This window comes from Scomber japonicus, chromosome 5 (genome assembly GCF_027409825.1).
Source record: "Scomber japonicus isolate fScoJap1 chromosome 5, fScoJap1.pri, whole genome shotgun sequence".
NCBI lineage: Eukaryota > Metazoa > Chordata > Actinopteri > Scombriformes > Scombridae > Scomber > Scomber japonicus.
In genome coordinates this window covers 3,890,083-3,961,289 of record NC_070582.1, presented here as the reverse complement: position 1 = coordinate 3,961,289, position 71,207 = coordinate 3,890,083, and the positions used below count along the sequence as shown (strand labels likewise).

Genomic DNA, 71,207 nt, shown 5'->3' with positions numbered 1-71,207 from the left:
AGAAAGGAAAAGAGGAAGGGAGGAAGGAAGGAAAGAAGGAAGGTAGAGGGAGGAAAGAAAGAGAGGAGGAGGAAGGGAGGGACGGAGGAAAGAAGGAAGGAGAGAAGCCTCATAAGTGAGTTTTGACATAAGTACATTTTGTGAACTTCATAACACACAAAAAGCAGAATCTGTCCCTTTTTTTTAAGGAAATATGATCCAGGAAGTTTAAAGTAGCAGCTGTGTGAGTTTGAAGGCGTATCAGGACAGATTGTATTACTCACTAACAGGAAGTTGCAACTCCTGAAACTACTGAAGGATTTCACAACTATGAAAAGTTCTGACTGCAGCAAACATTTCATCTTTAGTCTCATAATGCCTGATGTGATTTATACAGTCTGGTCTTGAATATCAATGTGAATGTGGCCTTAAATAACCCCAAATATAACAAAGCATCTTTTAAATCCTTTTTTTAAATAAAGATTAATTCGCTCCAGCTTCTTAAATGTGACTGTATGATCATTTTCTGTCCGTTTTCATCCATCTGTTTTTATTTGTATTTTTAATTTGTGCATAAAAACTTTAATTTAAATGTAGAAAAATCAAGAATGTCTCAAAATATTGCAAGTTTATGCTTGATTCAGGGAGAAGAAGTTGGCTTATCGATATAATTAAAGTGTGAGCAAGTGCAATTTAATTAGAAATAGAGGGGGAAAAAGAAACGCTAATTATGAAAAGAGTGACTATTTTATCATTTTCAAAGCGTTTCAATCTGTATTTTCTAATTTGTTCATAAAAACCTGAATTTGAATGCAGAAAATCTTAGAAAAATGTCAAAATATTAACATTTTTATATTTGAATAAGGTAGAAAAGTTGTCAGTGAAATGTGAGAAAGTGTAATTTAATCAGAGTTAGAGGGAAAAATGAAAGAAACACTGAAAATTAAAAAAATAAGTGACTATTTTATTATTTCCGGTGCTTTTCAATCCATCTTTTTTTTCCTTTCTTCCTTTCCTTCCTTCCTTCCATCTGTCCTTCTCTCTTTCCTTCCTTCTCTCCTTCCTCCCTTCTTCCTTCCTTCCGTCCTTCTTTCCTTCCATCTGTCCTTCCTTCCTTCCTTCCATATGTCTTTCTTTCCTTCCTTCCTTCCTTCCTTCTTTCCTTCCTTCCTTCCTTGACTATTTTATCACTTCCTGTGCGTTTCAATCTGTTTTTTATTTGCATTTTCAATTTGTGCATAAAATGTAAGAATATTTTAGTTTTTATGTCTGACTGAGATAACAGAGTTGGCATATTGCTAAAAGTAAATTGTGAGAAAGAAAAGAAACACTGATAATTAAAAAGAATATATCAACTTTTACACATTTATCTGAGATGTTAAAGTTTTAAAAAAAGCCAATATATATGAAGAATACAACTTAAAGATCACTGAAAATAAGAAATGAAAACATAAAACAAACAGAAATGCTCATATTATTGGCTGAGGCTCGTTCATTGATTTCCTCTGGCTGTGGTTTCATAGCTCAGACGGCTGAATTAGCTCCTCCAGCTGTTTTATCTTGATGAGCTCGTTATCTTCACAGAGCAGCAGCGGAGGGACACGGCTGTGAGCTCGTGACTAAAGTTAAATATCAACGTACTTCCGTATGTATCTGATCACGTGTTCATTTAAACTTCATTTACTATATTATTCATGCTTGTTGTGAAGTGTGTTGCTGCTTCCACTTGGAAAATTAAATAATACATTTGTCACAAAAAAGAAGGAAAGGAAGGGAGTAAGGAATGAAAGGGAGAAGGAGGGAGGAAGGAAGGGAGGAAAGGAAAGAAGGAAGGGAGGAGGGAGGAAGGAGAGAGAGAGGAAGGAAAGAAAGAGAGAAGGAAGGAAGGAAGGAAGAAAGAAGGAAAGGAGGTAGGGAGGAAAAGAAAAAAGGAAGGGAGGAAAGGAAAGAAGGAAGGGAGAGAGGAAGGAAAGGAGGAAGGAAGGAAGGAAGGAAAGGAGGAAAGAGAGAGGAAGGAATGAAAGAGAAGGAGGAAAGGGAGGAAGGAAAGGAGGGAGGGAGGGAGGAAGGAGAGAAGGAAGGAAGGAAAAGAGAGAGGAAGGAAAGAAATAGAGAAGAAGGGAGAAAGGAAGGAAAGGAGGAAGGAAGGAAAGAGAGAGGAAGGAAAGAAAGAAAGGAGGGAGAAAGGAAGGAAGGGAGGAAAGGAAAGAAGGAAGGGATGAAGGAAGGAAGGGAGGAAAGGGGGGAGGAAGGAGAGAAGGAAGGAAAGAAAGGGAGAAGGAGGGAGGTAGGAAGGAAGGAAAGAAGGAAAGAACAGTAAAAACAGACGGAGTCAGTTTGACCCGGGAGGACGACAGGAAGTTTAAAGCAAGTATGACATCATCATTAAGATAATAAACTCTGGATTATCAGCGGAGCGTCTCACCGATCAGCGTCGCCAGAGAGCAGTGAGGAACGGTGGGAGAGAACTTGATGATGATGAGATACTCTTCCTCGCCGAGCTCCTGCACCTCCACGCATTTCTCTGTCACCACGTCGAGCTCCTCCAGCGTGTTGGGCTTCTCCGGGTCGCGGATCGATCGGATCACGTCTGAAGGCGGGAAAACGAGAAGCGACGTTGCAAAAAATAAATAAATCTTTTTTTTCTTGCTCCTATAATTTAATATAATAGTTTTTATATTAAGAAAGGAGGGAGAGACGAAGGAAGGGAGGGAGGAAGGAAGGAAAGGAGGGAGAGATGAAGGGAGGAAGGAGGAAGGAAGGAGGAAGGAAGGAAAGGAGGGAGAGACGAAGGGAGGAAGGAAGGGAGGAGGAAAGTAGTATAAACTAGCTAACCGTATATAAAGTAGTATAAACTAGCTAACTGTATATAAAGTAGTGTAAACTAGCTAACTGTATATAAAGTAGTGTAAACTAGCTAACTGTATATAAAGTAGTATAAACTAGCTAACTGTATATAAAGTAGTATAAACTAGCTAACTGTATATAAAGTAGTATAAACTAGCTAACTGTATATAAAGTAGCATAAACTAGCTAACTGTATATAAAGTAGTATAAACTAGCTAACTGTATATAAAGTAGTATAAACTAGCTAACTGTATATAAAGTGGTGTAAACTAGCTAACTGTATATAAAGTAGTATAAACTAGCTAACTGTATATAAAGTAGTATAAACTAGCTCCACCTCCATCAGCTACAACAGTAACATGCTGCTCTAACACTGATGCTTCACTATTAATAATCTAATGATGTCATATATAATAATATATCACTACTTTTACTGTAATACTGCATACTACATCACTCATAATACTGCAGTACTACCTAAATCTGATTTTTGATGCAGTACTTTTGCTTTTATTTTTATTTATACTACTATATTGATACTTTTACTTGTAATTAAGTGTATGTATACTACTATATTGGTACTTTTACTTGTAATTAAGTGTATGTATACTACTATATTGGTACTTTTACTTGTAATTAAGTGTATTCATACTATTATATTGGTACTTTTACTAGTAATTAAGTGCATTTATACTATTACATTGGTACTTTTATTTGTAATTAAGTGTATTTATACTATTACATTTGTACTTTTATTTGTAATTAAGTGTATTTATACTATTACATTGGTACTTTTACTAGTAATTAAGTGTATTTACACTCCTATATTGGTACTTTTACTAAATTAAAGGACCTGACTACTTCTTCCACCTCTAATAAACATTAAAGGCCTGTCTGAGCTTCACTCACCATACACTTCCAGAGCCTTCTCCTCCATCTTCTTGGTCTTCAGGTCATTCCTGGTGTCCACTAGTCCAGAAAACTGTAAAACCTTGTCGACAGTGATCGCTAACAGGCTGAACACTATCGCCATGTTTTATAAAGCGCCATCATTGAAGCCGACAGCAGTGACTTTGACAGTAAACACAGAGACACAGAGCAGAAGACACAGATCGATATTAAACTGGGATTACTGATCTATAGTCACAGTAAACATGAGATCCAGCTGACAGCTTGTTTGGAGATCAGTGGATTTGATCGCAGCAGAAAAAAACGGCGGTCACATGTGCAGCTTCCGCTTCCGCTTCCTGTAGTTTGTTTCCAGACTAAAGCAACAGATGATCGATCCACAGATGAAGTGATATCAGGATCTGTTTTATTCAGGCGGGGAGTTCCTGTCCTCTGAAAAGAAGCCAATGCGGAAGTAATTTAGAGCTGCATTCTATCAAAAGGCCACCAGGGGGCGACCGTCTCTATACAAGTCAATGGAGAATTCACCAACTTCTCACTTGATTTCTAACCTCAGTAAACGTTTTCAAAATGTGTTTATGGTCTCAATCGCTAGTTTAAAGCCTTCTCCAATGCAGTATGATGTTAATTTGGGACATTTTGGCCTCCCTGATGTGACAATAAAGCAGGGTATGCATTTTATTAGCAAAGTGTTCAGGCATATTTAAAAAAAACAATGTGTCTACTATATAGAAGAATGAAGAATATAATAGAGCAAAAGTAGCGTGATATTAGTAAATAGTTGTAAAAATGTATTAAAGAAAGTTATATTAAGTCTACTACAGAGGTGTCAAACTCATTTTCATTCAAGGGCCACATACAGCCCAATTTGATCTCATGTGGGCCGGACCATTAAAAACATGCTGCTGTGCATTCGGTTCTTTGCTTTGTCAATAAATCCTTTGATCTTTAACCATCGAGAGTATCGCTTCCTCAAATTTGAACACAACTATATTACAATTTAGTCTGTGTGTCATAGCCTATATAAACATTTTTCAGAAGTCCCATTATCAATATATATTGACTCTGTTAATGCATGATCAAACAACTACCTGACTCAACTACACTCACGGATTATAATTTACTCAACTGCATAAATAACATAATTTACATATTTACTTTTCATCTGAGCACCGTGACGACAGTCAGCAGCAAATGAGACTGAAGAGATCATTGGAGACACCTGCAGCTACAGGTTGGAAAACAATAGACAAAACCACAAAGAGGAACCAAAACTTGAGAAGAGCATGGACAGCTCCACACCAAGTCACGCATGCAGTTCCATTTGATACACCTCACATGAATTTAGACTGTGTTTCCTGCACTGCTGTTATGTTCCCTTGGGAGACATATAATTATTAGATATTATTTTATTGGCAGGATGTCATAAGTGTGAATATTGATTAATCGAAAGTGCTGATCCCCAAAAAGAACCATAGTAACAAGAACTAACCAATAAAATTGCAGAATCAGAACAACACCTAAACTACAGTTGAATATAAGGAATTGTAAATATACATTCAGAGCCTTTTCTATGGAAAGTAGATTGGGTCCGCAGCTGTGCATTCGGTTCTTTGCTTTGTCAATAAATCCTTTGATCTTTAACCATCGAGAGTATCGCTTCCTCAAATTTGAACACAACTATATTACAATTTAGTCCGTGTGTCATAGCCTATATAAACATTTTTCAGAAGTCCCTTTATCAATATATATTATAATATATATTGACTCTGTTAATGCATCAATCAATCAATCAATCAATCAGTCTTTATTTGTATAGTGCCAAATCACAACAAAGTCATCTCAAGGCTCTTTACACATAGAGCAGGTTCTAAACCGAACTCTTCAGGTTTTAACTTTAAAGAGACCCAACATTCACACATGAGCAACAGTGGCAAGAAAAACCTCCCTTTTAACAGGAAGAAACCTCAGAACCAGACTCATAGTGGGAGGACATCTGCCTCGACTGGTTGGGGTTGAGAGGAGAGAAAGGAAGGATAGAAGAGAGAGGAAGGATAGAGGAGAGAAGCACAATGAAAATCAACAATGAAGCTAGAAGGTCCGGGACTGGAATCTGTCATCCAGACGTCTACAGGCCCAGATTACCTGTGAGACGAGAAAGTACAGACAACTCCGGGGAAGAAGTTTAGGTTATTGAATGCATTAATAGAACATGAATGTTAATGGATATAGATGGATGGATAGAGAGAGAGGGGGAGGAGGAGAGAGGAGCTCAGTGCATCATGGGAGTCCCCCGGCAGTCTAAGCCTATAGCAGCATAAGTTAAGAGCTCAAAGAGCCCCAACTATAAGCTTTATCAAAAAGGAAAGTTTTAAGTCTACTCTTAAATGTAGGGAGGGTGTCTGCATGATCAAACAACTACCTGACTCAACTACACTCATGGATTATAATGTACTCAGCTGCATAAATAACATAATTTACATATTTACTTTTCAGCTGAGCACCGTGAGGACAGTCAGTGGCAAATGAGACTGAAGAGATCATTGGAGACACCTGCAGCTACAGGTTTGAAAACAATAGATAAAACCAGAAAGAGAAACCAAAACTTGAGAAGAGCACGGACAGCTCCACACCAAGTCACAAGTTTCATTTGATACGCCTCACATGAAGTTAGACTGCGTTTCCTGCACTGCTGTTATGTTCCCTTGGGAGACATGTAATTGCATGTATTATATAAATTCTATATAAAGATGTACATATCTTCTGTCAATCCCTAAACCTTTGTAGTGCAAGTTCTCCTTTTGGTTTCTTTTTTTACTCTTTACTGTGCCACCAGTACTTCAGTCAAGTGCTTCCTGTACAATTCCCTCCACACCCCCAGAGAGGGAATGGCAAGATGCCATCCTGAAGCGTTTGGACAACAATGACAGACAGAGAGAGAGGGAGCGGGAGAGAGAGAGAGAGAGAAAAGCCTGGGCATAGTTTTGCAGTAATGGTTGCTCCCAAATCAGGAACGCTTGGAGGCGCAGATGGAGATTTGTCAGTAAAGTTGGGAGTTAAGTTAATATATATATCAATTGTTCTAAATTGTTCTAAATTGTTCCAAAATGTTAAAGTTTACTGTTTTAATGTTATCTTGCCAGTTTGTTTGTTTTTTAAAAATCTAGTTGTTGTTGTTATTCTCAGGAAACAGAAAGAATGTAATACATAAGTAAAAATTATCTATTGTCATTTGTCATTTTAATTGATACTTTTGTTGTTTGTAAATGTTATTGTGGAACTAACAATATTCGTAAAATGTAGTTTTATGCAAAAAACATAAGAACATAAATCACACAAAAAACCTTGTGTGAAATAAAAAATGAAAAAAAAAAATTTAATTGAAGATATGTCAGCCAGCCTCACTTTAACTGTTCAAAAGACCCTCCTTACAACTCTGTCTTGCCATTCTACACGTCCTGTTGGTGTCTGAAAGAAGCTTGTCAGGTTTAGTGTGAGGTTTTATATTCTAATTAACTTTAATCAGACAATAAAATACTAATAAACATTTGCTTATCTCATCAAAAAATGTAGAGTCAGACAGTGGTCAATGTGGTTTGGAGTGATACTATGTGTTGCAGACTCTAGAAGTTCACCATTAATTCAAGACCTCTAGTTCAACCCAAAAACATAGAAGTGAGAACATATCTGCTGATGATATGGAGGAAGTAAGTAAACAATGCGAGACGTACACATATGATATGGAAAGTCCCACGAGTAAGAAAATATAAATAAATAACGACAAGTGTGAACCAATGAGGTAGTGGTACATAGCATCACCCTAAACTGCAAGGGAATTAAAATTGCAAAGTCAGGGCTTCTTCTGCAGAACTCTTGGCCGAAGTAGATCAAGTCCGCAGCTGCGTATAATCCTTTGTTTTGTCAAATAAACACGTTGCCTTTTGAACTCTCAATTATCGACTACATTGCTTTCTTCAAATCAGAACACGACATTAGCCTCATGTTGAGTGCTGCCCTGGATGCCCTTCCTGTCTGCATGGTCCCTGGCGGCAGATGGTTGCGATCACCCTCTACATGTCGTCTCCAGTCGCCTGGATGGATGTCCCCATCTGCCGTGGTGCTGTCAGCATATCCTGGTGGGATATATCTCACTTGCCCTGTGTTGGCTGCATCTGTGTAAGACAGATAAAAGTGCAAGGCAACACAGGCCTTCACGATGTCAACAACACACAGTGCACACTCAATCGGCCTGCCAAAGATTCTCCACCTTGCAGCCATAATGCCCAAAGTGTTTTCAATGACGCTGCGGGTGCGGGAGGGTGCGGGAGAGGCGGTAGTTATAGGTCTTCTGCTCCATGGTGAGGTTCTGGCCTGTGTGATAATCACAATGATAATGAGGGGGTCGGGAACCTTTTTTGCTGAGAGCCATTTTCATCAAATATTGTTTAAAAAATAATGTATTATAGTATAATATAATTATAATTAGCTTAATTTAAAATTGATTGAATATAGCAAGAATTATGTTTCATTACATACATTTCAAAGTTGAGTTTGATCTCCATAAAATAAAAAAATCATTATAACGCTTTGATGAGCTACTGTATTTACCTGGGTATGGTCTCATCAGGTTCTGATGAAGGGGAAATGCGGCATCGCTGACGAATGCATGGGCATTCACCATGCCCGTGCCTGGCAGAGTTGCTGGTGGAGGCATGTCAAGTCTCCCATCTAGGAGCCTTGCCCCAAAAGGGCTCTCTTTAAAAACTCCCCCGTCGCTTTCTCGCCTGTAGGCTCCCACATCGACCATCATGAACCTGTACCTCGCGTCACAGACTGCCATTAGCACAATCGAGTGGTGACCTTTATAATTGAAAAAATCACTCCCGGCTCTTGCAGGGGCTCGGATTGATTTTTTTTTTGCTGTCGATTGCGCTGAGACACCTGGGGAAATTCCATAGCCTCCAAAAATCATCCACAATCACGCCCAACTGTGCCGCCGATAGGAACGGGACAAACTTGGGCTGGAGACACGGTGCACCAGCCATCTCCTCCACTGAAATCGGGGCCTGATGTGTCCTCTGATGGTTGATCTTCACAAAAATTCTTCTGGCCAGGTCGTCAAATTTGGCTGCCGACATCCTAAAATACTGCTGGTGCTTCTTGTGGTCAATTGAGCGCATTTCGCGTACCAGCGTGCTAAATTCCACTTGACGCACTCGATGCACATGAAGAGGACACATACACCATCTCCTCCTCATTCTTTGTTTTTTTCTTTTTTTTTGTTGATTTAAATACAACAAACAAAAAAGTTCTTCTTCTTCAGTGTGTTTTGCCATTTTCTTTCCGCCCACAGGAGAGCAAAGCAGAAAAGTATATTTGGAACGAGATGTGACCGCGTCTGAGCGCACGCGCCTGCAAACGCAAAGTATAACAGCCACTTTAGCCGCCAAGCCAGCTGTCAAGTTAGCAGCCGAGCTAGCAGCTGAGTTAGCACCAGAAAGCTCTCAGACGTAGCGTCCATGTTTCTGGTAGAGGTGGTGACTTTGATTGACAGGTGACACTTGGTAGGGGGCGACATTTCAGCTGACTCGGCGGCCACGCCCACAGAGTTTGGGAGCAGAGAAAGAGGCTGATTTTTACATAACTTTGAATCCTAATTTCATATATTTGGTGATTTTTTTTGAATCATTGAAATTTGGCAGTGTGGTTAACAACACACTTTTCTGTGGTATGTCAAACTCAGAACACATATTTATTCTTACTTTACACAGACTTTAAAGAATGCTTTTAGTTGTTGTTCTGATCCAATTCAGTAGATCATGTTTGATTTATATGTTTTCTTAAAGTGATCTCAGCTTCTAGTCATATTCAAGGCATCAGCCATCAACCCAAAACATAAAATTGACTTGTCCTGTCTTTTCAGAAAACCTATTAGCAATATATATTCACTTTATTAAACAGTGGTATGTCATCTTGCATTAGCTCATTTAAAAGCACTTGACTTTTCAGCAGTGTGCTGTGAGGACAATTGCCACAGAATGAGACAGCAGAGGTGATTGGAGCCGCCTGAAGCTACAGGTACTCATACCTTCTGAATAACCCTTTCAGACATTTGCCCGTAACCAACATGTGGCTCCTGGTTATGTATATCTAATTTCATACAACATTCTGACATTTAAGGTCAACGACGAATGGCAGCCCAGCAGTGGAAAACAATAGACAAAACCAGAAAGAGGAACCAAAACTTGAGAAGAGCACGGACAGCTCCACACCAAGTCACGCATGGAGTTTCATTTGATACACCTCACATGAATTTAGACTGTGTTTCAAATTTAGACTGTTTGCATCTCCCCCAAAGCCCTTGATGCCTAAATGAGGAAATGAGAAACAAGATGAAACAAGAGATAAGGAGGAGAGAAGAGGGGAGGACAATGTTGTTCCAAACTGAAGCTGGGTCCTCATCAGTCTGTCATACAGACAAAACATCACAGATCGTCATCAGTTGAGGTTCACATTCAAAAACAGAACAGAAGACTTTAGTTTTTCTTGAATTTTATTGTCCTCATCCTAAAGCAAACAAGCAATGAGCACAAAAATTTGACAAATCAAATCAATGGAGCTTGATGTTAAATTGGGTGAAGTAATCCAATAAATGCCTGGTACTAAGACTGATTTACTGATTGGATAAATGTAGATAAAACAAATATATGATAATGACATTTCCCTTGACACAGGTTTAACTAAAATGTTGTTGGGAAAAGTGTTTAAAAAAAACAGTAACAACAGGTTAAATCTAATTTTTAATGTGTGGGAAAAATCAAATTCAGGCAAAAATCAAAGTTTAAACCCTGTTGTTAAAGATGTAATCCCATGATCAAAGACATCTGAAGTGAACTTCTAATTTCTGGCAAAGCTGCAATAATCTTCTGGTAAATGCTGAAGACTGGTGTTGCGGATGGGATGGGTGAAGCAGGACCTGCAGGTCTGTATGAAGAAGACACACAGAGAGACACGTCAGCTTGACTTCTTTAAAACCTGTTTCTCCATTCAGATGTTCAATCAACATAACGGCAAATAACAGCAACCAGCTTACCATATCTGGTCACTGGCTTCACTTTCACTGGTGGACCTGATCTTTAAATGAGAAAAAAAGTGTATTAGTGGTCTTTATATGTGACCTCTGACCTTTATAATCTATGATTCACTAGTCTCTCCTATTGCAATTTTACAATGAAAATAGTAGCCTAATTATTATTTTTTAAAGTCACATTATTTTCCTTTGTTTGCAATTTGTCCCAATTCCTGGAATTTTACTGCAAAAAGAGAACATAAAACATTGCAAACTGTATCACAATGTTTGATAAAAGCTGCTTCAAAATCAAAATCAAGCATTTTTGGCTGCAGTGATTACAAATAAAGTAGTGAAACCTTGGAGGGACTGACTAACCTGAGCTACAAAAATGCAGAGCGATGTGAACATGATTCAGACATTACATTTTCCATAAATTATGTTTGCTAAAACAAATGAGATATCTCAAGCAGGAAGGGTTAGTTTTTCAAGTGTTTTCTCTTCTCAGGACAAACCTTAGCTCTGGAGTCGATGCGCCAGATCATTCCTGTTCATCTTTTTTAGAATGGTGATGCTGATGTTCGCGGCTTCCTCGTTGTAGGTCTGCATCAAAACATCGACCACCTTTTTCCTGTCTGCTCCCTCCAACACACTCAACGGCACAGCGTCGACACCGTTTAGCAGTTCTTCACTCTGTAGGTACCACTTGAACGTCTCCAGCTCTTCTTTTCCCAAAGATTGCATGACCTCATGAAGTTTCTCGGTTAGAGCCATTGTCTTCCCCTGCCACAGTGAGAGAAAATATTCAAACTCAGAGGCTAATTGTGCATTTCACACAGCACTTTGAAAAAACTTCCCTCCTATGCCCCCCCCCCCCCCCCCCATGAACACGTGAAGATATATATTTTTTGATATAGTTTACAATGAAAATAGTAGCCTAAATTTTTTTATTTTTTAAACGTCACATTATTTTCCTTTGCTTGCAATTTGTCCCAATTCCTGCAATTTTACTGCAAAAAGAGAACATAAAACATTGCAAACTGTATCACAATGTTTGATTACAGTGATTACAAATAAAGCTGTGAAACCTTGGAGGGACTGACTAACCTGAGCTACAAAAATGCAGAGTGATGTGAACATGATTCAGACATTACATTTTCCATTTTTTCTCTTCTCAGGACAAACCTTGAGTCGATCCGCCAGATCCTTCCTGTTCATTTTGGTTAGAATCTTGATGCTGATGTTCCTGGCAATGTCGCCGTAGGTCTGCGTCAAAACACTGACCACTTTAGTCCTGTTTGCTCCCTTCAAATCACTTGCCGGCACAGCGTTGGCACTGTTTAGCATGAACCGCTTGAACTTCTCCAGCTCTTCATTTCCCAAAGATTGCAGGACCTTATCAAGTTCCAGGACTAGAGCCATTGTCCTCCCCTGCCACAGTGAGAGAAAATATTCAAACTCAGATTATATCATATTTAATTACATTTTATAAAGACATTTATATGTTTTCTTAAAGTGATCTCAGCTTCTATATTCAAGGCATCAGCCATCAACCCAAAACATAAAACTGACTTGTCCTGTCTAGAAAAATGATGGCTTTCATGAAATATTTGTGATGTTTTTCCCACCAGAGGTTGTTCAGTTTCATCAAAATGAAAATGATTTACAAGTCTCCTCACCCAGCTGTCATGAAACACACTGACTGTAAAAGGCTGTTTGATTTATTTGTGACATCACACTGAGGTTTAGATTATATTAATTTGTTCAGAAAAGTGGTGAAACCATGAGATGGACCATGGGTTCAATAAATTGACAAAAACCTTGAGAAATTCTATAATACTCTCTTTAAAACAACCTATCTTTACATTTACTGTTGAAACAGTAAGTGGTGTGACATTCTTATGGTTCAGGATATTTGATGGCTTAATCAGTCTGATCCAATAGTTAACTGGCATTGTAACATTCACATTTTCAAGCTACTGTTGATTTGCTTTAGCCATGAAGGAGAACACCTGCTAACTATGACCATAACCTTTTTCTTGCATTTCACACAGCACTCTTTTTTCTTTTAAAAGTCACATTATTTTAAAAAGTCATATTATTTATTATTATTATATTTTTTATATAGTTTTCTTTTTCCCCATGGGAGTGGTCAGAGTTTTCACAGAACCATGTGAGAATGGAATAATGATGAGTTTCTATGCCTGGTGGATCTCTTTAACATTTTAGAGTGCTATTACCTTATTAATAGCATTTTAAACTAAAAAAATAAATACATTGCAAAAATGTAACAAAGGTAAGGGTAGCTTTAACATCATAATCTCAGTCTTGACTGCAGATGTTTTTAAAAGAGACCTAAAACTTATCTTTTTACTAAAACATTTTGCTAAGTGTCTTTTATATGTTCTCATTTTAACTTTTTTTTTTTTTACTTTTTTTTTTTTAATTTTCTGCTCTGTAGCACTTTGAGATTGCTGAAATGTAAAGTGTAATACAATAAAAAAATAAAAAAAAACATCTTGAACACTTACAGGATGAAGAAACAAGTTCCGACTGAAGATTTGGTGGATCTGTAGAAGCTGAGAGAAATGCCAGTAAGATGGATTTACACGTGTCTATATTTATACTGTCAGGTCTCTCAATGCAAGCCATTTGATTTGATGGCAGTCTGATACATTGTCAGTTGAGTTTCAACATGTCCAAATATGGTGATGATCTTTTGTTACTCTGCTGGTTTCAGTTATATCCGTCACAATGAACACTGACAACTGTCAGGCGACCACGACATGTTCTTATTCTGTTACGCGGTATACATCTGGGCATGTTAGGACCACTGCCAGAATAATGTCACGCATCTGTGCATCTCAGGCAAACAAGTCGGTTCCCAGTGTGAACAGAGACATGTTGCTTTTTTACAGTATACCTCACTGCAAAAACTCAATTCTAACCAGGGTTATTATAGTTAACTAAAACTAAGACTAAAACTAAAACTAGCAATGAAAAAATAATTTAGTTAACTGAAATTAAAACAAAAACGATAACTAAATAAAAACTACAATGAACAATCCAAAACTAACTAAAACAAAACTGAATTGCAGATAAATTCAGCTTTGTTTTAGTTGTTGCTTTGTTTTCTCCCTCGATTGCTTCCTGTCCTGCAGCAGCCGCTATGCTTTGTGGTTAAAGAATGAAATTAAAAGGACTTATATATGATATGATAAACCATATTTGGTGTCACTCATTCTTTCATCCTTTTCAGCTTCCACAAGTCAAGACTTTCTCTTAATACCTGAAAAACTAAAACTAAATAAAACTGAACTAAAACTAGTCAATTCCTTCAAAATAAAACTAAACTAAAACTAGTCAATTCCTTCAAAATAAAACTGAACTGAAACTAGTCAATTCCTTTAAAATAAAACTAAACTAAAACTAGTCAATTCCTTCAAAATAAAACTGAACTGAAACTAGTCAATTCCTTTAAAATAAAACTAAACTAAAACTAGTCAATTCCTTCAAAATAAAACTGAACTGAAACTAGTCAATCACTTGATGAACTAACTAAAACTAAACTGAAATAAAAAAGCAAACTGAAAAACTAAATAAAAAGCAGTGATGAACGGGCCCTCGCGCCCCCATGCATGTCGGGCTGTGTCTCAGTCGGAGAATGTACCATCACCAAGGTCTTATGTCTCAGCTGTGTCAATTTCAGGTGTAAATACTTAAGATTATGGGAGTAATTATTGAAAGAATGAAGCAAGTGACTAACGAAACTCGACACACACGTCTGGAGTGCGTTCATTTAACATCCTATATACTTCAATGGGATGGGTGTCACTACACGGCTCAATAGCGCCCCCTTGCATATTTCAAAATTGAACCTCAGCCTTCCCGATTGACATAGAATGAAATTCGGTAGGTTTATGTATCATCTCCAGACGCACAAAAACGCCATTTGGACCCATACCCTAAGTCCAACAGGAAGTCGGCCATCTTGGGAAAAATGCTCAATTGTGTTGAGTTTTTTGGTCATTTCCAGGCCACATATTTTAACGAACTAGTCCTAGGGATTTCATCCCATCCACTTCAAATTCACACAGGATCATCTTGAGACATTGGAGATGAAAAGTTATCAAAAGCTTTTTTGTCCATCATTCCTGGTTGCCGTGGTGACGCGGCGAATTTCGATGTCTCGCCATGAAATTTCAAACCCTCATAACTTGACTCCACATGGTCTGAGCTTTTCCAAATTTCAGATGCTTGTTCAGTGTCCTGGTCTGAACACATGTACAGGCTCATATTTAGTGACAGTCATAGCGCCACCTACTGGCAACAGGAAGTCACTTGCTTCATTCTGTCACTAATTATTCCTATAATCATAAGTATTTACACCTGAAATTGACACAGCTGAGACATAAGACCTTGGTGATGCTACATTCTCCAACTGACACACAGCCCGGCATGCGTGGGGGCGCGAGGGCCCGTTCATCACTGCTTGCAGTTTTAATGTCAGTTGAGTTTCAACATGTCCAAATATAGTGATGATCTGTGTTACTCTGCTGGTTTCAGTTATATCCGTCACAATGAACACTGACAACTGTCAGGCGACCACGACATGTTCTTATTCTGTTACGCGGTATACATCTGGGCATGTTAGGACCACTGCCAGAATAATGTCACGCATCTGTGCATCTCAGGCAAGCAAGTCGGTTCCCAGTGTGAACAGAGACATGTTGCTTTTTACATTATACCTCACTGCAAAAACTCAATTCTAACCAGGGTTATTATAGTTAACTAAAACTAAGACTAAAACTAAAACTAGCAATGAAAAAATAATTTAGTTAACTGAAATTAAAATAAAAACTACAATTAAAACAAAAACGATAACTAAATAAAAACTAAACTAATACTAGTCAATTCCTTCAAAATAAAACTGAACTAAAACTACTAAATCACTTGATGAACTAACTAAAACTAAACTGAAATAAAAAAGCAAACTGAAAAACTAAATAAAAATAAAAACTAAATAAAAATAAAAACTATAATAACCTTGATTCTAACTAAGATCAAATATCTTAAATCAAGGCAAAAAATATGCTTGTTCTTTGTCTGCCAAGATATTTATTTTACCAGGCCGTTTCACTTGCTTTAATTATCTTAATAAGGTATTATGACTTAAAATGAGAATTAACATAACTCTCTAGGTTAGGGGTGTCAAACATGCGGCCCGTGGGCCAGAACCGGCCCGCCAAGGAGTCCAATCCGGCCCACTTTCCTTCCCGTCTTCTTTTCCTTCCATCTTTCCATCCACCCTTTCTTCCTTCCATCTTTCCTTACTGTCTTCTCTCCTCTTCCTTCCATCCTTCCATCTTTCCTTCCTCCCTTCCTTCGATCCTACCTCCTTCCTTCCTTCCTTCCTTCCTTCCTGTCTTCCATCTTTCCTTACTGTCTTCTCTCCTCTTCCTTCCATCCTTCCTCCCTCCCTTCGATCCTCCCTCCTACTACTACTAGTAGTAGTGGTTATAGTAGTAGTTTACTACCAAAGCTACTACTGAAACTATTGCTACTACTACTACTACTACTACTACTACTACTACTACTACTACTACTACTACTACTGCTACTACTACTGCTGCTGCTACTACTACTACTACTGCTACTACGACAAAACTGCTGTTTCTCTCGCTCAAGATGGTGTTAACCCACAAGCAAGTTAAATTGCCAACAATTCACAATTCACAAATCACAATTACCGATGTGATTGATTTTGTGAAGTTTTGTAAACCTTAATATCAAGTGTTGTGTTAAACTGATGCTGAACATAGACATGACATGGTTAATCACTGTCAGTGGAGGGGTTGACATGGTAACGCAGATATGAAAGTTCATACTTAGGCCAAAACAACGTATTGGCAGGATGTCAAAAGTGTAAATATTGAGTAATCGAAAGTGGTGATCCCCAAAAAGAACCATAGTAACAAGAACTAACCAATAAAATTGCAGAATCAACATCGAGAGTATCGCTTCCTCAAATTTGAACACAACAGTCCACTATATTACAATTTAGTCCCTGTGTCATAGCCTATATAAACATTTTTCAAAAGTCCCATAATCAATATATATTGACTCTGTTAATGCATGATCAAACAACGACCTGACTCAACTACACTCATGGATTATAATGTACTCAGCTGCATAAATAACATAATTTACATATTTACTTTTCAGCTGAGCACCGTGAGGACAGTCAGTGGCAAATGAGACTGAAGAGATCATTGGAGACACCTGCAGCTACAGGTGTGAAAACAATAGATAAAACCAGAAAGAGGAACCAAAACTTGAGAAGAGCAGGTCCACACCAAGTCACGCATGGAGTTTCATTTGATACACCTCACATGAATTTAGACTGTGTTTCCTGCACTGCTGTTATGTTCCCTTGGGAGACATGTAACTGCATGTGTTATATAAATTCTATATAAAGATGTACATATCTTCTGTCAACAATCCCTAAACTTTTGTAGTGCAAGTTCTCCTTTTGGGATCTTTTTTTACTCTTTACTGTGCCACCAGTACTGCAGTCAAGTGCTTCCTGTACAATTCCCTCCACACCCCTAAAGAGGGAATGGCAAGACGCCATCCTGAAGCGTTTGGAGAACAATGACAGACAGAGAGAGAGGGAGCGGGAGAGAGATCGAGAAAAGCCTGGGCATAGTTTTGCAGCAATGGTTGCTCCCAAATCAGGAACGCTTGGAGGCGCAGATGGAAATTTATCAGTAAAGTTGGGAGTTAAGTTAATATATATATCAATTGTTCTAAATTGTTCTTAATTGTTCCAAAATGTTAAAGTTTACTGTTTTAATGTTATCTTGCCAGTTTGTTTGTTTTTTAAAAATCTAGTTGTTGTTGTTATTCTCAGGAAACAGAAAGAATGTAATACATAAGTGAAAATGATCTATTGTCATTTTAATTGATACTTTTGTTGTTTGTAAATGTTATTCGTATTCGTTATTCGTAATATTCGTAAAATGTGGTTTTATGAAAAAAACATAAGAACATAAATCACACAAAAAACGTGTGTGAAATAAAAAATGAAAAAAAAAATTTAATTGAAGATATGTCAGCCAGCCTCACTTTAACTGTTCAAAAGACCCTCCTTACAACTCTGTCTTGCCATTCTACACGTCCTGTTGGTGTCTGAAAGAAGCTTGTCAGGTTTAGTGTGAGGTTTTATATTCTAATTAACTTTAATCAGACAATATAATATTAATAAACATTTGCTTATCTCATCAAAAAATGTAGAGTCAGACAGTGGTCAATGTGGTTTGGAGTGATACTATGTGTTGCTGACTCTAGAAGTTCACCATTAGTTCAAGATCTCTAGTTCAACCCACAAAAATAGAAGTGAGAACATATCTGCTGATGATATGGAGGAAGTAAGTAAACAATGCGAGACGTACACATATGATATGGAAAGTCCCACGAGTAAGAAAATATAAATACGACAAGTGTGAACCAATGAGGTAGTGGTACATAGCATCACCCTAAACTGCAAGGGAATTAAAATTGCAAAGTCAGGGCTTCTTCTGCAGAACTCTTGGCCGAAGTAGATCAAGTCCGCAGCTGCGTATAATCCTTTGTTTTGTCAAATAAACACATTGTCATTTGAACTCTCAATTATCGACTACATTGCTTTCTTCAAATCAGAACACGACATTAGCCTCATGTTGAGTGCTGCGCTGGATGTCCTGTCTGCATGGTCCCTGGCGGCAGATGGTTGCGGTCACCCTCTACATGTCGTCTCCAGTCGCCTGGATGGATGTCCCCATCTGCCGTGGTGCTATCAGCATATCCTGGTGGGATATATCTCACTTCCCCTGTGTTGGCTGCATCTGTGTAAGACAGATAAAATTGCAAGGCAACACAGGCCTTCACGATGTCAACAACATTAAGTAGTGCACACTCAATCGGCCTGCCAAAGATTCTCCACCTTGCAGCCATAATGCCCAAAGTGTTTTCAATGACGCTGCGGGTGCGGGAGGGTGCGGGAGAGGCGGTAGTTATAGGTCTTCTGCTCCATGGTGAGGTTCTGGCCTGTGTGATAATCACAATGATAATGAGGGGGTCGGGAACCTTTTTTGCTGAGAGCCATTTTCATCAAATATTGTTTAAAAAATAATGTATTATAGTATAATATAATTATAATTAGCTTAATTTAAAATTGATTGAATATAGCAAGAATTATGTTTCATTACATACATTTCAAAGTTGAGTTTGATCTCCATAAAATAAAAAAATCATTATAACGCTTTGATGAGCTACTGTATTTACCTGGGTATGGTCTCATCAGGTTCTGATGAAGGGGAAATGCGGCATCGCCAACGAATGCATGGGCATTCACCATGCCCGTGCCTGGCAGAGTTGCTGGTGGAGGCATGTCAGGTCTCCCATCTCAGAGCCTTGCCCCAACAGGGCTCTCTTTAAAAACTCCCCCGTCGCTTTCTCGCCTGTAGGCTCCCACATCGACCATCATGAACCTGTACCTCGCGTCACAGACTGCCATTAGCACAATCGAGTGGTGACCTTTATAATTGAAAAAATCACTCCCGGCTCTTGCAGGGGCTCGGATTGATTTTTTTTTTGCTGTCGATTGCGCTGAGACACCTGGGGAAATTCCATAGCCTCCAAAAATCATCCACAATCACGCCCAACTGTGCCGCCGATAGGAACGGGACAAACTTGGAGACACGGTGCACCAGCCATCTCCTCCACTGAAATCGGGGCCTGATGTGTCCTCTGATGGTTGATCTTCACAAAAATTCTTCTGGCCAGGTCGTCAAATTTGGCTGCCGACATCCTAAAATACTGCTGGTGCTTCTTGTGGTCAATTGAGCGCATTTCGCGTACCAGCGTGCTAAATTCCACTTGACGCACTCGATGCACATGAAGAGGACGCATACACCATCTCCTCCTCCTTCTTTGTTTTTTCTTTTTTTTTTGTTGATTTAAATACAACAAACAAAAAAGCTCTTCTTCTTCAGTGTGTTTTACCATTTTCTTTCCGCCCACAGGAGAGCAAAGCAGAAAAGTATATTTGGAACGAGATGCGACCGCGTCTGAGCGCACGCGCCTGCAAACGCAAAGTATAACAGCCACTTTAGCCGCCAAGCCAGCTGTCAAGTTAGCAGCCGAGCTAGCAGCTGAGTTAGCACCAGAAAGCTCTCAGACGTAGCGTCCATGTTTCTGGTAGAGGTGGTGACTTTGATTGACAGGTGACACTTGGTAGGGGGCGACGTTTCAGCTGACTCGGCGGCCACGCCCACAGCGTTTGGGAGCAGAGAAAGAGGCTGATTTTTACACAACTTTGAAGCCTAATTTCATTTGGGGATTTTTTTTGAATCATTGAAATTTGGCAGGGTGGTTAACAACACACTTTTCTGTGGTATGTCAAACTCAGAACACATATTTATTCTTACTTTACACAGACTTTAAAGAATGCTTTTAGTTGTTGTTCTGATCCAATTCTGTAGATCATGTTTGATTTATATGTTTTCTTAAAGTGATCTCAGCTTCTAGTCATATTCAAGGCATCAGCCATCAACCCAAAACATAAAATTGACTTGTCCTGTCTTTTCAGAAAACCTATTAGCAATATATATTGACTTTATTAAACAGTGGTGTGTCATCTTGCATTAGCTCATTTAAAAGCACTTGACTTTTCAGCAGTGTGCTGTGAGGACAATTGCCACAGAATGAGACAGCAGAGGTGATTGGAGCCGCCTGAAGCTACAGGTACTCATACCTTCTGATTAACCCTTTCAGACATTTGCCCGTAACCAACATGTGGCTCCTGGTTATGTATATCTGATTTCATACAACATTCTGACATTTAAGGTCAACGACGAATGGCAGCTCAGCAGTGGAAAACAATAGACAAAACCAGAAGGAGGAACCAAAACTTGAGAAGAGCATGGACAGCTCCACACCAAGTCACGCATGGAGTTTCATTTGATACACCTTACATAAATTTAGACTGTGTTTCAAATTTAGACTGTTTGCATCTCCCCCAAAGCCCTTGATGCCTAAATGAGGAAATGAGAAACAAGATGAAACAAGAGATAAGGAGGAGAGAAGAGGGGAGGACAATGTTGTTCCAAACTGAAGCTGGGTCCTCATCAGTCTGTCATACAGACAAAACATCACAGATCGTCATCAGTTGAGGTTCACATTCAAAAACAGAACAGAAGACTTTAGTTTTTCTTGAATTTTATTGTCCTCATCCTAAAGCAAACAAGCAATGAGCACAAAAATTTGACAAATCAAATCAATGGAGCTTGATGTTAAATTGGGTGAAGTAACTCAATAAATGCCTGGTACTAAGACTGATTTACTGATTGGATAAATGTAGATAAAAAAAATAATATGATAATGACATTTCCCTTGGCAGAGGTTTAACTAAAATGTTGTTGGGAAAAGTGATTTAAAAAAAAAGTCATAACAGGTTAAATCTAATTTTTAATGTGTGGGAAAAATCAAATTCAGGCAAAAATCAAAGTTTAAACCCTGTTGTTAAAGATGTAATCCCATGATCAAAGACATCTGAAGTGAACTTCTAATTTCTGGCAAAGCTGCAATAATCTTCTGGCAAATGTTGAAGACTGGTGTAGCGGATGGGATGGGTGAAGCAGGACCTGCAGGTCTGTATGAAGAAGAGACACAGAGAGACACGTCAGTTTGACTTCTTTAAAACCTATCCAGGTGTTTCTCCATTCAGATGTTCAATCAGCATAACAGCAACCAGCTTACCATTTCAGGTCACTGGCTTCACTTTCACTGGTGGACCTGATCTTTAAATGAGAAAAAAAGTGTATTAGTGGTCTTTATATGTGACCTCTGACCTTTATAATCTATGATTCACCAGTCTCTCCTATTGCAATTTTACAATTAAAATAGTAGCCTAATTTTTTTTTAAAAGTCACATTATTTTCCTTTGTTTGCAATTTGTCCCAATTCCTGCAATTTTACTGCAAAAAGAGAACATAAAACATTGCAAACTGTATCACAATTTTTGATAAAAGCTGGTTCAAAATCAAAATCAAGCATTTTTGGCTGCAGTGATTACAAATAAAGTAGTGAAACCTTGGAGGGACTGACTAACCTGAGCTACAAAAATGCAGAGCGATGTGAACATGATTCAGACATTTTCCATAAATTATGTTTGCTAAAGCACATTAGATATTTCAAGCAGAAAGGGTTAGTTTTTCAAGTGTTTTCTCTTCTCAGGACAAACCTTAGCCCTGGAGTCGATGCACCAGATCATTCCTGTTCATTTTGGTTAGAATCTCAATGCTGATGTTCCTGGCATTCTCGGGGTAGGTCTGCAGCAAAACATTGACCATCTTATCCCTGTTTGCTTCCTCCAACTCGCTCGCCGAAACAGTGCTGGAACCGTGTAGCAGGTACCATTTGAACTTCTCCAGCTCTTCATTTTACAAAGATTTCAGGACCTCATCAAGTTCCAGGACTAGAGCCATTGTCCTCCCCTGCCACAGTGAGAGAAAATATTCAAACTCAGAGGCTAATTGTGCATTTTTCAAAGAAAAACACAGATTATATCATATTTAATTACATTTTATAAAGGCATTTATATGTTTTCTTAAAGTGATCTCAGCTTCTAGTCATATTCAAGGCATCAGCCATCAACCATAAATAACATTGACTTGTCCTGTCTAGAAATGTGTTTTCCACCAGAGGTTGTTCAGTTTCAAAATGAATATAGAGGTATAATGAATGAATGTAGAGGTATAAATACGTTCAGCACACACTACTACTACTACAGTCTACAGCTAGCCGCCGAGGGGATCATCCCTATCCTATGTTCCCTGCTTTGTACGTGACCGGGGAACATAGGGATGATCCTGTCTACAGTTAGCCAGTTAGCTGTGTTAGCCGTCGAGTTAGCAGCCGAGTTAGCCTTCGAGCTAGCAGCCGAATTAGCCATCGAGTTAGCCACCGAGCTAGCAGCCGAATTAGCCGCCGAATTAGCAGCCGAGTTAGCCGCTGAGCTAGCAACCGAGTTAGCCGCGATCGGGGAACATAGGACCCGGGGAACATAGGTACGCTCCCGCCGCCGAGCTAGCAGCAGAAAGCTCTCAGACGTAGCGTCCATGTTTCTGGTAGAGGTGGTGACTTTGATTGACAGGTGACACTTGGTAGGGGGCGGGGTTTTACACAGACTTTAACAAATAATCTACAACAGGTTGAATGCTTAATATTTGCATGTATTTTAATTTCATAATAATTTAGCTACATTTCTTTGTATCTAAAATAAAAAGAGGTGATAGTAGATGGTTTGAGAAGCAGTGACCAACCAAAGAGAGATAACACTCAATCACACATTGAACACTAACAGGATGTAGAATTGCTTTCTGACTAAAGATTAGGTGGATCTTTGGAGTTTTGTAGGAGCTGAGGATCACAGTTTAATAAAATAAAACAGTAAGTCACATGACATTCTTATGTTGCAGAAAAATGTATGGCTTTATCAGTCTGATCAGATAGTTCATTGGCATTGTAACATTCTCATTTTCAAGCTACTGTCAAGTTGACTTGTTTTAGCCATGAAGGAGAACACTAGCTTGCTTTGACCTTAACCTCAGTATTTTTATGGTTTGGATTATGAAAATGTTTTAAACAATGCACAACAGGTTAAAAGCCTAACATTTCCATTTTGTTCTAAAATAAAAAGAAATGAGAGAAGTAGTTTTTCAAAAGCAGTTAAAGCAACTCTTACCCTTCTTGCATTTCACACAGCACTCTGAAAAAACCTCCCTCTTATCTGCCCCTGCCCCCCCCCCCACCCCAAAGGTGGTCAGAGCTTTCACAGAACCATGTGAGAATGGAATAATGATGAGTTTATATGCCTTTATATTTATACTGTCAGGTCTCTCAATGCAAGCCATTGGTTAAAGGCAGTCTCATATATTGTCAGTTGAGTTTCAACATGTCCCAATATAGTGATGATCTTTTGTTACTCTGCTGGTTTCAGTTTTATCCGTCACAATGAACAATGAGGTCTGTCAGGCGACCACGACATGTTCTTATTCTGTTACGCGGTATACATCTGGGCATGTTAGAGCCACTGCCAGAATAATGTCACGCATCTGTGCATCTCAACAAGTCGGTTCCCAGTGTGAACAGAGACATGTTGCTTTTTTACAGTATACCTCACTACAAAAACTCAATTCTTTTTTTTTTTATTTTTTTTTTTATATAATTCAAGTCTTTATTTCTTTTGTCTTTGATGTTTGACAGTACAACATTTTACATTGTGAGACAATTCTCGTCATACATACTACATGGACCATCAATGGCATAAAATAAAAAAATAAAAAATAAAACAAGAATAAAATAAAAATACAGTATAAATAAATAAGAGGGCATGTTGATAGTTACATAACTAAGAAATATATCCATACAGCAAGTTAGAATGTTAAATATACTATGAGGAAGGTAATCACACTACAGGCCCATCAGGCATTACGATGTGAGTCCAAAACAAGTCCCAGATTGGTGCCTTATTCTTGTTGCTATTGCTCATCCTGTTGAGCATAAGTTCGTATGAAACTGTCTTTATCATGATGTTTACCCACTCCTTCATTTCAGGGGGTTCGGATACTTTCCACAATTTAAGTATTGTCCTGGCAGCCGTTGTAATCCCTGCCATGATTATAGCGAATTCTACATTTGTTATATTGTGTATTTGGATTCTGTCCCCTAGGAGGCACACTCTGGGAGATAATGGTATGGCACTTCCCAGCCAATTACTCAAATTGTCCACAACAGTTTTCCAGAAAGGTTGAATGACAGGACACTACCAGATGCAGTGTAGCAGAGTACCCACATCCTTCTGACATTTCCAACACAGGTTATTGTTTGTTATACCTGCTCTGTTGAGTCTTTGTGGTGTCCAGTAATACCTGTGGGTTATTTTGTATTGTGTGAATATTAAAAATAGGAAGCATTAATACATACAATAATAAAAAAAATAAAAAAAACCCCACTAATAATAAAAAATAAAAACTCGACTAGAACAGCATTAAATATAAGATTGCAGCATAAAATATTGATTTGCTTTAAAATCATTAAAATGACATAAAGTGCAAAGGAAAGACTAAAATGTAAATTGCTTTAAAAGAGCTGGTTGTAGAAAATACATTCTTCAATCTTCATTTTTCTCCCATATATATATATTTTTTAGTTTACTTTTTAATTTAATGTTATTCTTTATGTATTTATCTACATTTATAATATCTTAACAAAATAAAACGCGCATCAGTAAATCTTCATCATCACTCGATTAAGCTGCCTGTCTTATTTAAGGCGTGTTCCTATTGGTCAGGATCAGTCAGCTGACAGCAGAAGAACAGAACATGTGACCCAGCTGCTGTTTACATGACAGGAACACCATCCATACTTCATACTTTCAGCTTTTTTATCTCTTTCTAGACACTTTTTCTTTTTTTATAAACATGTGTGTTTAACTACCAGCTGATCCTGCAGAGTGTGTGTGTGAGGATGTTAGAGGCTCAGCAGCTGGAGAAGATGTCCATCGAGGTGTGTGTGATCCCGGAGAACCAGCAGTGTGGAGAGGTAGCGGACATCCAGAGAGCTGAACGGGCTCCTGGAGGCTCTTTGCTCGGATGTCTGGATGTCCAGGGGTCGCTGCTGGTCTGGGACCCGGCAGACAGAGAGGCTCCTCCGGCGACAGTAGAGGGATCATACCGGGAGTGAGTCTGGCTGTCTGACACAAACTAATACAATATATATTAATAACATGCAAGCTTCCTGTTGGACAATAACAATGTACTCTTATTATGTTAGGGAGGTAAATAACATGCTTCCGGTTAGAATATACTGTTATTATATATTAGAGGTAAATAACATGCTTCCGGTTAGAATATACTGTTATTATATATTAGAGGTAAATAACACGCTTCCGGTTAGAATATATTATTATTATATATTAGAGGTAAATAACATGCTTCCGGTTAGAATATACTGTTATTATATATTAGAGGTAAATAACATGCTTCCGGTTAGAATATACTGTTATTATATATTAGAGGTAAATAACATGCTTCCGGTTAGAATATACTGTTATTATATATTAGAGGTAAATAACACGCTTCCGGTTAGCCTACTGTTTTAATATATTCCTGTTAGAATATACTGTTACCGTAAGTTAGGGAAGTAACTAAGTACATTTACTCAAGTGTACAGTACTTTACTGTAGTACAGTTTGAGGTATTTGTAGTACAGTTTGAGGTACTTGTACTTTGTTGTAGTACAGTTTGAGGTACTAGTACTTTACTGTAGTACAGTTTGAGGTACTTGTACTTTATTGCAGTACAATTTGAGGTTCTTGTACTTTACTGTAGTACAGTTAGAGGTACTAGTACTTTACTGTAGTACAGTTTGAGGGACTTGTACTTTATTGCAGTACAGTTTGAGGTATTTGTACTTTACTGTAGCACAGTTTGAGGTACTTGTACTTTACCGTAGTACAGTTTGAGGTACTTGTACTTTACCGTAGTACAGTTTGAGGTACTTGTACTTTACTGTAGCACAGTTTGAGGTACTTGTACTTTACCGTAGTACAGTTTGAGGTACTTGTACTTTACCGTAGTACAGTTTGAGGTACTTGTACTTTACTGTAGTATTTCCATGTGATTATAATGTAATTTAATATAATTTGGTAAACTCTCTGGTTGCAGCTTCTTAAATGTGAATATTTTCTGTGACAGTAAACTGAATATCTTTGTGTTGTGGGCTGCAGATCAGGACAAAAGAAGTCATGTGACACAGCTGCAGCTCTGTTTCTAACAGTGCAATCAAACTTTTATTTATTCCTAGCTTCTGCTGGGAGGAGGTGAGCGTCCACAGTCGAGGTGTCAGCAGCTTCGGACTGCTGGCTGTTGGATCTCAGTGTGACCTCAAGCTGCTGGAGGTGGAAACAGAACGGCCGGCCTCCATTACTCCGCTCTGTGTCTGTGAATGTCCTGCAGACCGCCTGCTGCAGCCTATCAGAGAGAAGGACCAAAGTGAGTATCAGATCCAGTTCACAACCACAGGATCAGGCGCTAGTCCGGGGGTGTCAAACATGCGGCCCGTGGGCCAGATACGGCCCGCCAAGGGTTGCGATCCGGCCCACTTGCCATCCAGTGCTCTTTTCCTTCCTTCCATCTGTCCTTCCTAGCTGCTGAGCTAGCCGCCGTGCTAGCAGCTGAGCTAGCAGCAGAAAGCTCTCAGACGTAGCGTCCATGTTTCTGGTAGAGGTGGTGACTTTGATTGACAGGTGACACTTGGTAGGGGGCGGGGTCTCAGCGGACTCGGCGGCCACGCCCACAGCGTTTGGTAGCAGAGAAAGAGGCTGATTTTTACACAACTTTGAAGCCTAATTTCATATATTTGGCGATTTTTTGAATGGTTCAAATGTGGCAGGGTGGTTAACAACACACTTTTCTGTGGTATGTCAAACTCAGAACACATATTTATTCTTACTTTACACGGACTTTAAAGTTTATTACTGAGGTTGTAGGAGCTGATGATGATGGTGTAATAAAGTGCATTATATTGAAAGGTGTTCCTAATATTGTGTCCAACCCCATTAACATACTTAAACAGGGCAAAATATTACAGTATAATAATAAACATAAAGTGGAACTTATAGCAGAGCTGTTGTATAAGACTACACAGGTGTGTCCTAATAAAGAGCTCAGTGACTGTCTATCATAATGTAGATTAATGTCCGACTCTTTACTTTCAGGTGTGAGCGAGCTGCAGTCGGCGAGCGTGCTATCGTTTTCGGCCGGCCGGTGCTGCGTGCTGCTGAACGGCGGCTGGCTGCTGCAGCTTCAGTGGCAGCAGACGGAGGAGGAGCTGCAGACGTTGACCTGCTGCAACATCCAGCCGACCGACAGCGACACACACACAGCGGTCCATCACTGTGTGTGCAGAGAAACACTGTTCACCCTCAGCTCCACTGGACTCATATGTATCCTCAACTCATTAAGGCTGAATATATATTAATATAGTAATACTTATGCTAAAAGTAATAATAACATCACCAGGCTATCCACTGTAGTATGTGGTGCTATTTAACTGAACTGTATTATATGGAGAAATGTTATCCAGAGCAAATAGAATAAAATAAAGTAAACTAAGTTGAGCTAAATTATTATTATCTATCTCTCTCTCTCTCTCTCTCTCTCTCTCTCTCTCTCTCTCTCTCTCTCTCTCTCTCTCTCTCTCTCTCTCTCTCTCTCTCTCTCTCTCTCTCTCTCTCTCTCTCTCTCTCTCTCTCTCTCTCTCTCTCTGTATATATATATATATTAGTGCTGTCAAACGATAATTTTTTTAAATCGAGATTAATCGCAGAATTTCCATAGTTAATCGCGTTTTGTATTGCATGTTTAAAATCCTGTTATTTTACATTTGAAGGCAGTTTTAAGCCCATAATGTAAAGCATTTCTTACCAGAGTGTCTTAACTGGGAATCAATCACGGCTCTGCTGCGACTCCCACACTCCAAAATGGTCCTTTGGTGGAGCTGAGGCTGCCTTGAAATGTAAAATAACAGGATTTTAAACATGCAATTCAAAACGCAATTAATCGCGATTAACTATGGAAATTCTGCGATTAATCTTGATTAAATTTTTTTATTGTTATTTATATATATATATCACTCTATCTTTCTATCTATCTCTCTATCTATCTATGTTTCTTTAACTCTGGCCTCCAGCTGTGTGTAATCTCACCGATGGCGGTCTTCTTGCCACCGTCGACCTTCTTGCCTACCTGAGCTCTAACCTGATGGAGGAGGAGTTCGTCTCCTCTTCGCCTTCCTTCTCCTCCTCTTCCTCCTTCTGTTTCCTCCAGGTGTCAGCTGATCTCAGTACAGCTGTAGCCGTCACTCAGTCTCACGACGCCATCGCCGTCGATCTCAACCACTACTTCAGGTACTGTATCAGGAAAATTTGCTTTTTCTCCGATAATGTCAGACAATATCCAACTATTTTCTCTTGTAAATTTACGACTTTATAATGTGGGAGAAAATCAGATTTTTTTTCTCGTAAATTTTACGACTTTATAATATCAGAGAATATCTGACTTATTTTCTTGCGACTTTATTGTGTTGGACAATATTTGACTTTTTTTCTCGTAAATTTGGGACTTTATAGTGTCGGGGAAAATTCTCAGTTTTTTTCTCGTAAATTTGTGACTTCATAATGTCGGGGAATATGCAACTTTATCATATCAGAGAATATCTGACCTTTTTTCTCGTAAATTTTCGACTTTTTAATTTAGGAGAATATTCGACTTTTTTCTCGTAAACTTGCAACTGTATAACGACGGAGAACATCTGACTTTTTTCTCGTAAATTTGCGACTTTATATTGTCAGAAAATATTCAACTTTTTTTCTCGTAAATTTGTGATTTTTAATTTTGGAGAATATTTCACTTTTTTTTCTCGTAAATTTGCGACTTTATAATGATGGAGAATATTTCACTTTTTTCTTGTAAATTTGCGACTTTAGAACGTCAGAAAATATTCAACTTTTTCTTCGTAAATTTGTGATTTTTAATTTTGGAGAATATTCAACTTTTTTTCTCGTAAATTTGTGATTTTTAATTTTGGAGAATATTTCACTTTTTTTTTCTCGTAAATTTGCGACTTTATAATGATGGAGAATATTTCACTTTTTTTTCTCGTAAATTTGCGACTTTATAATGATGGAGAATATTTCACTTTTTTTTCTCGTAAATTTGCGACTTTATAATGATGGAGAATATTTCACTTTTTTTTCTCGTAAATTTGCGACTTTATAATGATGGAGAATATTTCACTTTTTTTCTTGTAAATTTGCGACTTTAGAACGTCAGAAAATATTCAACATTTTCTTCGTAAATTTACGACTTTTTTAATTTTGGAGAATATCCAACTTTTTTTCTCGTACATTTGTTACTTCATAACGTCGGACAATATCCAACTTTTTTTTCTCTAAATGTATGACTTTAGTTGAGTTTTTTCTTGAAATATTGCCTCTCCCTCCTCCTGGTCATTATTTATTTATTTATTTATTTATTTATTTATTTTACATACATGACCCTCTAATACTCCGTCGTACAGAGCGACTTTACTGACACCAAACACAACCAGCTTCAGATCCTCTGGTGTTTCTGTCCTCCAGGATTTATCCAGACCACCTGCTGTGCGCTGCCCCTCCTGCTCGGCTCCCCCTCCGACCCCAGAACCCCAGAGATGAGGACAGTCTGCCGAGCTCCAACTGCAGCCTCTCCGCCCTCGGATCGAACTTCAGCACTGATCGGTATGATGATTATTATGATGATTATGAATTGTGAGACATCTGAGATCGCTGCCAGCATGAAGTGATGACAATACCTTTGGCAAAATAAAAGAGGGACATTTATCGGAGCTAACAAGTGCAAGAATAAGTAACAAAGAGGAAGTAACAAATATAAAACTTGGACTTGAACATTGTTAAATACCACCGGAAGCTTCTTTTTCATTTTTGCTTACAATGAACACAACAGTTCCTTAAAAGCAGGAAATCAGCGTCAGGGTTTTTAGGAACTGGTCAGTACAACAGGAAGGAAGGAAGGGTGGAAGGACAAAAGGACGGAGGAGAGAAGGAAGGATGGAAGTGAGGAAGGAAAGGAGGGAGGAAGGGTGGAAGGGTGGAAGGGTGGAAGGACAAAAGGACAAAGGAGAGAAGGAAGGAAGGATGGAAGGGAGGAAGGATGAAGGAAGGAAAGAAGGAAGGAAGGAAGGAAGGAAGGGAGGAAGGAAAGGAGGGAGGAAGGGTGGAATGACAGAAGGATGGAGGAAAGTTGGAAGGATGGATGGAAGGGACGAAGGATGAAGGAAGGAAGGGAGGGAGGAAGGAAGGAAGGAAGGAAGGAAGGGAGGAAAGAGAGAGGAAGGAAAGAAGGACAGAGGAAAGAAGGAAGGGAGGAAGGACAGAAGGAAGGAAAGAAAGAGAGAAGGAGGGAAGAAGGAACAGTCAAAACAGACGAGGGCCAATTTGACACTCTCCTGAGCATCGTGGCAGACAGTCTGGTTCCCCTGTTGAGTCTCAGCTGGATCAACCTCATACTACTCTTTTTTTTTTTTCTCTCTCTCTTTTTTTTTTTGTCTGAGCGAACAAGCATAAAACATCAATTTGATCATCATAGCTCAGATAAATGACTCTCCCACTGCTGCAGTCATTCAAATCTCTTGTTTTTTATAATCACTAAGTCATGTGAGGATAATAGATGGCAGCTGTGCTTTGTGATCAGCTGGATCGTCATGTGGAGTAATCACTGAAAACCACAGCATAGACGTGAATATGAACAGTTTCCTAACAGAGTAAATGCTAAAATGCTCCAATTTCTGTTAGCCCTTAAACAGGCAGAAATGGAAAATGAGATGTAAAAAACATAATTTGATGTCACTAGTTATGTCATTTGCACCTAAAGTAAAACATTTCCACTCATATTTTTAATATATTTTGGATTTTATGAGTTGTGTCTCCACCAGGATGTGTTGCCATTATTAAAGGTATACAATGGTGATAATGGTAAAAACACTTAAATGTGTTATTTAACATAGAAAAGTGATACATTCTGGTCATTAATACTAGTTTCTAAACTGATTTTTATAATTTTATAACTACCACAAGCTTCAATTCTACCAATCTAAGGCACATATACATTTAAACAACCACCTTAACCAATCATACTCCTTAAAGAGTCTGTATCTCCTGGTGCACGCTGCCTGTTTAAGGGTTAGTGTGGATGTACGACTGAAACAAACAAACCAAAAAAGATGCATTTTTAACTTTAGGTGGCAGAATAATAACTATGTGTAAAGCACCTTTCATACAAGAAATGCAGCTCAAAGTGCAAAAGGAGCATAAAGCAATGTTTAAAAAAAATAACTAAAAAGAAACATGAATGTTAAATAAAAGAGATGGGAAAATAAAATTTAAAATAGTATATAGTATATAGTAAAAGCAGATAAGAAATACAATAAATACAATATATATATAAATATGTTTTGCATGGTGTAAACACATGCAAAGGCTAATTTTTATTTATTTTTAATTTCTATTATTAGGTTGCTATGGTTGCGAGGGCTGGATCTCGAGGACATTGGTCAATCAACCTGTCAATCAGGACGTAGCCACGCCCTAATGCATACCCTGCTTTATCGTCAAATATAAAATCAGGGAGGCCAAAATGTCCCAAATGAACATCATACTGCATTGAAGAAGGCTTTAAACTAGCGATTGAGACCATAAACACATTTTGAAAACGTTTACTGAGGTTAGAAATCAAGTGAGAAGTTGGTGAATTCTCCATTGACTTGTATAGAGACGGTCGCCCCCTGGTGGCCTTTTGATAGAATGCAGCTCTAAGTTACTTCCTGGTTGGCCTCATTTCAGAGGACCAGAACTCCCCGCCTGTAATAAACACATAAATATGGTTGAAGTATCAAAAAGAATGTGAATTAATATTTATTTTCATGTCAAATCTTTAATCTGAAACCTTTAAACTCTTTCCTTGTAGCTCCTGGGAAGCTCGTCTGGCTTCCATGACCAGCCGAGCCCAGCAGCCTCTATCTTCCTCCTCCTCTTCCTCCTCCTCCTCCTCCTCTTCCTCCTGGTCCTCCTCGCTCCCCCACCTGGAGTCCCGCCAGGCTCCATCTTCGACCCATAGCAGAGTCCCTAGCGGCGGTGCGACCGTCGCTCTCTCTGTCCCCGAATCGTCCTCTCTGTCTCAGCTCACTGTCTCTGAGTTCTCCGCCCTGCTGACCTTCGTGTCACCCGGCAACAGACAGACCACAGTGGCCTTCTGGGAGATGGAGTCCGGGAGTGTGAGCTACCACCAGGCGGAGGGCGAGGCGGCTCCGGTTCAGAGCTGCGGAGAGCAACATCACACACTGCTGCTGAAGAGTAAGTGAACCTCACACTCATAATCTGACTGTTTTTCCTTCCTTCCTTCCTTCTTCCTTCCTTTCTCCATTCCTCCCTCCTTTCCTTCCTTTCTTCCTTCCTTCCTTCCTTCTTCCCTCCTGCCTTTCTCCCTCTTTCCCTCCCTCCCTCCTTCCTTCCATCCTTCTTTTCTTCCTCAATTCCTGCCTCCTATACTATTCTATTCTTTTCTACTCTATTCCCCCCTCCTTTCCTTCCTTCCTTCTCCCTTCCTTTCCTCCCTCCTTTCCTTCCTCCTTTCCTTCCTCCCTCCTGTCCTTCCTTCTTTCCTTCCTTCTTCCTTCCTTTCTCCATTCCTCCCTCCTTTCCTCCCTTCCTCCCTCTTTCCCTCCCTCCCACCTTTCTTCCATCCTTCTGTCCTTCCTTCTTCCTTCCTTTCTCCATTCCTCCCTCCTTTTCTTCCTTCCTCCTTTCCTTCCTTCCTCCCTCCTTTCCTTCCTTCTTCCTTCCCCCCTCCCTCCTTTCCTTTCTTCTTCCTCCTTCCTTCCTCCCTGTGGGAGACAAGGTGGGAGTGGGAGACAGTTTAAATTCTCATTATATCCATAAACTGTATATTCTCTGCAGTGTCTTGGCTATGAGATGAAAAGACGTTTAATACAATTCATTCTTTATTCTTCTGTCCAAGTTTAATTCTTGACCCCGGCGGTCTTTATGTGTCTCCAGAGTCCGGCGTGTTCCAGGTCTTGTTCTCCGTGTCCCAGCAGGATTTGCTCAGCAGGTTGATGTTGTTCGGCAGCGCAGCGACAGTAGACGCAGTGTGTCACCTGAACAGCTGGGGGCGCTGCTCCATCCCCATCCACGCTCTGCAGGTAGGAGACAGCATGCATCTCCTCCACCTGCAGAGGAGACTTAGGCTGTGTTCGAAACCGCTTACTACATACTACATACTTCTATACTACACACTTCTGTACTACACACTTCTATACTACATACTAAAGGACCAGATAGTAAGCAGACCGTTTACACTGTAGTAAACTACACGATTACCCACAATGCATTTGGTTCCTACCCGAGCTGAAATCATCAGGCTGAAGCTGATTTCATTTTAGCTCTAACTCTGTAAATATACCACTTTATCCACATTTCTAACCTTTTTAGGAAGAAAGTAAAGTAGCCCTTTAGATCCACAATGTGACGCTAATTTGTCCAAATAACATGTTTAAAGTTTTGTTCCTGAGAATTCAGAGTTAGCCGTAGCGAGTAACGCACTTCCTGTCATTTTCACAAAATAAAACACCTGTTACCTTTTATTATTAAGAAAACCATAATGATAGGATTGGTGCTTTTATTTTGAAAACAGGAAGCCAACATACCCTCGCTGTAGCTAACTTGAAACCACCGAGCACATTTGTATTTTGGGTTTTTTTCAGAAGCTGCGTTGCATCTTGGGTAATGTGAGTGTGAGTAGTAGCGTTGCATCTTGGGTAATGTGAGTGTGAGTAGTAGTGTTGCATCTTGGGTAATGTGAGTGTGAGTAGTCGCGTTGCATCTTGGGTAATGTGAGTGTGAGTAGTAGCGTTGCATCTTGGGTAATGTGAGTGTGAGTAGTAGCGTTGCATCTTGGGTAATGTGAGTGTGAGTAGTAGCGTTGCATCTTGGGTAATGTGAGTGTGAGTAGTCAGCTCTTGATGCATACTCTGCATTTCTGGAGAATCTAGTAAACCATCCAGGAACTTCTCACATACTCTAAATCACATACTACACAGTTGAAACACACTACATACTTCACATGACGTCAGAGTTAGTACGAGTAGTAGGAAAGGATGAGGTTTAGAACAGACCCTTTGTGTAATAGAAATGCATCACCATGACAACAATCCTCCGTTTGGTCTTTGTGTTGCAGGCTGGTCTGAAGAACCGTCAGCTGGACACGGTGGATTTTTACCTGAAGAGTAAAGAAAATGTTCTTTACCCTTCGACAGCGTTCGGATCAGCTGATGAGCCAGCAGCCTCCACACTCAGCCTGACAGACAGTACGTACACAGACATCATAAAGTCTCATTAAAACAGTTCCAATTTTATTTTATTTTATTTCTTTATCACTTTTCAAGAGTACTGTTGTGTCAGTTTTATTCAGTTACGCTAAACCTAAAAGTCATAGTCTTTCATAGAAAACTAAACTAAAGCCCAGCAGTTACATTTAGGAGCCAATATCAATACATTTAAATATAATATAATATAATATAATATAATTATATTAATAATAAAATTGACCCCGTCTATTTTGGCGGTTCTTTCTTCCTTCCTTCCTTCCGTCTGTCCTTCCTCCCTCCCTCCTTCTCTCTTTCTTTCCTTCCTCTCTCTTTCCTCCTTCCTTTCCTTCCTTTTTCCTCCCTTCCTTCCTTCCTTCCTTCCCTCCTGTCCCTCCTCCCTTCCTCCTTTCCTTCCTTCTTCCTCCCGCCCTTCCTTCCTCCATTCCTCCCTCCTTTCCTTCCTTCTGCCTTCCTCCCTCCCTCCCTCCCTCCTTTCCTTTCTTCTTCCTTCTTCCTTCCTCTCTCCCTCCCTCCTTTCCTTTCTTCTTCCTTCTTCTTTCCTCCCTCCCTCCCATGTGTGCAGGTGTGCAGGAGTTGTGTCCTGCGTTGGATCTGCTCTGTTCAGCCGTCAGAGACTCACACAGTGAAGCTCAGAGCCGACAGTTCTCTGAACAGCTGCTCAACATCACCATGAGCTTCGTTAACACGCAGATCCGCTGCGTCCTGACAAACACACACCGTAAGATACACACACCCACGCACAGACACACACACACACACACACACACACACAGAGACAAAGACACACAGACATACACACACACAGACACACAGACACACACACACAGACAGACACACAGACATACACACAGACACAGACACAGACACGCACGCACACACACACAGAGACAGACACACACACAAACACACACACAGACATACACAGTCCACTGCTGTAGATACTGAGTGCAGTTTTAACCGGTTTTCATTCACACAGACAAGGACGCAGGCGTGCAGAGCTGTGTGGACATTCTGGATCGATACGTTACTGAACTGAGGAGCTACATGAAGAGATTCCCCTGGCCTGCAGGGGGCGACACCTCCAGCACCGAGACTGCTGCTCCTGCTGAGAAGGAGGCCCAGGAGGACGAGTGGGAGCGGCTGTCCACAGAGGTGATGTTTAGTCACGTAATTTAAATTTCTGTCTTATTGTTCGGCCCAGGTTACAGGAAGGATGTTGATTTGTGTCACACCATCCCATCATGTCTGTGTGCTACAGGAAGTGGTCTGTCAGTCCATCCTGACCAATCAGATTCCCAGAGCTCAGGCCGTCCTGAGGAGGCGGAGCCGGCCGGAGCAGCGTCTGTCTTCTCTGAGGACGGAGGGTCTGCGTCAGGTCTTCTCCTGCCTGCAGCAGCGAGACCTGCAGACCGCCAACATGCTCCTTACCAACATGGTGAGATTAAAAACCAGCTGAGCTTCATTTACCCTCAAAATGTGATTCAAATTAAAATCAAACTGACAGGAGATTTTTGTTTTTTCAGGGTTTCAGTGTGAAGAAGCAGCTCCACAGTATCTGCCTCTACACTGACGACAAGGAGCTCAGGGAGTTTGTGGTGAGCCTGGTATTTTACAGCCTTCTTCCCACCTGACAGCATCATTATTTATTCATCTGTTTTATTCAGCTTTCAGACTTTTTGTTTTTTTTTATTTTGCAGCAGCTTTTCTGGTTAGTGGGAAGAAAAGTACTTCATTTTTTTGTTAAACTACCGATGAAGAGTCAGATGTAATCACTTCCTTTTGATGTAAAAACATGACAAGAAATACAGCAGTCTAAATCACAAGCAGTCTTTTAAGTCGGCCATTTAACCCTCCTGTTGTCCTCGAGTCAAGGAAGGAAGGAAGGAAAGGAGGGAGGAAATGAGGGAGGAAGGAGGGGAAAAAAACGAGGAAAGGAAGGAAAGAAAAGAAGGAAGGGAAGTAAAGGAAGGAAAGAGAAGAAGGAAGGTAGGAGGGAAGGAGGGAGGTAGAAAGGAAAAGAGGAAGGGTTAGGGTTAGGAGGGAGGAAAGAAGGCAGGAAAGAAAAGAAGGAAGGGAGGAAAGAAAAGAAGGAAGGGAGGAAGGAAACGAAGGAAGGGAGGAAGAGAGAGGAAGGAAAGAAAGAGAGGAGGGAGGGAGGGAGGCAGGGAGGAAGGACAGACTGAAGGAAGGAAGGGAGGAAGAAGGAAGGAAAGGAGGGAGGAAAGGAGGAAGAAGGAAGGAAATTAGGAAGGGAGGAAGGAGGGAAGGAAGGAAGGCAGGAAAGAAAAGAAGTAAGGGAGGAAAGAAAGGAAGGAAGGGAGGGAGGAAGGACAGAGGAAAGAAGGAAGGGAGGAAAGAAAGAGAGAAGGAGGGAGGAAGGACAGACGGAAAGAAGGGAGGAAGGACAGACGGAAAGAAGGAAGGAAGGGAGGAAAGAAGGAACAGTAAAAACAGACGGGGTCAATTTGACCCGGGAGGACGACACGAAGGTTAACTAGCGCTCTGGTTGATTTCTGCAGGTGGAGGAGCTGCTGAGGCGGAGTTACTTCCTGGAGGAGGAGATGCAGAGTGTGGAGTTCATCAGACAGATGGAGAAGCTGGGCTCACTGCCGGCTTCCCGCTGCCCAGCAAACGCCTCGTCACAAAGGTAAAGATAAAACACTGCAGATATACTGTACGTCCTGTGGCTGCGGTTACCATAGCAACATTAAAGCTCAGCTCAGGCTACTTACTGTTCACATCTCACACAGTCTGACCCTTCAAGATATTCTTTTACCTAATAAACCTATTTAAGTTTGTAAATGTAACAGCAACTGCTTTGCCAAAATTAAATCATGTTAACCAACTTCTCAAACCAAACTGTGATAAATCCATAGACTGTATAGAAAAAATGGACGTAACATCTGTGACGTCACCTGTTGGTTTGTGGACTGCTGCTCGGAAGCCAATAGTTTCGAATCTAGGCAGCGCCATCTTGAAAATTTCAGGTGCATGCTGGGAAAAATAAAAACACAGATTCTACTTATATGGGCATGAGGCGGAGTAGGGAGGTTGCTATGGTTGCGAGGGCTGGATCTCGAGGACATTGGTCAATCAACCTGTCAATCAGGACGTAGCCACGCCCTAATGCATACCCTGCTTTATCGTCAATTATAAAATCAGGGAGGCCAAAATGTCCCAAATGAACATCATACTGCATTGAAGAAGGCTTTAAACTAGCGATTGAGACCATAAACACATTTTGAAAACGTTTACTGAGGTTAGAAATCAAGTGAGAAGTTGGTGAATTCTCCATTGACTTGTATAGAGACGGTCGCCCCCTGGTGGCCTTTTGATAGAATGCAGCTCTAAGTTACTTCCACGTTGGCCTCATTTCAGAGGACTGGAACTCCCCCGCCTGGTTAAATCTGATGTAATCTTTGTTTCCAAATTTCTCACCAAAACCACTCACAGCTTCTAATTCCTTGGTGTCATATTCACCAGCAACCTCTGATTCAAACATCACTATAACAGCCTTTTTTCCTTTTGAAAACCAGCTCGTCTCCTCACATTACTCTACTTTATAGCTGCTGTAACTCTGATCCTTGTTTTCATAACCTGCTGTAGACGCATTATTTATCATCCAGAGTCATTAAAGAGGAAATATTCTGCACATCTCCAGCTCTATATTTATATTCTGTGTCTCTACTGGAATATCTTTGCATGATTTCCAGTTAAAACCTCCTTATTTATCGTCTATGCAGCTCCTCAGTTCAGCCTCTGTCTCTTAACAGGATGCTACAGGCTACAGAAACTAACTATAGTAGCAGGATTTAACTTATTTTTCTCCTTCTTTACTCAAAATGATAAAACATTTTTACATGCATTAAAGTTTTGGAACATATTTTAACATCAGATATCATAAATAAAAGAAATCACAAAAAGCTCAATATGTCTCCTTTTAAAAAAAACAAAAACACTCCAGCAGCAGCTCCAGACACATAAAATGTATTATTAAAACTTCCTGTTTGAGATGATGAAACACTAAACAGTACAAACTTCATCATGTGTTTGCTGAGAGTTAAACTGCAACCGTCTCCTCTCTGATCTCTGAACGTCCTCTTCATCTTCTGTCTCTTTATGCCCCCTTTTGAACCATCTTCTTTTTTTAAATCTCCCTTTAAACCTTTTCCCCTTTGAACTTCCCTTTTCTCACCTTAGAATAAAGTCTGAATGAATCTCTCTTGTTTAGATGTTTGATGCTTCTGAGTAGAAATTTCTGTCTTGAATTTAAAAAACTCAGATTCTCGTGTCTGTCCTATTCCTGTCCAGGGTTGCTCACATGGTCCGTATGGAGGCGGGAGGTGAGGGCGTTTTGAAGGAGCTGGTGGGACAGAGGAGGTCTGAAGAGGAGAAAGGGCTCTGGAGGAATCTGAGACTGGACTGGGTGAGGAACTGGAACCAGAGCAGCCAGACGTCCGTCCTCCTGTCCAGACTGCAGCACACAGGTAGATCACTACATACTACATACTTCTATACTACATACTTCTATACTTCTATACTACATACTTCTATACTACATACTTCTATACTACATACTTCTATACTACATACTTCTATACTACACACTTCTATACTACATACTTCTATACTACATACTTCTATACTACATACTACATACTACATACTTCTATACTACACACTAAAGGATCAGATAGTAAGCAGACCGTTTACACTGTAGTAAACTACACAATAACCCACAATGCATTGTGTTCCTACCCGAGCTGAAATCATCAGGCTGAAGCTGATTTCATTTTAGCTCTAACTCTGTAAATAAACCACTTTATCCACATTTCTAACCTTTTTAGGAAGAAAGTAAAGTAGCCCTTTAGATCCACAATGTGACGCTAATTTGTCCAAATAACACCAGTTTAAAGTTTTGTTCCTGAGAATTCGGAGTTAGCCGTAGCGAGTAACGCACTTCCGGTCATTTTCACAAAATAAAACACCTGTTGCCTTTTATTATTAAGAAAACCATAATGATAGAATTGGTGCTTTTATTTTGAAAACAGGAAGCGAACATACCCTCGCTGTAGCTAACTTTTGATCTGTGACGTTTGTATTTTGGGTTTTTTTCAGAAGTTGCGTTGCATCTTGGGTAATGTGAGTGTGAGTAGTAGCGTTGCATCTTGGGTAATGTGAGTGTGAGTAGTAGCGTTGCATCTTGGGTAATGTGAGTGTGAGTAGTAGCGTTGCATCTTGGGTAATGTGAGTGTGAGTAGTCAGCTCTTGATGCATACTCTGCATTTCTGGAGAATCTAGTAAACCATCCAGGAACTTCTCACATACTCTAAATCACATACTACGCAGTTAAACACACTACATACTTCACATGACGTCAGAGTTAGTACGAGTAGTAGGAAAGTATGAGATTTAAAACAGACTCTTATATCAAAGAACACCTTTAACGTCTCCTAATCTTCTCTGTGTGTTTTTGCTCCATCAGAGTTGACTTCCTGTGACTTGGCAGTGTTGTGGCGTTACCTGACCGCCCTCCACGACCAGCACAGAGTGATCGACTGGATCCAGCACAGCGAAGCGTCTGGCGCCTCCCGGTGGCCGGAGTTAACCCCAGAGCTGGTCAATAACAACACCGTCTGCAGCAGCTACATGAAGGAGAACATCCTGGACCTGCTGGCCAGGTACAGCAGCCGCTTTCACCTTCCTGTCGTCCTCCCGGGTCAAATTGACCCCGTCTGTTTTGACTCTTCCTTCTTTCCTTCCTTCCTTCCTTCCTTCCTTCCGCCTGTCCTTCCTCCCTCCCTCCCCCTTCTGTCCTTCTTTCCTTCCTCTCTCTTTCCTTCCTTTGTTTCCTTCCTCCCTTCCTTCTTTTCTTTCCTGCCTTCTTTCCTCCCTCCTACCTTACTTCCTTCTTTCTTTCCTCCGTCTGTCCTTCCTTCCTTTCCTTCCTCCCTTCCTTCTTTTCTTTCCTGCTTTCCTTCCACCCTCCTTTTCTTCCTTCCTTCCCTCCTTCCTCCCTCCTTTCCTTCCTTCTTCCTCCTTTCCTTCCTTCCGTCTGTCCTTCCTCCGTCCCTCTCCCCTTCTCTCTTTCTTTCCTTCCTCCTTCTTTCCTCTGTCCTTCTTTCCTTCCTTCGTTTCCTCCCTCCTAACCCTAACCCTTCCTCTTTTCCTTTCTCCCTCCCTCCCTCTTACCTTCCTTCCTTCCTTTCCTTCCTCTCTCCCTTCTTTTCTTTGCATTTTGAAGCTGATTTCATGGTCAATAATCTCTCATCTGTTAACATAGGTGTAAATTACATACTGATACACATAATACATTAGTCTATTCAAAAGCTGCAACAATTATTCAGTTAATAGATGTGACGAAAAAGCCCCAAAAAGCATTTTCAGCATAGACCTCTGTTATAAAACTGTTAACAGGACTCCTTCAACTGCAAACAAAGTCAATTATTTCTCTTATTATTAAATTTATGAATGTTTTATTTATGTAAGATTTTCGCAGAGCCTTGAAAAGCAATTTAAAAAGCTGCAGACAGCTGATTTAAATATTGGTACAGGTCGAAAGAAAGAGGAAATTAAAGCTGCACTTATTTTTTTATTGTTGAATAATATGTCAGTTATTCTTCTGATAAATAGTTTTTGCCTTTTAAAATGTCAGATAAGAGTGAAAGTATTTATAATCCAAGGTGACATCTTGAAGTATCGTCTTATGTCAGTCAGAATAAAACACTTGAAAGAGCTGCAGAACAAACAGATGCCTCAAAAAATACATCAAACTAAAATTGTAGTGTTTGTTCTGTCACTTCTGGAGAATCGTGACCACTTCAGATAAAAACTAAATGTGTCCTATTAACAGAAAGTTTAACTCACCATCTGATATTTAAAGACTGTGTAAAGTGAATTCAGACATTTTCTTCTGAACACATTAAATAGGTCATAAATGTATTTCTAAAAAAGGTGTAAAAAGCATTTCAACCATTTAGATTTGAATTGTGGAGCTAGGCATCACAAACTGTGTTTCAACATTTCTGTGTTCAGGATTTAGTGATTAGCATAAACCCGCCCCTGCTGCTGTAGAGGTATAAATACATTCAGCACACACTACTACTACTACAGTCTACAGTTAGCCGAGTTAGCTGAGTTAGCCGCCGAGCTAGCAGTTGAGTTAGCCGCCGAGCTAGCAGCTGAGTTAGCAGCAGAAAGCTCTCAGACGTAGCGTCCATGTTTCTGGTAGAGGTGGTGACTTTGATTGACAGGTGATACTTGGTAGGGGGCGGGGTTTCAGCGGACTCGGTGGTCACGCCCACAGCGTTTGGGAGCAGAGAAAGAGGCTGATTTTTACACAACTTTGAAGCCTAATTTCATATATTTGGCGATTTTTTTTAATCATTCAAATTTGGCAGGGTGGTTAACAACACACTTTTCGGTGGTATGTCAAACTCAGAACACATATTTATTCTTACTTTACACGGACTTTAATGTCGAGCACCAAATATTAAAACTTTGACCCTTCGTGCTTCCTCTTTGGCTTAATTTGCTTTATGTGTTTGTGCAGGAGAGGTGTGTTCATCCCAGAGGAGCTTGCAGACCTGGAGCAGCTGTTATGGAGGCTAGCTCAGGGCGGAGGGGTCATGGCTTCGACCCCGCCCGTCCCTCAGTACCGCTCTCCGCTCGGACTCGACCTCCACAGCCTCTTCATCTCCTTCTGCCTGGAGCGCAGCCTGCAGTACCTGCTCTACGCCTACCTGGAGCACTACAGGTGAGGACATGAGAGAGCTGTTATCTTCATTGTTAACGCTGCTCTGATTGTTTTTTAAGTTTAACCTTTGTGTCGTCCTCCCATCCTCCTTCTTTCCTTCCTTCTGTCTGTCCTTCCGCCCTCCCTCCTTCTCTCTTTCTTTCCTTCCACTCTCTTTCCTCCCTTTCTTCCTTCCTTCCTTTCCTTCCTCCCTTCCTTCTTTCCTCTGTCCTTCCTTCCTTCCTTCCTTCCTCTTTTCCTTCCTTCCTTCCTTCCGTCCTTTCCTTCCTTCTTTCCTTCCTTCCTTCCTTCCTTCTTTCTTTCCTCTTTTCCTTCCTTCTTCCTTCTTCCTTCCTTCCTCCTTTCCTTCCTTCTGCCTCCCTTCCATCTTTCCTTTCTCTCTCCTTTCCTTCCTTCGTCCTTCCTTCCTCCTTCTTTCCTTCCTCCCTCCCTTCCTTCCTTCCTTCCTTCCTTCCTCCCTTCCTCCCTCCCTCCCTCCCTCCCTTCCTCCCTCCCTTCCTTCCTCCTTGATAGCTGATAGTAAAATGTGTGGTAGTGAGTTAATTATCCGTCTTTCCAGGTTAACACCCAGAAACTGCCCCCTGCTGGTCAATCAGAGCCTGTCTGAGAGTCAGCCCTGGTTTGAGATGCTGGTGAAGATCCAGGAGATCACCAGAGATCTGTCAGGTACTAACAGGCTGCCTCAGGACTGTTTTTTAATACTCTTTAAGTAATTAAGATAAGTTGGAGTTAGTTTTTTAGTTTAACCTCCTGAGACTTGAGCTTTTGTTTGTTCTGCATCTTTAATTCCTCCAGGGAGAACTGGGGTCAAACTTATTTTCATTCAAGGGTCACATACAGCCGCATCATTAAAAAGATTGAGGGACGGAAGGAAGGAAGGAAGGAAGGAAGGAAAGATGGAAGGAAGAAAGAAAAAGAAGGTGAAGAAGGAAGGAAATATGGAGGGAAGAAAGGGAGGAAGGACAGATTGAAGGTTGGAAGGAAATAAGGAAGGGAGGGAGGGAGGAAGAAAGGAAGAGAAGACAGGAAGGAAAGACGGAAGGAAGAAAGGGAGGAAGGACAGATTGAAGGATGGAAGGAAATAAGGAAGGGAGGGAGGAAAAGAAGGAAGAGAAGACAGGAAGGAAGAAAGGGAAGAAAGACAGATGGAAGGAAGAAAGGAAAAGGAAGAGAAGACAGGAAGGAAGGTAAAGAAGGTGGAGAAAGAAGGAAAGATGGAAGGATTCCTTCCTTCCATCTTTCCTTCTCCACCGGAAGGAAGAGAAGACATGAAGGAAGGAAAAGAAGGAAGAGAATACAGGAAGGAAAGATGGAGGAAAGGGAAGAAAGACAGATGGAAGGAATGAAGGAAGGAAGGAAGGAAAGATGGAAGGAAGAAAGGAAGAGATGACATGAAGGGAAGATGGAAGAAAGGGAGCAAGGACAGATGCAAGGAAAAGAAGACAAGGAAGAGAATACAGGGAGGAAAGATGGAAGAAAGGGAAGAAAGACAGATGGAAGGAAGGAAGGATGGAAGGAAGGAAGGAAAGATGGAAGGAAGAAAGGAAGAGATTACATGAAGGGAAGATGGAAGAAAGGGAAGAAAGACAGATGGAAGGAATGAAGGAAGGAAGGATGGAAGGAAGGAAGGAAAGATGGAAGGAAGAAAGGAAGAGATGACATGAAGGGAAGATGGAAGAAAGGGAGCAAGGACAGATGCAAGGAAAAGAAGACAAGAAAGAAAGAAAGAAAGAAAGAAAGAAAGAAAGAAAGAAAGAAAGAAGGAAGGAAAAGAAGACAGGAAGGAAAGTGGGCCGGTTCTGTTCATGTAGTAGTGATGAAATACTTCAGTAGATATCAGATTAAATGGATTCTAGTTACACGAATATCTAAACTCTGCCAGAGTCTGCTCCTTCTTTTAGACCTTCTGTGTCTCTGTCTGTTGTTCCAGATCCAGGACTCGTCTTCCAGGCCAGTCTGACCAGCGCTCAGGTGCTGTTGCCAGGCAGCCAGGCGTCTCTGAGCAGTCTGCTGTTAGAGGGACACAGTCTGCTGGCTCTGGCTGCCATCATGTTCACCCCCGGAGGAATCGACCAGGTAAACAGAAACCTTAATCCCACCTGCAGACCAGGACCTCTGAGTCCATCGGGGTTTATCTGAACATGTCCGTATGTGTGTGTCTCTGCTTCTGCTGACAAGACGAGACGAGAGGATTTCAAAGATTTAAAAGAGTTTCTGTGACAGCCGTCTCAACTTTGTGTTTGAGCTTTTAGGATTGATTGATTCTCAGTTGTGTTGCTGATTCTCAGATATATAAGCTGGTGGATTCAGTCTCTCTCTCTCTCTCTCTCTCTCTCTCTCTCTCTCTCTCTCTCTCTCTCTGTGGGCTTATGGTTTGTTGTTTGGGTTAGATTTGTCCTTGTACTGGTTCACACACTTTATATTGTCATTGGTTAACTTAACATTGTGTTGTCCTCCCCTTGAGTCAAGCTGAAATAAAGTGGGGACTATTTTGTAATAAACTGTTACTTAAAGACTGTGTAAAGTGAATTCAGACATTTTCTTCTAAATACATTAAATAGGTCATAAATGTATTTCTAAAAAAAGGTGTAAAAAGCATTTCAACCATTTAGATTTGAATTGTGGAGCTAGGCTTCACAAACTGTGTTTCAAGATTTCTGTGTTCAGGATTTAGTGATTAGCATAAACCCGCCCCTGCTGCTGTAGAGGTAGAAATACATTCAGCACACACTACTACTACTACAGTCTACAGTTAGCCAGTTAGCTGGGTTAGCCTCCGAGCTAGCAGCCGAGTTAGCCGCAGGAAGCTCTCAGACGTAGCGTCCATGTTTCTGGTAGAGGTGCTGACTTTGATTGACAGGTGACACTTGGTAGGGGGCGGGGTTTCAGCGGACAGCGGATTTTTACACAACTTTGAAACCTAATTTCATATATTTGCCGATTTTTTTTAATCATTCAAATTTGGCAGGGTGGTTAACAACACACTTTTCTGTGGTATGTCAAACTCAGAACACATATTTATTCTTACTTTACACAGACTTTAACGACATTTCCTATTATATCTTTTATTGCAATGATGCTTTCCTTTGAAGTTAAGAGAAATATGTGTTGGATTCACAGCCTAAACGATAGCTGTAGCATCTGTTTGCATATCTGCTTGTTATATTGGGGGTTTGGTGCAAAGACAAACATTTGCCATCGTCTAATAATAATAATAAAGAGTTGATGAACCACTGAACTAAAGGATGATGTGTATGTGTGTGTCCTGTGTGCAGGTGGTGCTTCAGGGTGAGCGGTCGGGCAGGTCGGAGAAGACGGTGGACCCTCAGCTCCTGAAGATGGCGCTGGCTACGCACCCCAAACTGAAGGCTGCCCTGTTCCCGGCCGGGCCTCGAGGAAACAACCAACCCTCTGACATCTCAGTCTACCACCTGCTGCAGGTCAACTCAACTTGCTTCAGATTGCTTTAAAATCTGTCCAACAATATAACTTCCTGTCTTTAGGGGGTCAATTTGAATGAGGAAAAAATGTCCTTCCTTCCTTCCTTCCTTCCTCCCTCCTTTCCTTCCTTCCTTCCTTCCTTCTTCCTCCCTTCCATCCTTCCTCCCTTCCTCTTTTCCTTTCTCCCTCCCTCCCTCCTTCTTTCCACACTCCTTCCTTCCTTCCTTCTTCCTCCCTCCCTCCTTTCCTCCCTTCTTAATTTCCTTCCTTCCTCCCTCCCTCTCTCCTTTCCTTCCTTCCTTCATTTCCTTACTCCCTCCCTCCTTCTTTCCACACTCCTTCCTTCCTTCCTCCCTTCCTCTTTTCCTTTCTCCCTCCCTCCCTCCTCCTTCTTCCCCCCCCCTCTCCTTCCTTCCTTCTTCCTTCTTCCTTCTTCCTCACTTCCATCCTTCCTCCCTTCCTTCTTTCCTCTGTCCTTCTTTCCTTCCTCCCTTCCTCTTTTCCTTCCTTCCTCCCTCCCTCCCTCCCTCCCTCCCTCCTCCTTCTTTCCTCCCTCCCTCCCTCCTTCCTTCCTTCTTTCCTCCCTCCTTCCTTCCTTCCTTCCTGCCTTCCTCCTTCTGTAAAGGAAGTGATCAAGAGGACGCTGAGTAAAAACAGATAGGACCTGAATAAAGTGTATATTTCAGTAAAGTTGAAAGTATATGAACTAACTCTAACTGTACTGACTTGGTGTGTTTTACAGTCGCTCAACCCTCTGGACCCATCCAGGCTGTTTGGCTGGCAGGCAGCAAACACGCTGAACTCCACCGGTAAGCACAAGTCAAGAGTCATGTGACTGCAGCTGCATTTTGATGCATGTGTGGTCCTAGTTTTATCTGATATCTGCTATTCATCTTGTTTTTTTTATAGCATGATGTAGCTTAGTATAAGAAGTAGTAGTAGTAGTAGAAATATGAGAAGAAGTAGCAGAAGTAGTAAAAGTTATAGTAGCAGTGGTAGAAGAAGTAACATCAGTAGTTTGATATTTAATACTCAGCGTCCTCTTTATAGAAGGAAGGAAGGAAGGAAGGAGGGAGGGAGGGAGGAAAGAAGAAGGAGGGAGGGAGGGAGGGAGAAAGGAAAAGAGGAAGGGAGGAAGGAAGGAAAGAAGGACAGAGGAAAGAAGGAGGGATGGAAGGGAGGAAGGAAGGAAGGAAGGAAGGAGGGAGGGAGGGAGGAAAGAAGACGGATGGGGGTAGGGAGAAAGGAAAGAAGAAGGAGGGAGGGAGGGAGAAAGGAAAAGAGGAAGGGAGGAAGGAAGGAAAGAAGGACAGAGGAAAGAAGGAAGGATGGAAGGGAGGAGGAAGGGAGGAAGGATGGAAGGGAGGAAGAAGGAAGGAAGGAGGGAGGGATGGAGGGAGGAAAGAAGAAGAAGGAGGGAGGGAGGGAGAAAGGAAAAGAGGAAGGGAGGAAGGAAGGAAAGAAGGACAGAGGAAAGAAGGAGGGATGGAAGGGAGGAAGAAGGAAGGGAGGAAGAAGGAAGGAAGGAAGAAGGACAGAGGAAAGAAGGGAGGAAGAAGGAAGGAAGGAAGGAAGGAGGGAGGGATGGAGGGAGGAAAGAAGAAGAAGGAGGGAGGGAGGGAGAAAGGAAAAGAGGAAGGGAGGAAGGAAGGAAAGAAGGACAGAGGAAAGAAGGAGGGATGGAAGGGAGGAAGAAGGAAGGGAGGAAGAAGGAAGGAAGGAAGAAGGACAGAGGAAAGAAGGGAGGAAGAAGGAAGGAAAGAAGGAAGGAGGGAGGAAGAAGAAGGAGGGAGGGAAGGAGAAAGGAAAAGAGGAAGGGAGGAAGGAAGGAAAGAAGGAGGGATGGAAGGGAGGAAGAAGGAAGGGAGGAAGGAAATGAAGGAATGAAGGGCAGAGGAAAGAAGGAAGGGCGGAGGAAGGAAGGGAGGGAGGGAGGGAGGAAAGAAGAAGGAGGGAGGGAGAAAGGAAAAGAGGAAGGGAGGAAGGAAGGAAAGAAGGACAGAGGAAAGAAGGAGGGATGGAAGGGAGGAAGGAAGGAAGGAAGGAAGGAGGGAGGGAGGGAGGGAGGAAAGAAGACGGATGGGGGTAGGGAGAAAGGAAAGAAGAAGGAGGGAGGGAGGGAGAAAGGAAAAGAGGAAGGGAGGAAGGAAGGAAAGAAGGACAGAGGAAAGAAGGAAGGATGGAAGGGAGGAGGAAGGAAGGAAGGATGGAAGGGAGGAAGAAGGAAGGAAGGAGGGAGGGATGGAGGGAGGAAAGAAGAAGAAGGAGGGAGGGAGGGAGAAAGGAAAAGAGGAAGGGAGGAAGGAAGGAAAGAAGGACAGAGGAAAGAAGGAGGGATGGAAGGGAGGAAGAAGGAAGGAAGGAAGAAGGACAGAGGAAAGAAGGGAGGAAGAAGGAAGGAAGGAAGGAAGGAGGGAGGGAAGAAGAAGGAGGGAGGGAAGGAGAAAGGAAAAGAGGAAGGGAGGAAGGAAGGAAAGAAGGAGGGATGGAAGGGAGGAAGAAGGAAGGGAGGAAGGAAATGAAGGAATGAAGGGCAGAGGAAAGAAGGAAGGGCGGAGGAAGGAAGGGAGGGAGGGAGGGAGGAAAGAAGAAGGAGGGAGGGAGGGAGAAAGGAAAAGAGGAAGGAAGGAAAGAAGGACAGAGGAAAGAAGGAAGGATGGAAGGGAGGAAGGAAGGAAGGAATGAAGAAGGAAGGGAGGAAGGAAATGAAGGAATGAAGGGCAGAGGAAAGAAGGAAGGGCGGAGGAAGGAAGGAAGGAAGGATGAATGAAGGAAGGAAGGAAGGACAGTTGCTGAGTAAGACTGTTTCTTTTTGATCTGTCTCCATAGAAACGACAGAGCTGCCCCATTTCTCCAGCCCTCACCTGGTCAACAAGTTCGCTCTGGTGGAGAACCTGGACTACCTGTACTACCTCCGTCATGGCCGACCGTCCTTCGCCTACGCCACCTTCCTGGTCCAGCAGCTGAGCAGCTGCAGTGACGTCAGGCTGCTGTGAGTGATGACACGACTCCATCTTCCTCCATCTTCCTCCAACTTCCTCCAACTTCCTCCTGCTAATCACACAAGACACGCTTAAAAAAAGACAAGAAGAAGATAGAGCAGGGGTGTCAAACATGCGGCCCGTGGGCCAGAACTGGCCCGTCAAGGAGTCCAATCTGGCCCACTTTCCTTCCTGTCTTTTTTCCTTCTTTCTTATCTTCCTTCATTCCTTCTTGACTTCTCTTCCTTCCTTCCTTCATACCGGTCTTCTTTTCCTTCCATCTGTTCTTCCTTACTTCCTTCCTTCTTGACATCTCTTCCTTCCTTCATACCGGTCTTCTTTTCCTTCCATCTGTTCTTCCTTACTTCCTTCCTTCTTGACTTCTCTTCCTTCCTTCCATATTTCCTTCCTTCCTTCCTTCTTGACTTCTCTTCCATCTTTCGTACCTGTCTTTTCCTTCCTTCCTTCCTTCCATCTGTCCTTCCTTACTTCCTTCCTTCCATCTGTCCTTCCATCTGTCCTTCCTTCCTTCCATATTTCCTTCCTTCCTTCCTTCCTTCCTTCCGACCCGGCCCACATCAGATCAAATTGGGCTGTATGTGGCCCTTGAATGAAAATGAGTTTGACACCTCTGATATAGAGGATAAAATGCTCTGCTCTACAACTTTACTAACGTGTGTGTGTGTGTGTGTGTGTGTGTGTGTGTGTGTGTGTGTGGTTGTGTGTGTGTGTGTGTGTGTCAGGCTGCAGCAGGCCTTGCAGCAGGTGTACAGGTTGGCTCTGCAGTGTTTTAACGTGGCGTCCGTGGCGTCGGCGGCCGCGTGCTTCTGCGAGCTGCTGGGAGTCTGCAGCCTCAAGCTGAGAGTCGACATCAGAGCCATGAACGTTATCCTGCAGCACTGGAACCAACTAAACACACACATCACTCCTGCACAGCATCTACACACACTGGGTAGACACAACACACACACATACACACACACACACACACACACACACACACACACACACACACTCACTCACACTCACACACCTGCAAAGCATCTACATACGCTGGGTATACACAATACACACACACACACACACATACACACACTCGCACAGCATCTCCAAACACACACACACACACACACCTGCACAGCATCTACACACGCTGGGTATACACAACACACACACACACTCACACACCTGCACAGCATCTACACACGCTGGGTATACACAACACACACACACACACACACACACACACACACACACACACACACACACACACTCACTCACACACCTGCACAGCATCTACACAAGCTGGGTATACACAATACACACACACACACACACACACACACACTCGCACAGCATCTCCAAACACAAACACACACACACACACACACACACACACACACACACACACCTGCACACTATCTACACACGCTGGGTATACACAACACACACACACACACACACATACACACACACACACACACACACACTCGCACACACACTTGCACAGCATCCCCAAACACACACATTAACACACACTCATCCTCTCTTCTGCCTCTTTTCAGTGTCTAAAGGTGTAAAGTTGGTGGAGGCGGAGCTTAGAGCATCAGAGGAGCTGATTGGTTACCTGGAAGCTGCAGTGACAGACAGTCTGGAGCAGAAAGGCGTCGGGAGGTAAACTCACCTCTAACCTCTAACCTCTGACCTCTGACCTCTAACCTCTAACCTCGGTTTCCTGTGCTCGAAGACTCAAGTGTTAGGATAGCATGTTCATATGTGTGTGTGTGTGTGTGTGTGTGTGTGTGTGTGTGCGTGTGCGTGTGTGTTCCAGGTCGTCCTACGAGGCGTCTCAGGACTGGGCGTTACCTGTACAGTTCTGTCAGCTCCACTGTCTGAATCTCAGCTCTGTCTATCCGGCTCACTGCGCTGCTGACGGACAGTTCATCCACTTCCTGTTGTTTGTGCAACTGCACAACTTCCCACCGCAGCAGGTGAACACACACACACACACCTCCGCAACATCGTTCACATTAAAGCTACAGCACCATGAACAACAAAAAAAAAACAGCTTAACACACATCAGCTTATTAATGACTTACAGGTATTATTAAAAATGCACCACTTCCTGTGAACCACTTCCTGTGAAGCACCACATCTGAAGTCATCATATTGAGCTTTTGTAAAGTTTAACCCTCCTGTTGTCCTCGAGTCAAGGAAGGAAGGGAGGAAGGGAGGGAGGGAGGAAAGGAAGGAAGGAAGGAAGGAAGGATGGAGGAAGAAGGAGGGAGGGATGGAGAAAGGAAAAGAGGAATGGAGGAAGGAAGGAAAGAAGGACAGAGGAAAGAAAGAGAGAAGGAGGAAGGGAGGCAAGGAAGAAAGGACAGAGGAAAGAAGGAAGGGAGGAAGGTAAGGGGGAGGAAAAAAGGAGGAAGGGAGGAAGGCAAGGAAGGAAAGACGAAAGGAAGGAGGGAAGGAAAGAAGAAGGAGGGAGGGAGGAAGGAAGGAATGAGTGAAGGAAAGAAGGAGAGAGGGAGGAAAGAAGGAGAGGGGGAGGAAAGAAGGAAGGAGGGAGGGAGAGAAAAAGGAAAAGAGGAAGGGAGGAAGGAAGGACAGAGGAAGGGAGGAAGGAAGGAAGGAAGGACAGAGGAAGGGAGGAAGGTAGGGGGAGGAAAGAAAGTGAGAAGGAGGAAGGAAGGAATGAAGGAATGAGGGAAGGAAAAGAAGGAGGGAGGGAGGAAGGAAAGGAAGGAAGGAATGAGGGAAGGAAAAGAAAGGGGGATGGAGGAAGGACAGAAGGAAGGAAAGAAAGAGAGAAGGAAGGAGGAAGGACAGATGGAAGGGAGGAAAGAAGGAGGAAGGAAGGAAAGAAGGAAGTGAGGAAAAAGAGAGGAAGGAAAGAAAGAGAGAAGGAGGAAGGGAGGAAGGCAAAGAAGGAAGGAGGGAAGGAAAGAAGGAGGGAGGAATGAAAGGAAGGAAGGAAGGGAGGAAAGAAGGAGGGAGAAAGGAAAAGAGGAAAGGAGGAAAGGAGGAAGGAAAGAAAGAGAGAAGGAGTAAGGGAGGAACGCAAGGAAGGAAGGAGGGAAGGAAAGAAGAAGGGAGGAAGAAAGGGAGGAACGCAAGGAAGGAACAGTCAAAACAGACAGGGTCAATTCTACCTCTTGTCTTCCTCAGGTGAGATCATTGGCTGCTGAGTTTGGCCCCGCCCTCCAGGCCCACCTGAGTCTGGCCTTCCAGGAGCTGCAGGTGTACAGTCAGAGGAAGGGCGATGATGCTGAGGAGCAGACCGGGTCCCTGAACACAGAGGAGCACCCGTGTCGCCCGGAGCACCCTAAGGAGCTTTTCCAGGTGCTCCTGCAGAGTCAGGAGGAGGCGGCGGCCAGTACGTACCTGCTGCAGGAAGCGCTGGTGCAACGCTGCCCGACGCTGGCTGTACTGGCTGCCTGTCAACAGGTAGACTTCCTTCCTCCCTCCCTTCTTTCCTTCCTTTCTTCCTCCCTCCCTTCCTTCCTTCCTTCCTTCCTTCCTTCCTTCCTCCCTTTCTTACTTCTGTTCTTCCTTCCACCCTTCCTTTCTTTCTTCCTTCCATCTGTCCTTCCTCCCTTCCTTCCTTCCTCCCTTTCTTCCTTCTGTTCTTCCTTCCTTCCTCCCTTTCTTCCTTCCTTCCTTCCTTCTTTCCTCCCTCCCTTTATTCCTTCTGTTCTTCCTTCCTTCTATCTGTCATTCCCCCCGTTTCTTCCTTCTGTCCTCCCTTCCTTCCTTCCTTCCTTTCTTTCTTCCTTCTGTCTTCCTTCTGTCCATTTCTTCCTTCTTTCCTTCCTTCTTTCCTTCTTTCCTTCCTTCCTTCTTTCCTCCCTTTCTTCCAACTATCCTTCCTTCCTTCCTTCCTTCTTTTTTCCCTTTATTCCTTCTGTCCTTCCTTCCTTCCTACCTTCCTTCCTTCCTCCCTTTCTAAAGACTCAAAATCATATTTCACAGTGCACCCCCCCCCCCCCCCGTTTAATTGACAGGTGCCAGAGCTCCTGCCCTGCCTGTGCGTATGGGTGCTCACCTCGGTCGATGACGTCACAGCGAAGGAAGCCACCTCTCACCTGCCCGAAGCCCCCCAGTACCATGAGTGGACCCTGCATGACCTGTCAATCATCTGGAGGACGCTGCTGGAGCGGGGCCACGTTAGACCCCTCCTACGAGGCTTTGAGCTCTTCCAGAGGGTAAAAACATGAGATCAGAGAGAGAGAGAGTGGGGGGAAAAGTGGCGGAAGGAAGGAAGGAAGGAAGGAAGGACAGAATTAATGAAGGAAGGAAGAAAGGGAGGAAGGACAGATGGAAGAGAGAAGAAAGGGAGGAAGGACAGAAGGAAGGAAGAAAGGGAGGAATGAAGGAAGGACAGAATTAATGAAGGAAGGAAGAAAGGGAGGAAGGACAGATGGAAGAGAGAGAAGAAACGGAGGAAGGACAGAAGGAAGGAAGAAAGGGAGGAATGAAGGAAGGACAGAATTAATGAAGGAAGGAAGAAAGGGAGGAAGGACAGATGGAAGAGAGAAGAAACGGAGGAAGGACAGAAGGAAGGAAGAAAGGGAGGAATGAAGGAAGGAAGAATGGGAGAAAAGAAAGATGGAAGAGAGAGAAGAAAGGGAGGAAGGACAGAAGGAAGAAAGGAAGGAAGGAAGAGTGGGGAAAAAAGTGGCGGACAGAAGGAAGGAAGAAAGGGAGGAAGGACAGAAGGAATGAAGAAAGGGAGGAATGAAGGAAGGACAGAATTAATGAAGGAAGGAAGAATGGGAGAAAGGAAAGATGGAAGAGAGAGAAGAAAGGGAGGAAGGACAGGAGGAAGGAAGAAAGGGAGGAATGAAGGAAGGACAGAATTAATGAAGGAAGGAAGAACGGGAGAAAGGAAAGATGGAAGAGAGAGAAGAAAGGGAGGAAGGACAGAAGGAAGGAAGAAAGGGAGGAAGGAAGGACGGACAGAACAAAGGAAGAAAGGGAGGAAGAACAGAAGGAAGGAAGGAAGGAAGGAAGAAAGGAAGGAAGAAAAAGTGGGGAAAAAAGTGAAAGTTATCTGTGAATTAAAAGTTTTTTTAAGTCTATTTTCTAAAAAGATTAGGAGGTGTTTGCAGGTCGTACTTAAATAGGTCAAAGTGATGAGTCATGGAAGGATTATACACACTGGATTAGAGCTCCTTCCTTTATATTATATTAATGCATTTCCTCTTTTCCAGCTTTTTATTCACACAACACACTTTCACTCTCGTCCTGTTGCATGAAATACTGTTAAAAATCTAGAGCAATCAGTCTCACACTCTTCAAGCTCTTGGAAACTATTTTGATTATTTTCTCCAGTTATGCATTTTTCAGAGAGTAAAGACTTCGTTTTCACTCCTCATGAATTTATTTTAGGGCTGGCAAACGATTTATTTTTTTTAATCGAGATTAATCGCAGAATTTCCAGTTAATCGCAATTAATGGCGTTTTGAATTGCATGTTTAAAATCCTGTTATTTTCCATTTGAAGGCAGTTTTAAGCCCATAATGTAAAGCATTTCTTACCAGAGTGTCTTAACTGGGAATCAATCACGGCTCTGCTGCGACTCCCACACTCCAAAATGGTCCTTTGGTGGAGCTGAGGCTCGCTTGGCTGCACCTGGGTGTTTAGCGTGGAGGTGCTAACTCAAACTCCACGTACTCCGGTGGTAGTTAAACTCCATTTGACACAGATTGCATTTTACTTTTGACTTGTCAACTGAAGCGTCTGGAAGTGTTTTAAAGTTAAACAAGCCGTTTGTTTGGACACATCTTCATTGTCCTTTGAATGAGAAGATGTGTCCAAACTTTTGACTGGTACTGTACATACTCTCACTTTAACATCAAATGTAACATCAGGGCTGTTTTGAGATGTGTTTGAGTCTTTCCATTTGGTTTTATGTTCTTGTTTTTATATTACTGTGACTGTCAGATTATTATAGCATTAACCCTTTATAGGACACTCATTCGAAGGAAGGGAGGAAGGATGGCAGGATGGAAGGAAGGAAGGAAGGAAGGAGGGAGGGAAGGAAGGGAAGGAAGGAGGGAGGAAGAAAAGGAAGGAAGGACGGAGGAAAGAAGGAAGGAAGGAAGAAGAAAGGGGGATGAAGGGAGGAAAGGAGGAGGGAGGGAGGAAGAACAGATGGAAGGAAGGAAAGGAAGGAAGGAAGGACGGAGGAAGGAAAGAAGGAAGGGAGGAGAGAAGGAGGGAGGGAGGAAGGACAGATGGAAGGAAGGAAAGGAAGGAAGGACGGAGGAAATAAGGAACGAGGGAGGGAGAAAGGAAAAGAAGAAGGGAAGAAAGAAGGCAGGGAGGAAGGAAAGAAGGAAGGAAGGAAGGAAGGATATTTTGGGATATTTACAGAAGTTACCAAATATAATTATTTGCCCAATAAAGGGTTAAATAAAACAATTCAGATTTAATATGCAGTAACAAGCATCTAAAATTCAAATTGCCTCCTTTGAATCAGTGTTATTGTGTCCTCTGTGTCTCAGGACTGCCCTCTAGTGTTGGTGTTGAGGATGTTCGAGCTGTGTTGTGACTACAGGAACTTCTCCGAGGCCAAAGCCAAGCTGCTGGACTTCCAGAGGATGCTCATCACTGTAAGTCCCGCCCACCTCGGTGACATCAGCCGCCTCACTGCTTCTTAGGATACTTCTGCTACTTCTACTTCTTCTGCTTCAACTACTTCTTCTTCTACTTCTACTTCTTCTTCTTCTTCTACTTGTTCTTCTACTTGTTCTATTTCTACTTGTTCTTCTTCTTCTACTTCTACTGCTTCTTCTTCTTCTTCTACTTCTACTTCTACTTCTTCTTCTACTACTTCTACTTCTTCTTCTTCTGCTTCTTCTTCTTCTACTTCTACTTCTACTACTTCTACTTCTTCTTCTACTACTACTGCTTCTTCTACTTCTTCTTCTTCTACTTCTTCTACTTCTACTTCTACTACTTCTTCTTCTTCTACTACTTCTACTTCTACTTCTACTTCTACTGCTTCTTCTTCTTCTACTTCTACTTCTACTTCTTCTTCTTCTTCTTCTTCTTCTACTACTTCTACTACTTCCACTTCTTCTACTTCTACTTCTATTTCTTCTTCTACTACTTCTACTTCTATTTCTTCTTCTACTACTTCTACTTCTACTTCTTCTACTTCTTCTACTTCTACTGCTTCTACTTCCTCTTCTACTTCTACTTCTACTTCTACTACTTCTACTTCTTCTTCTTCTTCTACTTCTTCTTCTTCTACTGCTTCCACTTCTTCTTCTTTTTCTTCTTCTTCTTCTACTACTACTTATTCTACTTCTTCTTCTTATTGCTGCTCTTCTATTTTACTGTCCACTCTCTGGTGTTATAATGCAAATATCCACATTGTGCGAGTAATAAAGGAATATCTGATCTTATCTTAAAGCAGAGAGGAGCTGCAGAGTCACTGATAACTCTCTGTAGATTCATCACTACGAGACATTAACACATTACACACAATCAGCTAATCCTCTTTAACAGTCTTTCTCTTTCTCTTTACTGATCCAGCTGAGAAACAGTGGCCCAGCCCCCTCCGGTGGTCTCCCCCTGCAATGGGTGGAAAGCCAAGCCTCGGTGCTGCTCCTCACGATGCTGCAGCGATGCTCCTCCCAGTACGACCTCCACCGGCTGCTGCAGCTCCTGGCCGACGTCGACAAGCACCTCAAATCCAACGGTGAGAAACGAGAGTCTGGAAATGACAGGGATTCGTTTCCTGCCTCATTAACACTTTAGCAAATTCATTTCCTGTCTCTAAATCATGATTTTTGAAGCTGATATGCGTTTTTGGAGCTAGTTTTTTATAGTTTTTTAATGTGCATTTTAGATTTTTCTGTGTTATTGTGTCATTCTGGTGTGTTTGTGTATTCATAGGTCCAGACTTCAGAAAGCTGAGTCAGCTCAGTCAGGTGCTGCAGGGGTCAGAGGTCAGCATTTCTCCCAGGCTGCTGCAGTGCACTTCTGCCTCCGTCCAGCAGGAGGAGTTTCAGGCCGCCGTTGATGCTCTGCAGGCCAGGGGGCTCTACAGCAAAGCCAGGCAGGTCGCACAGCTGGCCGGCCTTCCCATCCACCGCCTGCTGCTCAGCCAGGTCTCTGCTGCACATTTACCAGATTTACTTTCACAGTTTAGATTCATAGATTTAAGAAACATTCGATTTTGCAAGTTTTAGCCATGCACACTATGGCTGTGTTCGAAACCGCATACTACATGCTACATACTACATACTACATACTAAAGGACCAGATAGTAAGCAGACCATTTACACTGTAGTAAACTAGAAGGGAGGGAAGGAAGGAAGGGAGGAAAGGAAAGAAGGAAGGGAGGAAGGAAAGGAAGGGAGGAGGGATGGAGGGAGGAAGATGGAAGGAAGGGAGGGAAGAAAAGAAAGGAGGGAGGGAGGGAGGGAGGGAGGGAGGGAAGGAAGTAGGGAAGGGAAGGATAGAAATAAGGGAAGGAAGGAAGGGAGGAAAGAAGGAAGAAAGGAAGAAAGAAAGGAAGGAAGGAAGGAAGAAAGGGAGGTAGGAAGGAAGAAAGGGAGGTAGGAAGGAAGGGAGGAAAGGAAAGAAGGAAGGAAGGAAGGAAGAGTCAAAACAGATGGGGTCAATTTGACCCGGGAGGACGACACAAAGGTTAAAACACCTTTATTTTCCCTCCCTAAAGATCCTCATGTGTGAGGGCAGCAGTGTAAAATACTAAACTAAAGAAACTGTGAAGATACATCATAGTTCATGAAGGGTGGAGATAATCGCTCATTAATCGTAATCGAGGTTAATCGAGGTTAATTAATCGTGATTTTGATTTTTGCCATAATCGCCCAGCCCTCGTTAAGAACATGATTCAAGCGACATATAAGTAGAAATAATGGATTTAGAGATCATATTTAGTTTTGATGTTTGATGACTTATTTCTATTTTGCATGCAGCTTCTCCAGGAAGTGAACTCCCAGAGGGCCAAGCGGCAGTGGGGGAGATTAGAGACGCGCGTCAGTTTCTGGAGGAAGTGTCACGAGCAGCTGAAGGCCGACGGCACCGACCCAGAATCGGCCTCCCAGTTCTTCCTGTCTCAGGCTGAATCCGGCTCGACTCAGGCCGAGACAGAGCGGCTAGACGTCCAGGAGCGCTGCCTCCTGCTGGGCCTCGCCGCTCACTGGCTCTCCCTGCACAGCCCGGCTCCCGTGGACAAAGTGGAGAGCCTGGAGAAGAAGCTGTGGATGAGCCGGGTCCGACAGCACATCCTCACCGTCGCCATGGAGAAGGAGAGCGTTTTTAACCTGCCGCCTCCGGCCGTCACGCCTGAAATGAACACGTACGAAGTGTTCATGAAGGAGTTCTCTTTCTCGAACATATCAGACCTGAACACTGAGACGTGCCTCGGTCTGGAGGGGCTGCCGGGTCCGACGGAGCAGCGACAGGAAGAGCAGAACATCACCGGTCCAGAGGAGAGGAAGGTTCTGGCTAAGCTGATCGGTCAGTTATTAGACGAGGGGAGTATCCATGAAGCCAGCCGGGTCTGTCGTTACTTCTCCCTGTATCACCCGGACATGTGGGTGGTGCTGCGCTGCCGAGGTCTGGCGTCTGGAGAACTGGACCCCGAACCACAAGACGAGGCGACAGAAGCTCCGGAAAGGAAGCTCCTCACCACCTGTAAGCTCAACTCTGACCTTTTTATTATTTATTATTATATATCTGCTGCCATTTGTCTCTCTAATCAGCTTCTTCTTCTTCTTCTTCTTCTTCTGCTGCTGCTTCTTCTTCTTCTTCTTCTTCTGCTTCTGCTTCTTCTTCTGCTGCGTCTTCTTCTTCTTCTTCTTCTTCTTCTTCTTCTTCTTCTTCTTCTTCTTCTGCTTCATCTTCTTCTTCTGCTTCTTCTACTTCTTCTTCTTCTTCTTCTTCTTCGTCTTCTTCTGCTGCTTCTTCTCCTCCTCCTCCTCCTTCTTCTTCTTCTTCTTCCTCTTCTTCTTCTTCTTCTTCTTCTACTTCTACTTCTACTTCTACTTCTTCTTCTTCTGCTGCTTCTACTTCTTCTTCTTCTGCTGCTTCTTCTTCATCTTCTCCTTCTGCTTCTTCTCCTCCTCCTCCTCCTCCTCCTCCTCCTCCTCCTTCTTCTTCTTCTTCTTCTTCTTCTTCTTCTTCTTCTGTTTTACGTAGCTACCTCGTTCAGCAGCCTGTCGTCGTTCGTGATGCTTCCTCTTGAAGACGACGTCGCCATCCAGCTCCAGAAACTGGTGGATCAGTGTCGCCACGGCAACAACTACTGCAAACAAGTCCTCAGCCTCTACCAGCTCTCCAAGGTACCGTCAATTAATTTTTTTTTGCAGGCTTCATCTTTTAAAAATTGAGGATTTGATCGTTTTCTTTGTCTTAAATGAAAGCAAATTGAATATATTTTGGTTTTTGGACTTTCTGTCAGAGAAAACAAGACATTTAAGGACAACTTCATGAACTTTGGGATATTAAAATTAGCTTTTTTCACTAATTTCTGATATTTTATGAGCAAAATAATTCAAATTAATACTTTAAAGAAGGCTCACATTGTATTACTGTTCCTCTTTGGATCCTTTCCTCCCTTTCTTCCTTCTGTCCTTCCTTCCTTCCTTTCCTTCCTCGCTTCTTTCCTTCCTTCTTTCCTTCCTTCTTCCTCCCTTCCTTCTTTCTTTTCTCCATCCTCCCTGCCTTCTTTCCTTCCTTCCTCCCTCCTTTCCTTCCTCCCTCCTCCCTTCCTTCTGTCCTTCCTCCCTCCTTTCCTTCCTTCCCTCTTTCCTTCCTTCCTTCATTCCTTCCTTCCTTCCCGCCTTCCTTCCTTCTTCCTGCCTCCTTTCTTTCCTTCCTCCCTCCCTCCTTTCCTTCCTTCTTCCTGCCTCCTTTCCTTCCTTCCTTGCTTCCTTTCTTCCCTCCTACCTCCCTCCCTTCTTTCCCCCGTCCTCCCTTCCTTCCTCCCTCCTTTCCTTCCTTCCTTCCTTCCTCCCTCCCTCCTTTCTTTCCTTCCTCCCTCCCCCCTTTCCTTCCTTCCGTCCTCCCTCCTTTCCTTCCTCCCTCCTTCCTTTCCTTCCGTCCTCCCACCTTTCCTCCCTGCCTTCCTTCTTTCCTTCCTTCCTCCCTTCCCCCTTTCCTTCCTTCCGTCCTCCCTCCTTTCCTTCCTCTCCTCCCTCCCTTCCTTCCTTGACTTGAGGACAACTGGAGGGTTAAATGAAAGCAAACTGAATATATTTTGGCTTTTGGATATTGACAATGAATCAGGATAGACAGTACAAACAGCCGTGTGTGTGTGTGTGTGTGTGTGTGTGTGTGTGTGTGTGTGTGTGTGTGTGTGTGTGTGTGTGTGTGTGTGTGTGTGTGTGTGTGTGTGTGTGTGTGTGTGTGTGTGTGTGTGTGTGTGTGTGTCCCTCTGTCCTCTCTAGGAGCTGCAGTGTTCCTTCAGTCAGATCTGTAAGGAGGAACCTGGCTCTGTGTTGGAGAAGCTGCTGCTGTCTGACCAGTCGGAGCGTTTCAGGAAGGCTCAGGCGTTTATTAAAGCTCAGAGCTTCTGTGCAGACACCGTGGCTGAGCTGGTTTCCTCTGCTGTGGTTCAGGCGCTGCTGGCCTCCAACCAGGAGCTGCAGCCAGGTGAGAGAGGAGAGACGACAGGATGAGGTTCAATAGGGAACTGAAATCCTGGAAATGTCTGTATCTATCCTTCCTTCCTTCCTTCCTTCCTTCCTTCCTTCCTTCCCTCCTTCCTTCCCTCCTCCCTCCATCCCTCCATTCCTTCTTACCCCTTCCTTCCTTCCTTCCTTCCTTCCTTCCTTCCTTCCTTCTTCCTCCCTCCCTCCCTCCTTTCCTTCTTCCCCCTTCCTTCCTTCCTTCTTTCCTCCGTCCTCCCTTCCTTCTTTCCTCCGTCCTCCCTCCCTTCTTTCCTTCCACCCTGCTTTCCTTCCTCCCTTCTTTCCTTCCTCCCTTCTTTCCTTCCTCCCTCCTTTCCTTCCTTCCCTCCTTCCTTCCCTCCTCCCTGCCTCCCTCCATTCCTTCTTCCCCCTTCCTTCCTTCCTTCCTTCCTTCCTTCTTCCTCCCTCCCTCCCTCCTTTCCTTCTTCCCCCTTCCTTCCTTCCTTCTTTCCTCCGTCCTCCCTTCCTTCTTTCCTCCGTCCTCCCTCCCTTCTTTCCTTCCACCCTGCTTTCCTTCCTCCCTTCTTTCCTTCCTCCCTCCTTTCCTCCCTTCTTTCCTTCCTCCCTCCTTTCCTTCCTTCCCTCCTTCCTTCCCTCCTCCTCCCTCCCTCCCTCCTTTCCTTCTTCCCCCTTCCTTCCTTCCTTCTTTCCTCCGTCCTCCCTTCCTTCTTTCCTCCGTCCTCCCTCCCTTCTTTCCTTCCACCCTGCTTTCCTTCCTCCCTTCTTTCCTTCCTCCCTCCTTTCCTCCCTTCTTTCCTTCGTCCCTCCTTTCCTTCTTCCCCCTTCCTTCCTTCCTTCTTTCCTCCGTCCTCCCTCCCTTATTTCCTTCCACCCTGCTTTCCTTCCACCCTTTATTTCCTTCCTCCCTCCTTTCCTCCCTTCTTTCCTTCCTCCCTCCTTTCCTTCCTTCCCTCCTTCCTTCCCTCCTCCCTCCCTCCCTCCATTCCTTCTTCCCCCTTCCTTCCTTCCTTCCTTCCTTCCTTCCTTCCTTCCTTCCTTCCTTCCTTCCTTCCTTCTTTCCTCCGTCCTCCCTTCCTTCTTTCCCCTCCACCCTGCTTTCTTTCCTTCCTCCCTTCTTTCCTTCCTTCCCTCCTTCTGCAGCCAGGAAATGTCTATATCTGAAGTGTGTGTGTGTGTGTGTGTGTGTGTGTGTGTGTGTGTGTGTGTGTGTGTCCCAGCAGAGAAGCAGGTGTTCAGGCCGTCGGAGGGTTGGGACTCGCTGATGCAGCTCATCAAATTGTGTGATGACCCGAATCTGGTGGGAGTGAAACTGCTGGAAAACCTCAACAGTGTCCCGCTGAGAGACCTGAACTGCAGTACGACACACACACACACACACACACTCACACACACTCACACACACATTTTCTTAACCTTCCTGTCGTCCTCCCGGGTCAAATTGACCCTGTCTGTTTTGACTGTTCCTTCTTTCCTTCCTTCCTTTTTTCCTTCCTCCCTTCCTCCCTTCCTTCATCCCTCCTGTCCTTCCTTCCTCCCTCCCTCCTTTCCTATCTTCTATCTCCCTTCTTTCCTCCCTTCCCTCCTTCCTTCCTCACTCCTTTCCTTCCTTCTTCCTTCCTTTCTCCCTTCGAAGGTAGGAGGGAGGGAGGAAAGAAGGAAGGAAGGAAGGAAGGAAGGAAGGTAGGTAGGGGGGAGGAAAGAAAGAGAGAAGGATGGAGGGAGGAAGGAAAGAAAGGAAGAAAAGGAGGAAGGAATGAAGGATGGATGAAGGAAGGTAGGAGGGAGAAAGAAGGAAGGAAGGAAAGAAGGAACAGTCAAAACAGACCTTCAAATGTGCTTTCAGTGTAAAATGATGGAGGACTAAATCCACAGTGTGTCAGGAGTTTTAAATCTTACTATCTGTCGTCTTCCTTCCTGTCTGTGTAGTTGTGGAGTTGCTGATCGTGGCTCACGACTGTTTCAGTCTCACCTGTAACATGGAGGGCATCGTCAGGGTGCTGCAAGCCGCCCGTCACCTCAGCCACACCTACCTGGCTCCAGGAGAGCACTTCAGCCTGCTGGTACACACACTCTCACTTTATTACTGGAGAAGCTGAGCTGGTGTTTGATGGATGGATGGATAGATGGATAGATAGATAGATAGATAGATGGATGGATGATGGATGATGGATGATGGGTGATGGGTGTGATGGATGATGATGGGTGATGGGTGATGATAGGTGATGGATGATGGGTGATGGATGATGGGTGATAGGTGATGGATGATTAATGATAGGTGATGGATGATAGGTGATGGAGGATAGAAGATGGAGGATAGATGATAGGTGATGGATGATGGATGATGGAGGATAGGTGATGGAGGATAGGTGATGGATGATGGAGGATGGGTGATGGATGATGGATGATAGGTGATGGAGGATAGAAGATGGAGGATAGATGATAGGTGATGGATGATGGATGATGGAGGATAGGTGATGGATGATGGAGGATAGGTGATGGGTGTGATGGATGATAGGTGGTGGGTGATGGATGATGGGTGATGGATGATAGGTGATGGGTGATGATGGGTGATGATGGGTGATGGGTGGTAGGTGATGGATGATGGGTGATGGGTGATGGGTGGTAGGTGATGGGTGATGGATGATAGATGATGGGTGATGGGTGATGGATGATGGATGATGGGTGTGATGGATGATGGGTGATGGCTGGTAGGTGATGGGTGATGGATGATGGGTGGTAGGTGATGGATGATGGGTGATGGGTGATGGATGATGGATGATGGGTGTGATGGATGATGGGTGATGGATGATAGGTGGTAGGTGATGGGTGATAGGTAGTAGGTGATGGGTGATGGGTGATAGGTGATGATGGGTGATAGGTAGTGGGTGATGGGTGATGGGTAGTAGGTGATGGGTGATGGGTGATGGGTAGTAGGTGATGGGTGATGGGCGATAGGTGATGATGGGTGATCGGTAGTGGGTGATGGGTGATAGGTGATGATGGGTGATAGGTGATGATGGGTGATAGAGGATAGGTGATAGATGATTGGTGATGGGTGATGATAGGTGATGGATGATGGATGATGGGGGAGGATGGAGGATGGGTGATGGGTGATGGATAATAGATGATAGAGGATAGATGATAGAGGATGGAGGATAGAAGATGGAGGATGGAGGTGTCTTTATGAACTGTGTGTGCTTTCAGGTGCGTCTGCTGACCGGTATCAGCAGATATAATGAGATGACCTACAATCTTCGACCTGCTGCATCAGAACCATCGATTTGAGATGCTGCTGAGGAAGAAGGTGGACACGGACAGAGGACAGGTGAGACACACACACACACACACACACACACACACACCTTCTTCACTCCTTCCTTCCTTCTTTCCTTTCCTTCTGTCCTTTTTCCCTTCTTTCCTTCCCTCCCTCTTTCCTTCCTTCCTTCTTTTCCTTTCCTTCTGACCTTCTTCCCTTCTCTCCTTCCTTCCTTCCCTCTTTCCTTCTGTCTTTCTTCCCTTCCCTCCTTCCTTCTGTCCTTCTTTCCTCCCTCCCTCTTTCCTTCCTTCCTTCTTTCATTTCCTTCTGTCCTTCTTTCCTCCCTCCCTCCCTCCTTCCTTCCTTCATCCTTCCCTCTGTCCTTCTTTCCTCTGTTCTTCTTTCCTCTGTCCTTCTTTCCTCCCTCCCTCTTTCCTTCCTTCCTTCTTTCCTTTCCTTCTGTCCTTCTTCCCTTCCCTCCTCCCTTCCTCCTAAAAACTATCTCAGCACATTCATCATTCTGCACAGAGAAGCTCAAACATTCACCTGTAGGAAAAAGAAGAGAAGCATTAACCTGACTCTCCCTCTCCGTCCTTCCTTCCTTCCTTCTTTCCTTTCCTTCTGTCCTTCTTTCCTCCCTCCCTCCCTGCCTTCCTTCCTCCCTCCCTCCCTCCCTCCCTCTTTCCTTCCTTCCTTCTTTCCTTTCCTTCTGTCCTTCTTCCCTTCCCTTCCCTCCTTCCTTCCTTCCCTCTTTCCTTCTGTCCTTCTTCCCTTCCCTCCTTCCCTCTGTCCTTCTTTCCTCTGTCCTTCTTTCCTTCCCTCCTCCCTTCCTTCCAAAAACAAACTCAGCACATTCATCATTCTGCACAGAGAAGCTCAAACATTCACCTATAGGAACAAGAAGCGAAACATTAACCTGACTCTCCCTCCCTCTCTCCTTCCTTCCTGTCTCAGAGCTCCAGTCTGAAGACGGCTCTGCTGGACTACATTAAGCGCTGCCTCCCTGCAGACAGCGAGAAGCACAACATGGTGGCGCTGTGTTTCAGCATGAGGAGGGAGATCGGAGAAAACCACGAGATCGCCGCCAGGACGCAGCTGAAGATCATCGAGTCTCAGGACTGGGGTGAGTCACGAGAACGACTGAAGAAATGAACCTTTGATCTAATTTGAGTCAGAAATAGTAAGGTTTTTTTTTTTCACCTTGAATTTTGCCGACTTGTCTTTAAACAGTTGTGACTCCTGAGCTGAAGAGTTCGTTGGTGAAGGTGTTGGGTCTGCTGAAGGATGCTGCAGAGAGCTTCTCCAAGGTGAGATATTAACTGTACATCAGGGTCAATAATGTGTTTTATAGTCTCCATGTGGTTTAGTTTAAATTTAAAGGGTTAAAATGTGAAAATAAACGTATGAATAACTTCCACACATTCTTTTTTTGTGGACCCAGCATCAAATTTCTGCTTTTAATCCATTTAGAGAGAATATATTAGAGGATTATGGCAAAAATGTTCCTTCCTTCTTCCTCCATTCTTTCCTTTCCTTTCCTCCCTCTCTTCCTTCCTTCCTTCCTCCCTCCCTCCCTCCCTCCCTTCCTTCCTCCCTCCCTTCCTTCCTTTCTTCTTCCTTCCTTCCTCCCTTCCTTCTTTCCTTCCTTCCTTCCTTCTTCCCTCCCTTCCTCTTCTCCTTTCTCCCTCCTCCCTTCCTCCCTCTCTTCCTTCCTTCCTTCCTTCCTTCCTCCCTCCCTTCCTTCCTTTCTTCTTCCTTCGTTCCTCCCTTCCTTCTTTCCTTCCTTCCTTCTTCCCTCCCTTCCTCTTCTCCTTTCTCCCTCCTCCCTTCCTCCCTCTCTTCCTTCCTTCCTTCCTTCCTTCCTTCCTCCCTCCCTTCCTTCCTTTCTTCTTCCTTCGTTCCTCCCTTCCTTCTTTCCTTCCTTCCTTCTTCCCTCCCTTCCTCTTCTCCTTTCTCCCTCCTCCCTTCCTCCCTCTCTTCCTTCCTTCCTTCCTTCCTCCCTCCCTTCCTTCCTTTCTTCTTCCTTCCTCCCTCCCTTCCTTCCTTTCTTCTTCCTTCGTTCCTCCCTTCCTTCTTTCCTTCCTTCCTTCCTCCCTCCCTTCCTCCTTCCTTCCTTCCTTTCTTCTTCCTTCCTTCCTCCCTTCCTTCTTTCCTTCCTTCCTTCCTTCTTCCCTCCTTCCTTCTTCATTCCTTCCTTCCTTCTTCCCTCTTCCTTCCTTCATTCATTCCTTCCTTCCTTCTTCCCTTCCTTCCTTAACTCTAGGACAACAGGAAGGGTAAAAAATGTGAAAATAAACGTATGAATAACTTGCACACCTTGCACACATCCTTTTTTTGTGGACCCAGCATCAAATTTCTGCTTTTAATCCATTTTGAGAGAATATATTAGAGGATTATGGCAAAAATGTTCCTTCCTTCTTCCTCCATTCCTCTTCTCCTTTCTCCCTCCTCCCTTCCTCCCTCTCTTCCTTCCTTCCTTCCTTTCTTCTTTCCTTTCTTCCTTCCTTCCTCCCTCCCTCCCTTCCTCCCTTCCTCCCTTCCTTCCTTTCTTCTTCCTTCCTTCCTTCCTTTCTTCTTTCCTTCCTTCCTTCCTTCTTCCCTCCCTTCCTTCCTTCCTTTCTTCATTCCTTCCTTCCTTCTTCCCTTCCTTCCTTAACTCTAGGACAACAGGAAGGTTAAAGGGTTAAAAAGTGAAAATAAACGTATGAATAACTTCACACATTCTTTTTTTGTGGACCCAGCATCAAATTTCTGCTTTTAATCCATTTTGAGAGAATATATTAGAGGATTATGGCAAAAATGTTCCTTCCTTCCTTCCTTCCTTCCTCCCTTCTTTCCTTTCTTCTTCCTTCCTTCCTCCCTTCCTTCTTTCCTTCCTTCCTTCCTTCTTCCCTCCCTTCCTCTTCTCCTTTCGCCCTCCTCCCTTCCTCCCTCTCTTCTTTCCTTCCTTCCTTCCTTCCTCCCTCCCTTCCTTCCTTCCTTCTTTCCTTCCTTCCTTCTTCCCTTCCTTCCTTAACTCTTGGACAACAGGAAGGGTAAAGGGTTAAAAAGTGAAAATAAACGTATGAATAACTTCATACATTCTTTTTTTGTGGACCCAGCATCAAATTTCTGCTTTTAATCCATTTAGAGAGAATATATTAGAGGATTATGGTAAAAATGTCTAAGTGGTGTAACCATAAAAACTTTGTACCAAATAATTCAACTTGCTTAAAAACAGTAAATAGTCAATAAAACACCATATCAACTAGTTTGGCATGATCTTACATTATAACTTTTAAATCTAAAATATCTCTAAAATATTTAATATGTATCATTCTTTTGTGGTTACACCATTTGACATTTTCAGGAGGCATCTTACTTGATGCTGAACCTGATGCTGCTTTTAAAACTATTTTTCATGATATTTTTGAATTGCTCACCTTGCCAACCCTTATTTATCATTGACCCGCGTGTGCGTGTGCGTGTGCGTGTGCGTGTGCGTGTGCGTGTGTGTGTGTGTGTCCAGGACTCGTGTGTGCGTCAGGCGAGCCGCTGTGTCCGGATGGCTAAGCTCGTTGCTCTTCAGCTCCACTTCCTGAACCAGGGATCAGACCTGCGTGTCATCAACCTGCGACCTGCAGAGATGCTGAAAGCCGTCATGGCGCTGCCTCGATGCTACCAGGTCTGTTTCTGCTCCATAAAAACACAGATTCTCCTCTTCCTGTTTAGAGTTGCACCTCTGTGGCATTCTCAGACTCATGATGGATACTTAAAAAAACAAAAAAGATCAAAATCAAGCAGCAGATGTCATCCTTTTTATTCCACACATTTTTTTTCCTTGTCAAAACCTGATGCCTACATTACCCATAATGCAACTTTGAATGTATTATGATAGTACTGGTAACCTGAAGCTGCTAGACTCCAGCAGAGATCAGGAGTTACAAAGGTCTCACAAAAAAAGCTTTATACTTCTGTTTTAACATCTGCATTAGTGCTCTGCAACATCTGGAAACACATGCTGAGTCAAACACTGTTACAGGAGTACAGTGTTTAATCTGTGGAGTACTTTAAAACACAGCAGGAAGTGATATAATGACAATATATACTGTAGATACACACCAATAAACATGTACAATGTGTAATATTACTGTAATATGGAAGTTATAGTGCAAAGACTTGAGGTAGCAGAGTTAATGATAATATATATATATATGTTATAAAGGTTTTTAACAATAAAAGTAATATGGCTATGTGAAAAAAACAAAAAAACAAAACATAATTAACATTAGGACTGAAACTAACAATTATATTTATCATCAATTCGTCTGCAGATTATTTTCTTGGTTAATTGAATATTTTTTTAGTCTACAAATGTCAAAAATTAGGTATAAAAAACTCAAATCCCAGTTTCCCTGATTCCAAGATAACTTCTTCAAATATCTTGTTTTTTCAGTCAACAATTCAAAACCCCAAAAACATTCAGTTCACAGTGATGTAAAACAGAGAAAAGCAGCAAATCCTCACATTTGAGATGCTGGAACATTTTAACAAAAAGGTTGCATTGATTTTTTCTTCCCATGATCTAATTGATAATAAGAGTTTAACAGTTTTATTTGGACAGGTGTTTTGGGTAATGAGAATTACCGACAGTCATTAAACGCAGCCTCAGGCCTCCACACATACGCACAGACAGCTGATCGTTTCCTGTGACTCTGTGTTTTCTGTGTGTCAGGTGTTTGTGGTGTCAGAGGCGTGCAGCTACAGTCCAGACTGGGTGGAGATTTTGTACCAGAAGGTGATCCTGAACGGAGACTTCGCTTATCTGGAGGAGCTCAAACGTCACCGGCCGCTCACCTCAAGTCTGTTCGAGGACATCTTCAAGAAGTACGTCACTGTTTGTGTTTGTGGATTTATCATTTAACCCTTCTGTTGTCCTCACGTCAAGGAATGAAGTTAGGAAAGGAGGAAGGAAGGAAGGGAGGAAGAAGGAAGGAAAGGAGGGAGGAAGGGAGAAGGAAGGAAAGAAGGACAGAAGGAAAGGAAAGATGGAAGGAAGGAAAGAGGGAGGGAGGTAGGGAGGGAGGAGGGAAGGAAAGAAGGACAGAAGGAAAGGAAAGAGGGAGGGAGGGAGGAAAGAAGGACAGAGGGAAGGAAGGGAAGAAGGATGCAAGGAATGGAAAGAAGGAAGGAAGGATTGAAAGAAGGACAAGGAAGGGAGAAAGGAAGGACAGAAGGGAGGAAGGAAAGATTGACAGATGGAAGGTAGGAAGGATGCAAGGAAAGGAAAGAAGGAAGGAAGGAAAGAGGGATGGAGGGAAGAAAGAAGGACAGAGGGAAGGAAGGAGGGAAGGGAAGAAGGACGCAAGGAAAGGAAAGAAGGAAGGAAGGATTGAAAGAAGGACAAGGAAGGGAGAAAGGAAGGACAGAAGGAGGGAAGGAAAGATTGACAGATGGAAGGGAGGAAGGAAGGGAGGAAGGAAGGAAGGAAGGAAGGAATTTGACCCGGGAGGACGACAGGAAGTAAATGACTGTTGATGTTTTCTTGTGTTGATGCTTCAGGCTGGACGGCGCTCCCAGCAGCGTCACCCCCAACGTGAAGCGCCTGCTGACTCACTGTGACGACGTTTACAGCCGCTACAGACTCGCCTACCAGCAGAACCTGCACGACGTCACCAAGACGCTGCTGCAGGACGCCAAGACCTCCAGCTACCTGAACGACAAGCTGGCCAGCTGATCGCCTGACTGACTCACTTCCCGGATGACTCACTTCCTGACTGACTCACTTCCTGGATGACTGGAGGGAACAACAGTCGATGATCAATACCTGAAACACTGTGCAATACTTTTCTCTTTTCTCACCGATTTGCTTTGAAATCTTCTCACAAAATAACTAAATAGAAAAAGCTTCTGTTGATAAATGAAATGCTGTAGATTTTCTAATTTATGTTTGTTTATTTCAAATATGCAACAAATAAAATGAACATTAATCATATACAGCAAACTCTCATTAATCAAAGTCTTATTAACATTAATGTTAATATAACATTTGTCTCCAGCAGGATCTCTGATGTCAGCAGTGATTTGTGTTATTCTTCCTTTATACACTAAAGCACAACCTGTATCTATAGCAACCATAGAACAACCTGTATCTATAGCATCCATAGAACAACCTGTATCTATAGCATCCATAGAACAACCCGTATCTACAGTATAGCATCCATAGAACAACCTGTATCTATGGCAACCATAGAACAACCTGTATCTATAGCAACCATAGAACAACCTGTATCTATGGCATCCATAGAACAACCTGTATCTATAGCAACCATAGAACAACCTGTATCTATGGCATCCATAGAACAACCTGTATCTATAGCAACCATAGAACAAACTGCATCTATAGCAACCATAGAACAACCCGTATCTACAGTATAGCATCCATAGAACAACCTGTATCTATGGCAACCATAGAACAACCTGTATCTATAGCAACCATAGAACAACCTGTATCTATGGCATCCATAGAACAACCTGTATCTATAGCAACCATAGAACAAACTGCATCTATAGCATCCATAGAACAACCTGTATCTATAGCAACCATAGAACAACCTGTATCTATAGCAACCATAAAACAACCTGTATCTATAGCAACCATAGAACAACCTGTATCTATAGCAACCATAGAACAACCTGTATCTACAGCAACCATAGAACAACCTGATGGTCTGTCTGTGCATTACATACCTCATACAAGTGCTAAAGATTGACCTAAAAGTTAAATTATTTATAGCCTTTAATCTTGTCATTTAATTTCTGTTATCTAAGGTTTGCTGTATATATGAGCTGGATGATATAATTGATATCATGATACAAACATGTTTCAGACATTTTAATATGTAGTGATAATGTCTGACAACCATTTAAAATCATTTTAATAGAAACATTATGAACTTGTTGGATGTTGCAGTTCTGGTTTCTGCCACTGGAGGGCGCCCATTGCTTAGTATCAATATTCCAGTTATTTTCAGCTCTTTTCAGGACTCATGATGTTACAGCTTGTTCATTTGGACTTCTTAAGACTTAACATTACAGTGAATCAACTAAAAGTAAGATCTACACTTCATTATTCTACTTTTAATTACTGCAAATGTTCAAATCTTTCAGTGTGACTCAACACAATGAGAATATGTGTCACTTCACCAGCTGCAGAATTATTAATCATGTTTTACTTCCTCAGCTTTTTGTTCAGTTGTAACTTGCAGAAACTTGCAGATGCTTTTGCTTTTTTTATGTTTTG

At 42.5% G+C, this 71,207-nt stretch overlaps 2 protein-coding genes and 2 long non-coding RNA genes across 5 annotated transcripts in view; 1 reads left to right on the top strand and 3 right to left on the bottom strand.

The window, feature by feature from the left end:
* The window catches only part of ciao2a (cytosolic iron-sulfur assembly component 2A), an 11,041-nt gene extending 7,059 nt beyond the window's left edge, over positions 1-3,982 (bottom strand). For both annotated transcript variants that reach the window (XM_053318944.1, XM_053318945.1), the window contains exons 1-2: positions 3,736-3,982; positions 2,405-2,569 (exon numbers count right to left, since the gene is read on the bottom strand). In XM_053318944.1, the coding sequence (XP_053174919.1) occupies positions 2,405-2,569; positions 3,736-3,859 (289 nt within the window). In that variant the 5' untranslated portion in view covers positions 3,860-3,982. The remainder of the gene's footprint in view (positions 1-2,404; positions 2,570-3,735) is intronic.
* Positions 3,983-10,374: 6,392 nt separating this feature from the next.
* Positions 10,375-11,354, bottom strand: LOC128358623 (uncharacterized). The gene is made up of 3 exons (XR_008321403.1): positions 11,320-11,354; positions 10,829-10,869; positions 10,375-10,719 (listed from the first exon to the last, which is right to left on the bottom strand). It is a non-coding gene; the product is annotated as an uncharacterized LOC128358623 (long non-coding RNA).
* Positions 11,355-21,328: 9,974 nt separating this feature from the next.
* On the bottom strand, positions 21,329-22,168 carry LOC128358625 (uncharacterized). The gene is made up of 3 exons (XR_008321405.1): positions 22,089-22,168; positions 21,605-21,645; positions 21,329-21,497 (listed from the first exon to the last, which is right to left on the bottom strand). It is a non-coding gene; the product is annotated as an uncharacterized LOC128358625 (long non-coding RNA).
* Positions 22,169-25,373: 3,205 nt separating this feature from the next.
* Positions 25,374-69,777, top strand: spg11 (SPG11 vesicle trafficking associated, spatacsin). The gene is given in 41 exon segments (XM_053318889.1): positions 25,374-25,587; positions 26,714-26,901; positions 27,627-27,854; positions 28,601-28,817; positions 30,051-30,188; positions 32,434-32,819; positions 33,522-33,667; positions 34,702-34,831; positions 35,415-35,570; positions 35,829-36,004; positions 36,111-36,287; positions 36,376-36,447; positions 37,372-37,499; positions 39,164-39,339; positions 40,338-40,533; positions 42,405-42,608; positions 43,168-43,274; positions 44,539-44,684; positions 45,884-46,048; positions 46,792-46,858; positions 48,879-49,041; positions 49,774-49,982; positions 50,596-50,704; positions 50,862-51,021; positions 52,202-52,480; positions 53,038-53,238; positions 55,543-55,650; positions 56,579-56,744; positions 56,942-57,156; positions 57,991-58,711; positions 59,216-59,358; positions 60,466-60,670; positions 61,890-62,024; positions 62,596-62,729; positions 63,874-63,918; positions 63,920-63,994; positions 64,880-65,048; positions 65,156-65,232; positions 67,434-67,589; positions 68,640-68,791; positions 69,467-69,777. Coding segments are annotated over 41 exon segments (7,212 nt in total). The 5' UTR covers positions 25,374-25,375; the 3' UTR covers positions 69,642-69,777.
* The last annotated feature ends 1,430 nt before the right edge of the window (positions 69,778-71,207 follow it).